Source organism: Hypomesus nipponensis, chromosome 23, assembly GCF_054491055.1.
Source record: "Hypomesus nipponensis isolate SF chromosome 23, ASM5449105v1, whole genome shotgun sequence".
Lineage (NCBI taxonomy): Eukaryota > Metazoa > Chordata > Actinopteri > Osmeriformes > Osmeridae > Hypomesus > Hypomesus nipponensis.
Genome location: NC_140383.1, coordinates 10,365,867 through 10,437,610, shown reverse-complemented (window position 1 = coordinate 10,437,610; position 71,744 = coordinate 10,365,867). Strand labels below are relative to the sequence as shown.

Here is a 71,744-nt window from a genome sequence, read left to right as displayed (position 1 = left end):
CCTTGGGCAAGGCACTTTACCCTACTTGCTTCGGGGGGAATGTCCCTGTACTTACTGTAAGTCGCTCTGGATGAGAGCGTCTGCTAAATGACTAACTGTAAATGTACCCATTGACTGCATCAACACAGTTCCTCAGTCCTTCATGGGGATCAGAAAAAAAGCTTCCATCCCAGGTCTGACATGACTGGAAAGAACCCTGAGCCTGTCTGTCTCTTAGGGGAACTGAGGTGAAGTTCTCCTCATCCTAATGATGAAAAGCAGAACATCGTTTCTCAGTGATGCTATCATGGCTGGATATGGCCCAGGGATTGGGTTGGAAGGGGAATTACCTTCATTCTATTGAGACTCACAAGCATTTATGTGTATCTGCCCTTCTCTCTATGTATATCACACACACACACACACACCTACACACACACACAAACAGTCATTCAGTATATGCAGAAATGCGTGCTCATCCAGCCCCACATACACTACACACACACATTCATACAGTATAGGCAGAGATGCGGAAACATAAACACACGCCTACACACATACATTCAGATAGAGCATTTGCGTAAATGCATTGACACCCACACACAGACACACAGACGCACATACACAACCCCTGTACCGTGTGTCAGTACCATAGCACAGGTCTCTGTCAGCTAACCAGTCAGCAGGGGCAGCGGCAGCAGCATCTCGTAAAGGGATCAGGCCTGAAAGCTTTGAGAGCAACACTCAGTCTGACCATTAGACTGTTTCTCTGCCAGCCCCATTAAGACAGTGAGAGGAGCAGGCCTTTTAATGACAGCCAGCGGAAAATAGCTTGGATGAAGCTTTCCTCCAATAAAGGAACAGCCAGGCGGAGGCTTTGCTGAGCTGTGTACAAGTTTAGACTCTGCAACAGCCTGGCCACAGCCGACAGACTCCTTCAGCGCAGCATTTCTCTGTCAACTCAGGGTTGAGATGACTGGGCTGGCTGACTGGTTGGGGGGCTGACAGGCCGTCAGGGTGAACTGTTGGCTTGCTGCGGTTCTGGTGGAAACGCTAATTGACTGGCTGGTTGGCTGGTTGGTTTAGATGCTCGTTGACAGGCTGACACGCTGGTTGGCTAAAATCTTAGTCGAGGGTCTGAATGTCTAGCTGGTAGGCTGGCTGGGAAGTTCGCTGGCAGATTGTTTGGCTGGATAACTTGGTGCGTCGCTGAGTCTTAGTCACCGTTTCCACGCCCGTGCAAACAGCCAGGCACAAGGTAAACTGAGCCCCGATTTACCGGTCTGCGCGGGCATGCTTCCCTTTCCATCCTTCATTAGCTCCAAAATGAAAACAGATGTGTTACCCACCACCCGTTGAGAGACAAAGCTAAATAATGATACAGGAATGGACGAGACACGGTCACATCCCCCACACACACACACACACACACACTATCTACTCTATAGCTTACTGGATAATAACAGAACAGCGATGGACATGGTCTGATTGAGCTATCCTGGAGGGGCTAATTGTCCATGACCGTTCATCTTTCTAAGTGTGTGATCGATGGAGAAGAAGCAGGAGGGTGAGGTGCATGTGTGCAGTCAGTAGCCTTCAATTTCCTCAAACCAACTCCAGGGGAGGTATTGATTGCTGTTCCTCTGGACCGGGCAGGAGTATTTATAGAACACAGCTTCAGGAGGCTAGATCTACATCTACTGCATATCAACAGACTGGGGAGGAGAAGATGGCAGGGGCGTGTTTTCGTGTTCATGTGTGTGCGTGCGTGTGCATGCTGTAAGTATGTTTGTCTGTGCAAAGGGAAGAGAGAGAGACAGAGATAGAGAGAGACAGAGACAGAGAAAGATGAGGAATCACAAACGATCAATCTTTTCATCTCATTCCATACAGCAGAGAATCCAGTTGCCATTACGTATGCAGGATGGACTTCTCAAAGATTGGGCCAGACATTGCAGTCATATTGCACTTTAAATATTTATAGATCAGAATTCAGAACTTGATTCAATTTGAGAGCTCTTCTCTGTCTGTGTATTAAAATAGAAAGTCCCTCCAAGACCCCAAACTCCCACCTCACAACCAATAATCTCTTAGACCACAGTCTGTCATTACAGTCGGGAAAGGAGCCACAAAAAAACAGGCATGTCATTTACAGTGCATGACACATACACAAGTATGTGCATAACATTTTGTCCAGTAGAGATGCACATGGTGTTCAAATCATTTTTATCTTCATGTGATCCGCAAAAGTCTACTTCTGACTTGCCTCACAGAAAGAGTCTTTTATATGTTGTATTTGATTATCATTGAGCTCAAATGGAAATACTCCAGATGGGGAACAAAGGGATTTCACAACCGTTCGTCTCTTTCCCCCTCGCTCTCTCATTCTTTCTCTTCCTCCATCCTCCCCCCACACAGGGTCTTATAGAAGGAGGATTCCCATAGGAGTATCATTGAGATTCCCTTCAATAAAGAGGATTATAGATTTTGCCCCGCGCACCCAAGTGCTTCCAATGAAATCGTGGCCTCCTGCATAAGTCATTACATTTTAAAGCATTCTTCTTTGCTGCTAAATATCACTGTACTGTTCTGCATGCATTATACTGCACCCTCAGACGGAGTGGAAAACTACCCTCACTGCAATATATGTGTGTGTGTGTGTGCGCGTTTGTGTGCGAGGGAGAGAGACATGGAAAAGATGTGCTTCTCTCCATGGCCCTGCAGGCATGGATAAAGGTTTCACACACACACACACACACACACACACGTACTGTACATGCGGAGAGTGCCTCCACGCTGATGGGGAAGGAAAGAGGATAATGTTTATGTTATACTCCAGGCACTTCAGGAGACTATTGCAACATTAATGGAGAGACACCATATCAACAGGACAGGGAGGATGCAGCCTCCACACACACACACACACACACACAGTGTCTTACACCGACACAAACACACACAGCATTAAAAAAACAAAGTGAAGACATTTGCAGTCAATTATTACCAGCCTTTGGCATCTGGGACAATTTCACTCTTCCAATAACATTCACTATCATAACAATCCACTGACATAACAGACCTGTCCAATCACACCCTGAATCTCTGAAACAGTGTTATGTACTGGCATCTGGACTCATCTCAATCACTGTTGCTCTCAAATGTTTTTCTAATTTGTAACAATCACATTTCAATTATATGATGTAACTGTTTAGGCAGCCAATGTTGAACGCCTTGAATGAGAAAAATCCAGTTTATGCATCAAGGCTGTTTTAGAGAACAAACTGCCCTAACCAAGCCTGTAAGTGCTCCCTCTTTAAATACTCACATGCTCTGGTACTGAGTCATTCCTCTAAATGTCAGAGAAATCCTCCAGTTTGTGAGGTTGACACCTGGAGCTGTGCTTCAGGGTAGCAGAAGGAGAGAGGAGGAGGAGAGAGAAAGAGGAACAGAGGTGACAATGAGCGACAGAGAACGTCTGGGTGCCCCTTGGTTTTTCTCTCGTGTTTCCTTTTCCCCCTGCCCTGCCCTGCCCTCCTGCCCTGTCTACCCAATCCAACCGACCTGCCCTGTCTGTCCGTCCGTCCGTCTGTCTGTCCACTTCATTCTTCCTACCTTGCCTGCCTGTCCACTACCCCCCCATCCTTCATCCAATAACACCTTCATATTGATTCCTTCGTCCTGTATTGCATCTCCTGCATTTGGGACCACTCTCTCAGCTCCCCATGAAAAAAAAGAAAGACTGTGAGAGATTATGAAATAAAGACTCGTCCAGCATGTTTTTTGCGTGCTCCTTAAAGCCGAAGGGATGACAGGGATACCGAGAGAAGAGAGGAAGAGAAGACATCGCCTGATTGCTGGAAATAGAGGAGGGATATGAGAGGTCTCCTAGCACCTTAGGTCTGAATTCTACAGGTTTCTCTACCCTCTGAAAGCATCTGCAGCCAACTTGCTGGAATTCCTCGATGCAAGATACACGTAATACACCCAAACACACACACATTTCCAACCCACACAAGCACACATACATAATGCAGGATGGTATTGTACAAATATCTATTTAACTGTCAGTGCTGGTGAAGGTAAATCAGCCTAATTAGAAACCTCACTGTCCATCAAACCACAGTGCATGCCTCTATCCTGTTGCTTAGCAACCTGTTAATTCTGAGATTCTGGGAAAGGTGACTGTATTCTGACAGGTACATGTGTAATATCACCTCCTCCTCCTCGTTGATCCTCTCTGAGCTCTCTCGGGTGTGTGTGTGTGTGTGTGTATGTGTGTGTGTGTGAGAGACAGATAGAGAGGGAGAGACAGATAGAGAGAGAGAGAGAGAGAGAGAGAGAGAGAGAGAGAGAGAGAGAGAGAGAGAGAGAGAGAGAGAGAGACAGAGAGAGAGAGAGAGAGAGAGAGAGAGAGAGAGAGACAGAGAGAGAGAGAGAGAGAGAGCATGCGCGTGAGAGAGTTTGTCCGTGTGTTCATCCTCTGACGTAGGTCTTGTGTCTGTTGTGACAACATATTTATCGTTGGTTTATCCATTGTACAATTCATATCATCGGCTCCACTAAGATTTGGTGTGTGTGTGAACATACAGCGCATGTATACAGAGCATCCTACAACAGAGACACCTTTATTGGTCCTACAGGTCAGGCAATTATCCCAGCTCGAAATACCACAGAGAAGGAACCAGGGCTGAAACACAGAGAGACTACAATGAGATGACCTATTTTGCTCTCCACCCAGTTCGGGTCATGTGTCTTTTATCTGTCTGTGCCTCTTGGTCAGGAGTCTCCTCCACAGTAATGTGGGGTAAAATGAGAGAGGGCGGCTCGGACAGCCTGCAATGTGCAAGGTTCATTGAAACACAGCGGTGGCGCAGGTGCTTGGCTACCTACTTTGAGAAACACCCCAATCCTTACACAAGTCAACCTCCCTCCCTGTTCACATCCCTCCAATAAGTCAACACAGTAAGAATGAAGTGACCCCCAGATTTCCTGTTCCTATCTCTGCTCCAGTCTATCCTCTTTGGTAGTGCGGAAAGGCTCACTCTTTCTTCTCTGCTTGTGCTTCCCTCTGTCTAAATATGAACTTCGATGGACATTCTGGGAGATGTAGTTTGAGGTGTAAAATCACAGGAGGTGTGGTTTGAAGTGGGATTGTGATTCGCTCAGAGGGACAGGAGCTCTCTGCCTCCATTCATCAGAGCGGTTGCCCAACCAGAAGACAGACAGCTGCACAGATCCCCCTCTGCTCTCATCAACCATTACTGTCACACACACACAATCACCTACCACACTCTGTACAGTCTCACACGAGTCAAAAAGAGACAGCCTTTCAAATTTCCTTGCACCCTCAGCGAGCATTCCTGTCCACAGTGCTTTCTACATCTTATCACCAGCTCTTTAAATCTCTCTCTTTGTCTCTTTCTCTTCACGTCTACCTCTCTGCCTCTCCCCCCCCAAAAAAAACCACAATGACACTAACTCAAGTCAAAAACTGCCGAACGGAATTATCTAGCCTGTCCAAATCACCATAAGGCTTTTGTTGTAGCCCCTCGTTTTCTCACGATACAGAACAAAACCCACGCCGCTTGACAACGGTCTAGGCTCCACCACGCCACAAATCAGTGGTGTCCAGGACGTCTGCACCAGTGGTCTCCTCTCTAAACCACAGTCTCCGAGATCCCTCCAGGCCGCTTCCTGCCGGCTCAAGGACACGCTGGAGAAGGTGGTGGGGGAGGGGTGGTAGACACCAGAGAGAGAAGAGGAGCCTGGATCAATGGGACTGATGGCAGACATCTTCTCCCTGTGTCGTCAGTTCTTTTCTGCAGGACGATCAGGTTGTTGTTTTGTTTTTATACCGGGTCGGTTGTCCTCCATGAATATCATTATGTTTTGCTTGATTCCAAATTGATTCTATTCATGACTAGAATAATACACATGGCATTCATTTTTTTAGGCATCTTACCTTTCCTGAGAAACTTGAATCTATATCTAGCTTAGAGGGTAGGCGCACACACGTCACACACACACACACTTAATACACGGCGCATTCATGCACACAGTCTACGTTAAATGAATAAACAAGCCATATTTTATTATATATTTTGCCATGGGACATTCTATGGCGGCATGGGTTCTGTTTACATAGAATTGAAGCAAACCTACCCTCCCTACCACAGCTCCACCTTCCCACTCCTGCCTTCAGCATGACCTCATGTAAATAAGACCCGTGTTTGGGTCTCTCCACCAATATACATCTGGAGTGATAATCTACAGGGTGAGACATCGTGTGAGCCTGGGAGTTAACCCAGGGCTGCGAGAAACGTTTGGTAACCTGATACTCCCAGACGCAGTGAAAGGCTGCAGTGTCTATGACAATCTATTGCTGGCCTGTGCCAAGAGGAGGAAACACAGACTGCAGACATAACTAATATAAAGATGAGGTTCTTGTCCCTCAGTGGGGAAATTAGCTTACCAAACTCACTAATAAATACAGATATGCCTACAATACGCACTGCAGAGTATGCAATAGTTTGCAACTGTTGTAGCGACAATTCTAGTTAAATGTATTTATTAGGTCTGGCTGATTTACTAGGTCTGGCTGGAGGATGTAATTGTTTATTATTGAAAATCCCTTTTGTAAATATGACCACAGAACTGTTTTCTTTAACTTTGGTTTACTGTTTGTGGGGAATAACTATTTAGGCAGAGCTTATCATACAGTTGTTTGAGGAAATCTTTAAAAAATATGTAAGGAAATCCTAGACAAATACGTATTTTAGACAATTGATGGCATGCCTTAAAAACATTTAACCTTGGGTTCTTAGAGTGGGAAAATAGAGATTAGTGAGTGTGAGAGGAGGGAAGTGGGTAAGTGAGCAATGTCACTCTTCTTTAGCCACGCTAATGGGAAGAGCTCGAATCTGGTGTTATCTACACCTTATCGCAACCACACACAGAAACATTCGCAGACACCTTTACGCATGCACACAAGTATGCTCTCTCTCTCTCACACACACACACACACACACACACACACACACATGCACACATCTGAAAAACACCTCCAATGACCTCATTAGAGTTAAAGCCATAAAGAACCTTCACAGCTCTCAAGGCAGCTCTATAGAGGTTTAAGTCATGCCAGGCCCAGCCCCTTGCAGTCTAAAAACACGAGAAAAAGTGGAAAATTAGCCCTCTTAAGAACCAGTCGCTGTGCTTCACCACAGTATTCAACATGATCTTTGGGGAACACAGGATTTAAATAGGATTTTAAATGGGGACTAGACCACAGCCAATTACCAATGCTACACCACTCATTCCAAAGAAACATTTACTCTCACTGGAAAATGTAACTGTTCCGAAAGCTTATCTCTCAAAACACACATTATGAAAAGGCGTGGTTAGGACAATGGACGATTATCACAGCCAAATATTTCAGCTTTAAGCAAGGCATTTTGAGGCATGTGTGTACAAAAAAACTGATGTTGAACACAGTTTGAAATATAATTGACGGAATGGGAGATCAGGCTTAGACTGGACATCTTAGACAGGACAGGCTCTCGCCTAATGACCTCCCCTGTCTGTGGGCTACCTCTGGAGGGAGCACGTCTCCCCTCGGGTCTCTTATCAGCCTGTCGCCATTGTCTCCCACACAGAGAAGCAGTAAATTGCATTTCCTGACTGCTTCTGCATGGGCTTCAGCACAAATTAGATCTGCTTGATCTGTAGCCGAGGCTAAACCAGTGGTGTGGCTCCATTAGCGGGATGACAGAACACACACCCACATGCACATACACACACACACTGGGACCATTGTGTGAAATCTAAAGCACCTCAGTCACACTGACTCACTGCCGCGGTGCTGCTGGTTTCTTCATCAGACAGGGTTAGGACGGCTTCCTTTGATGGGTGGTCACATACGTGGGTGTGTTCCTGTTTGATTAAAAGCTCACTGTCCGTGCGTACGTGTCTATGTGTTTGTTTGTGAATCCATGGCTGTGTGCGTGTGCGTGCGCGTATGCCTGCAAGCCTGCATGAGAGCTTGATTATCAGTGTAATGCAGCATTGCTATCTGCAGTGACAGTAATGATTGTGGATCCATTAACGAGAGAGGACAGAGTGATGGAAAAAGGAGAGGCACGGCATGGCTAACACTATTACCATCTCCTCCTCCTCCTTGCCACTCCGGCACTGACATGCCTCTAATGCTCTCATCCATAATGGTATGTCGTGTCACTGGCGGAAGTGAGAGCATAATGGAAAGAGCTAAAACCATGGGCTTTGACGGGGCATTGTACAGTTTCAAATGAAAACAAAGACTCTGTATTAATCGGTCTGTCCCGCTCTCTTTCTCTCACACACACAAACACACACACACACACACACACACACACACACTGACAGATACAAACACCAGCCATGGAGCTGAGTGTGTACACACGTGCACAAGCAGCTCAGTGTACAGTCTGGTATGTGGCAGGATCCAGGACCCAATTATTGTGCTGGTTTAAATATAAAATCAGACAGAGACAAGAAAGAAACAAAAGAGAGAGAGAGAGAGAGAGAGAGAGAGAGAGAGAGAGAGAGAGATGAGTTGTGGTCACAGTCAATCTAACTCTCCCACAACCATACTGATAGCTGACACGTCTGGGATTTAAACACACCCTCACACATAAATCAGGTCTTATTTATGCCTTGATTCAGTCACAAACACCGAAATGCCACAGCAATTAGTGCGAGCATCTGTGTCGACCTGTGACAGGTCAGTTGTTGTTTGTCTGGGTGCACGGCTGTAGTTTTTTTTGTCATTTGATTAAGAGTAGGGTAATCCTATTATTGAGACTAGTGGGATCTGTATGGTATTTAATACGACGCATGTGGCACACTATGACCTATGAAAACACTATTGCAAATCTATTTAGTATTTTCCCAACAACCCTACACACGCCTTTCCTTTCATGCTCTCACTCTCTACCTCTCCATCACTCTCGCTCTCTTTCTGCTCTCTACAGCTTGTTCTGTTTCTAGGGGCATGGTGTGGCCTGCTGTTTTGATGTTGTAGCTCCAGTGCCATGTTTTCCAAAACAACCCCAGAGGCCCATGGGAAATCTGTCTGTTGGTGTTAAAGTGTTAAGCTGCAGTTTACATTCGTGTATCGAGACTGTATCCCGGGGTGGGTGTAGTAGAATCTCCATCCCTCTTCCTAGTACCGATGACAGAGGTTGTAATGCTTAGGCACCTCAATCAATTAAACAACTTACGACTGCCCTAAATACGTGAAGTTGCGTGTTTCTTATGAAAAGGTGGTCTTTCTATTCCTGTCATTCAGACTGAACCATCACTTTTTTCCTTCCTTATCTTTCTTTGACAATCCCTTTTGGGGTGTTCAGGTCTGTGAGACCCATTTTGAACGTTTCCAAAAAAATGATCCAATTGTTTTCCAATCTGAGACTGGCTCATTTTGTCAAACACAACATTAAGTGCACATTGTGCACGCCCCTATGTATTATGTTACATGCAGTATGTGGTGTTTGGAGAAGATAACACAACCGTGGAAAAAGTACAAATGTATCAAAAAGGTTTGCCGTTTGCCTTTACTGCCTTTCTCTTTCTTGGGCCTGCTGTCGCCATACAACATAAAATAACCTGCTTGTCATGTGTGTCAGAATGTCTCCTACTTTTGTTGCACTTTTTACTCTTTGCACTGTGTGAAACTACAACACAAATTACTAAAAATATGAACAACACACTAGGGGTCCCCAGACCTAAGCTATGCCTATCTATGTGAAAATAAATCTGCTATCCTGTGAAGTACAAGCCGTCTTGCAGCAGGATCAAGCAGAACTTCCCTTGAATTCTTATCATCCACTCCAAAATCATTTTCGTAATGCAAGATATGTAATAATGGAAAATACAATCTTGCAGGACGATGACATTCCGAGGACAGCAAACCCACTCGACATAGCCCCTCCCCTTCCCCCCTCTACTACTCTCCATGGTGCTGAAGCGGTTGCCCAGGTGACGTGTTATCAAGGGCATCCGCCAGTGAGCTGTGATTCTGCTTTTGACTCGCCGCATAGCACAGATGTATCTACTCAGACAATCTCGGTATCATGCGCGTCTTACTATAGTGCACAGTAACAGGCTATTAACTTGTGGGTAACACAGACTTTGGACTCCAGAAGTTCTTCAGAAAAGTGACACCGTGTATCTTTTAAAATTTGCAAATAGACGGCATAATAGTCATTCAAAATCAATGAGCGACTGTCACCTGTTTTGGGGATAGCAAATTGTTATGATAGTAAACTGTTAAACATTCACTGAGCGGAGCCTAGTGATTGACAGTCGGCATTCTTCGGAATAGAAGCATATTTCACATTTTCACCAGAAGACAATGGGCTGCAATAACACTGACATTAACTTCAGGATAACAGTTGTCTATGTAGCCTATTACAGAATAAATTCAAATAGTCAACATGTCTGATATGCAGACATGCCGTCGAGTAGGGTATGTTTAAAGCCAAGATAAACAACCTATTATTAACAGCAATCAAACCACGTCGGTGCTGTTTTTGGTAGTGTTTGTTCGTGAAGGCTGTTTAAATGAACAGGGAATAAAAGCCTCAACGCAAAACCTCCGATATCAATGTCACTATAACGCTGACATTATAGGCTAAAGCTTGAGAAAACCGCTCACACAAATTATAATATATCGGGAAAATCGTTTTTACCTTAAAAAATTTGAAGCTCCGTGAATAAGATTAGAAGAATCACGGCAGTATTCCTTTGAATGTAAACCTTTAAAGAGAAGCGACTTCAGTTATCCGCTTTCCCCTCTCCTCCCGCAAGCTCTGGCGCATCAGAGGAGCGAGACGCCGTTTGCTTCTGCTTGCCTCCGGTACGGCCATGTAGAGCGCGCGCCACGGTTCGCCGTGCACGACTCGACAGGCGGGTCGACTGTCTATGAAACGAGAACGACTCAGGTGCAGGATCGAAACGTTATCACAAAAGCCGAGGATCTGTTTGCTTAGTAATGCTGCAAAAAAGACAGGATAAAACGGTTTCTGGTGATGTCGGAAGATAATTCAATCGATCTTGATTCAAAACTAGACTACATCTGATCCGTTACAGTTGTGTGTTTCGCCTCATTAAGTAATAGCGCTGCTTATCTCTCCACATGGAATTTCGATTTTTCCCAACTGACAGATGGCCCGATTGTCAGATAGTCCACAACCTTTTCCCTATTTACGGTCTGTTTCCCCACAAACAGCCAAATTAGCTAAGCTACAGTAACTGTCATAAAATTGAAGAACCTAACAATATATAAAATAAAATACATCAATAATATGTTTGTTTTTTTGTCACAGTGTATTTGATTTTCTAAATAATAATGTTGAGCGTTTGCGGTTCCAACCAAATCCTAAATCTATATTCAACACGACAGTTTATCGGTCGCTGCATAAGGATCACCTTTTAGAGATTCCTCCACAGCCCCTCTTACTGTAGGTAACCTTGACAATACAGATGGCTCTTTCCTTCCCTGAGGCGTGGTCCCTGGAGGCCAGGGGCAGAAATAAACACCAACCTCCAGCAGGCTTGGAGAACAGAGATTGGCACCCGAGAATAAAAGCAATATTGGCCTACTGTAGGTTGAGTTCCACAGCAAGTTGTCTTACACTATTGAACTCTTAGTGTGCATGTTGCGTTTATTTACAGATTGTTGCTGTCCTCTTGGTCTGTCAGTCTTAAATAATAGCTGTATATTTGCATACTCGGATTTATAGAAGGCTAAACATAACACACATTGTGTAAACATAGTTCATTTACAAATCTGTGTCGAGTAGCAAATTGGCTAGTATGGGCAAGATATCAAGCCCACTAGATCCTTCCACACTTTCAGGAAGTCTAAGAAAACTATTTACTGAGATATGGAATATGTATATTATGATCACAGACAGGATGTAATTCATGCAACTGAATCAATTACGGCCCACAAGTGAAAGTATAAAATAATGTGGTCACTTTGCCCCCTCTACTGGTAATCTTGTGAACTGAGGGAACTTATGGGGGAGAGACACTGAAGACAGACATACAGCCATGAAAAGTTAGGAAATGAAAGGCCTTAGTCTGGCCATACAAGACACCTAACTACTCAAAATGGATGAAGGAAATTATGCTGTTAGCTTTCTTCATCCATTTCTCACTACTTTTCCTTCTCTGTCTCTCTTCTGCACACACATTAACACACCTCACCTTAGACCTTGGTAATAACTGGCAGGCAGTCATCCATCTACCCATACAACAGCCCATAAGATACATGGCATTAGACACAGAAGTGGAAAACAGCTTTTAACACAACCCCTGAACATTTATTTACGTATATATGGAAAACCACAAATCTTGGGCTGGATACATTTGGTAAACTTCCATGATATTCAGTAAGTATTATTTAATCATGATGTCAAATCATATGTTTAATAGATTACTGTATTGTCAGCTCAAAAACTCATAATGTCACATAAATAATATTGAAACAATTTATTTCTAAGTAAAACCCAAGGGTAATTCACATAATATGGCACTGACAGCAAACAAGCCAGGGAATATCCAAAGGTTATTACTATGTATCAATGTACAGGAATGAGGAACTTGTTTGACGCAGGTTGGATCTTTTGGCAGGTGAGTCACTCACATGATGATCACACCTGACCTCCCCTATCATAGCCCATAGCCCACCTCATGTGCATGACATATAGTATATTCATATTTACATTTATATTTTACATTTTAAATGGTCTTAGTGTCTTGTCGATTTTTTAGTTTTTAGGAGTAGTTACACTACTGTACTTTTTTTACTTTTGATGTAAGATCCGTATATGTTTATTGTTTGCACCTTCCTGCCACAGTACATTCCGTGTTTTTGTAAACCTACATGACGGGTAAAACCAAGTCTGATTCTGATTCTTTGGATGACTGATTAAATGGAGGGGAAAATGAAAACACATAATTTTTATAGTTTATAATTCAACTGGGACCCTGGGGCAGTTACACTGACTGCCTCGATAAACAGATAGATGGCGTTCGGACCGCTTTAGCTGAAGAAATAGACCGTACAATATACATTTTGACGGGACCACAGTTGGATTTCCCTATATGGGAGGAGTCAGCCGTTTGTACTTTTCTTTCTTCCCCCTTTGCGTTAATGCAGGAAGTTTCTGAGCCACATCGTAAATAATATGTTCCTCCTTGCCATAAAACTGCCTTGTTGCTCCGTTAGGGTTGTAGTAGGCTACACCATTCGAATACTCAAGCAAAGGTGATTCGGACTGTTTATTCACAATGTCTACAGTAATTGTAGTAGACCTTATTTCATTTCCATGTTCGAAGTACAAAGACTTCCTTAAAAAACAGATAGATGGCGTTAGGACCGCTTTAGCTGAAGAAACAGACGGTACAATCTACATTTTGACGGGACCACACTATGAGCGAGTCAACGGTCCAAATGGCACCAAACATGCAACACCGCTGGATACACTGTCCTACGGAAACAGAAATGTTGAAGTCTTGAACTTTAGTACCGTTGCTGAATGCCTCTATCGTTTCAAACTTGCCGTGGACGACTTGGAATTCAAGTCGGTTAAGGTCATCACATCAAAACCTGGTGTAGCGTTGTTGCAATTATATCAGGAGCAACTTTTCACCGCATTATACACTTTCGAGTATGTGGCAGTCGGCGACCTCACCGACGTGCCAGCAGTGACACCTTTGAGTGACGTCAAGCAAGAGGTGTCAAGCTTTCTACAGCAACTACCTGCAGTGAAAGGAGATGTTACCATCCTAAGGTCCACTTTGATTTCAGGTGAGTTGGCACAGTAGCCTGTATGTCTATGCATTATTTATGTATTTTAGGTGATGGATTTAATCAGAATCAGGTTTATTTGCCAAGTAGGTGCACAAACAAGGAATTTGCTTTGGTGAGCAGGTGCATACATTAAACATGTAAGAGTTTTAAAAGTGGCTGCAGTCTGAATATAAAATGTAGAAAATGTACGAGAAAATGCTAACAATTACGAATAATTCAAAACAAGACTGTACAGTATAAAATATACAATAAAAGCAGGGGCGTTTCTACACGGGGGCCTACAGGGGCCAGTGCCCCTGTAAAAATGCTGTGGCCCCCTGAGCTGACTGAACTTTTCTTCTTCTAGTAGTCATCATGAACTAAGGACATTGCAGCCTTTTTTGCCCCAGTAAATGAAAAAGTTAGAGAAACATATCATGGTATTGAGATAGTTGAGGAGCTGGAAGAGGGAGAGCCGGGGGCATTTTGTATTATTTTAATGTAAAACAAAATTAAAGTATTTAATGTTTAAATATTATTTGTTTCCGTTTTTTTATGTGCCCCTCTGATTAAATACTGCCCCCCCCCCCCCCCCCCAGTAAAATTTGTCTAGAACCGCCACTGAATAGGAGTGTGCAATAGGGCTGTTGCAGTGTGCAATAAAGTGACTGAGGGGAGCGTTAACGTAACACTTAATACTTTATACATGTGTCAGTGTTAGTTAATTCACTTTTGATACTCAGGTGAAACATGTGGATTGTCTCTCACATTCTTTTCACATTCTGTTTTCACTCAGACTGTTTCTCCCATGGGTTCAGCACCCGTCAAGGTGGCATCTCCACCATCTCCACCCTGTCTTCTTTGAACCTGTTCAGTAGCTCCAGGAGACGCGACCCCCTAGGAGTCGTGTCCGAGAATGTCCGCAGACTGGCGGTCACTGCTGGGTTTTATCCACGGCGTCTCCACATGGTCAAGGTATGTAACTACAATATTCAGTTTAAAATGGCAGATCATGGTAGATTAAGCACATTGCTCAATTAGCACCGGAATTAGTTTTTGAACACGCGACCCCAAACTGGATCACAGGCCCTTCAAAACTGAAAATATATGACACAAAAATCAACCATTGGTGCTTGAATAATTGTGTAAAGAAAATGTTATTATTGATAGTGACAAATACAGATAGACAGGAAACAGGGAAAGAGGGAGGGGAAGGTATGTCCCGGGCAGGACTCAAACCCAGTCCCCTGTGGTAAGGTCTCAGCCTTGGTGGTATGCGCTGTACCCTGAGAGCTATCAAAGACGTTTTGCACAGTGCCAAAGAGGTTCCCAGTCATGGGAGGGATTGGATGTTTTAACATTTAGCCTTTATCAAGTGTATTAAAGCAAACTTTGCATAAAAAGAATACTGTTGTTTTTGTTAGGTTATGATGGATATGCCAGTTTCATTACAATCATATTAGCAATTTTTTACAGTACTTCATACATTTACATGAACATAATCCCTTATTTATTATCATATATCCCTTTTTGTAACTTTTATCAGTTTTTATTTTGTTGTTGCACTCTGAGTTATGATGAAAAAAAGCACTGTGTTGATTTCAATGTTCCTGGTAGGTGAACCATGGCAATGATGTGTGGGTGATGGGCACGAATGAGCCAGAGAGCTATGACGGCATTGTGACCAATCAAAGGGGCGTTGTCATAGCAGCTCCAGGGGCGGACTGCATGCCCCTCCTCTTCGTTGACCCAGTATTAAAGGTGATCGGGGCAGCTCATGCAGGTGTGTATGACAACTTAACAACACTGAACTGTGTGGGGTGCTGTAGGAACTGTAATCAGAAAATGTATCTCATATCTAAAGGTTAAACTATTATCGAATCAGTTAACCATGCTAAAAACCTCACCGTTTCTGATTGGCTTAGGCTGGAAGGGTACCCTGATGGGAGTTGCCATGGCAACAGTCAAGGCCATGGTGGAGGGGTTTGGCAGTAGTGTGCGTGACGTCCGCGTGGTGATTGGACCGTCGGTGGGGGTGTGTTGTTTTAGCTGGAAGAAAGAGCAGGCCCTGGAGTTCCTAGACATCCACCCCTCCTGTGTCCTCGACCCGGACGCCGACAAACCTCATATCAACATACAATTGGCTACCAGGTAAGCAGCTATACGCACTTGGATGTTGGGATTTCCCTGTTCCTTTGGTCACACTGACAAAGTGTGTTCTACACTCTCATACAAGGGGCGGTAAGGTCAACCAAGCAATGCAGCTTTGGTGTGAATCTATGAATAGGTCTTCATGACCAGCTCTTAGATTAAGAGTTGGTTGATTGATTTCCAATAAGGTCTGGCCAGGTCAGTATTTCACTGATTGATCACCATAGCTCCACTATAGTCCCTGCAGTTTGATTGGATACATGGAGGTCATGACCCTAGGGCAATCTCAGAGATTGCCAGAGCTCTATGGTCAGTTCTCCAACCATTCCATAAATTACCTCCTCACTCTCTGGCTAAATGATCAATGACATGTAGGATTTCTTTGTGTGATGTCATGTATTACCCCTCAGGGAAATTGCATATATCACCTCCTCCTCTGAGTAATGGCATATATTACCCCCTAGGGGCATGTTGACCTCTGGTGCAAAAAAGCTGAGACGACCAATTCACCAAAACCTTCACAATAAACTTACAGTACATACTTGATATGGGTTATACCAGGTTACCCTTCAAGTATAATAAATATGTTGAACTGCAAACAATATAATATGTTGAACTGCAAACTAACCCTAACCAAATATTCTCCAACACTTGCTGTCCTCCATCCCAGATTACTCCTCCAGAAAGGCGGAGTTCTTCCGGAGCATATCCATGACGACACAGTGACGGACAGGCCAAGTGTGACGCCCTGCACCGCATGCCACCCCGAGTCCTTCTTCTCCCACGTGAGAGACGGGCTCAACTTTGGCACCCAGATCGGCTTCCTGTGGATCAAGGAGACAGAAGAGACTGGGAGAGACAGGGACTAACAGACATCTGCTCAAATTCATACATTATAGATGTGCCGATGGGTAGACAGACAGCGTGACAAAGACTGACTGATAGACAGGTGGACATGCAGGAAACCAGACAGACACAGGAACTAACTGAGAGCCATGACCGCTGTCAAGTCATTTCAAAACAAGTGCTGTGAATGAACCCAACGGCTTCTCAGATCGTATCTATACTCTTTGTCTAGAAGATCTTATTGTTGACCATAACCTTTGTATATTATTGAGCAGTGAAAATGAAACTCGGAATCGTTGAAACGATACACGTGAAATCCTTTTTAACTGTAGTTTATATATTTTGCACAATTCTCCTGTTCTACAACAATGCTCCATTAAACCATGTGCTTAACGAGACTTAACTGCATTGTGTAAGTTCCAGCTGAATACATTTTATTTAATGGGATCAATTAAGACCAACAGCTGTTCTTAATGTGTGTTTAACAACCTTACACACAGGCAGGGGACTAAAGGGAGCTGGGGAAGTATAGATAACAGTATTGATACTGTGGGTTGTGTAATACCAATAAGGGCCACGAGGTGGCAGTGTTAGCTATGTATTGAGTCAGGAGGGGATGTTTTGCTTATGAATGAGACACTTTGGGATGTTCTTGATATTTCAAGCATTTTTTTATGACTCAACACTTAAGAGGGCTATTTATGTATTGTTGGTCACAAAAGGCCAGAATGATGTTTGTTTTTTGTTATACAGTAGCTTTATCCCCCACGAGAAGTGGTAGGACAGGCTTGTTTTTTAAATTCTAGCTTGTTAGTAGATAATAGAGATAAAAATGTGACCCAGTAACAGACATAGACTTGATAAAAGGGTTGTTGTGTTTCAAAATGATAGACATATTTGTCTGCAAATGCCAACTGATTGGTTTAAAAGGCCCAGAGACAAGACTGTTCTGAGAATTGACAGTTCTGGGAAAAGGTGTTCCTTTACTAATGAAACCCAGGTGTATTACCTTGTTTCATTACGCTTGCCCAACCTTTTCCTGGAAGAGCGCAATGCTTAGACAGGAGTTTATTCTTTTATTCTTGTCTCTGTGTGTGTGTGTGTGTGTGTGTGTGTGTGTGCACATCAGTTTGATATATGTGTGTGCTTGAACTTGAGGTCAGGTGTGTGCATGTAGGTGTTTGTGTGTGTCTCCATAGCCCAGGTTCAGCACCTGTGGTGTAACAGGAGCAGAGCTGTCTTTCATTATTCATCTGTTCTACTGTAATTACTGAGTTCATGGCAGACCTCTGCCTGAGGGACAGGCTACAATACACTCTGGATTGCCCATACATTGGCATGGTGAATAATGCCTCTGGGAACACACATCTGTATAATGGAGTGTAGAACATGCAACTGTTCTGAATACTGTATTATTCATCCAAATAAGGATGTTGAATTTGTAATGGTTGCAGCCATGACACCTAGTCCTGTCAGTCCTGAACACTGCTCAGTGGAGGGGACACTTGCTGAAATTTGCTGTGTCAGGAGCCCTGGAAAAGTTTCGAAAAGGTTTTAATAATGTCTAGCTTTCACCCAGCTTTACTGTAATGGTGATCTGTGTGTGTGTGTGTGATGTGTGTGTGTGTGATGTGTGTGTGTGTGTGTGTGTGTGTGTGATGTGTGTGTGTGTGTGTGTGTGTGTGTGTGTGTGTGTGTGTTAGTGTGAGAGAAGGGGGTGAGCTACAGAGTGAGGATGGGTGAAAGCGGAAAGAGGAGGGATGATTCCCTATCCTTGTGTCTTCAATGTTCTTTATTTAATCAAATTCCAGCAATCAAAGTCAAGAACTAACAGCACTGCCAATAGAATTGACCTACAAATTAAAGCACAGTTTTGAAACAAACTGATGAAGTCTTACTTGGAAAATGATTTTGTGTTGTCGATGTGAATGTGACGTCTGAAGGATGGCATACAACCACAATGCGCAGCCAGCGTGAACAGTAAACTCAACTGACGTAACTCAAGTAATTGAATTTGTCCTGTCGTAGCTTTAATATGGTGTGGCTAAAAGGCCCATGATCTCTGGAAAAAAGTCCTCACCAGACACACACACACATGTCACATGCGCGCACACAGACAAACACCTCAGCCCTTCTCTGCCAGCAGATGTTCCCCTCCGTGTGCAGACCATCACAAGACCGAGGGCTTGGCTGTCAGATGCAGACACACCCACGTGAACAGGAGAGCGGATGGAAAAAGAGAGCGAGGAGTGAAGTCTGAAGAAGAAGAAGAAGAAGAAGAAGAAAAGGCATGAAGAGGGCATGAAAAAACGACATTTACATTTATGCATTTAGCAGACGCTTTGATCCAAAGCGACTTCCAAGAGAGAGCTTTACAAAGTGCATAGGTCACTGATACTAACAACAAGACGGAACCGTACACATAACACTGATGCCCGGGAACAACAGGGTTCTAGATGGATCGATATGACATCCGGTTTCCATCGAGACACAGCATCACAGCAGCAACTTCCAAAAAGTTGAAAATGTTTTTTCCTCTCTCTCTCTCTCTCTCTCTCTCTCTCTCTCTCTCTCTCTCTCTCTCTCTCTCTCTCTCTCTCTCTCTCTCTCTCTCTCTCTCTCTCTCTCTCTCTCTCTCTCTCTCTCTCTCTCTCTCTCTTTCTCTCTCTCTATTGATTGGTCTGGCTCAGTAGAGCAAGGAGGTCACACGGGTCAGAGTTTGTTGTTGGAGAACCTCGACCTAAACTCTCCATCTTCCTCATGTCTGCACTTCCAGTCAAGCCCTCTTACCGAGGGCAGGACGGATGGTGTGGTGTGCGGGCGGATGAACCTCGAACTGTTTCCAAAATACAAAACGGATTGCTTTCGTTGTGGAAAGAATGGATTGGATGTGATTGAAATGGCTGCTCCAGTCTGCCAGCATATTTCCCCATGGTCTTTTGGCACGCAACACATGCAGAGCGCACACATACAGTCGCTAAGCAGAGTGCTCGTGTGTGTGCGCTGCTTTGTTGTAAACAGGCCGGAGAAGGCCCAAGTACAAAGGTCAACGTTGAAGAGATAAGGTGGTCTGGGTCGTTTGGAAAACATAAACTTTGACGTCTCTTCACAAAGACTCACTGTCCTCTCCTTCTGTTGTGGCACCTATTGTGATGATGATCTAAGATGTACAAAAATGTACCTTTTGACAAATTCTACATCCGTTACACCAGTTTCCATTGTCATGCAATCTACTTTTCATGTCTCCCTCGTGTGTCTGTTTTTGTTTTACTAAACTTGGATAGAGAAGAAAGATGGAAAGAGCAACGTTAAAACATTATGTAAGAGATTTCTCCAGCGCTCATTTCTGCTCCTGATTGCAGGCTGTCTTTGAGGTTTTCATATCCGTGACAGAGATCAGGTACATAAAATACACACTCCCACACAGCAATAGAAACACAGCCACATCTGCTTTTTCCTCTCAGTTTACTTTTTGCACTGTACACATTGCACTCATCCCCTAAATAACTTGATTTCAACCCCAGTTAAATACACCAGACAAACTCACACGACAAAGTACTTTAATGCAAGAAACTCTTTTTTTTAATTTTTTATTCTGGAGTCTACCAGAAGTCTAGTTTACCGGCACATCTTGCCAGTGCAGCATCAACTAGAGAAGTGAAAGTATGTGTCACACACGCATGCACGTACACATCCACACGTACACGTGTCGTACACACATCCATACACGCTTCCACATTTTCAACATTCTCACGGCATGCCTCTCGTGGTAGAACAGATATACACAATAGAGCAGCTGTGAACATGCACAGCCTTCACATAGTCAGGAAAGGGCCAGGAAACAGAATACATCAGCCGGGGCCAATGGCCGTTAAGATTTGGTCTGATGTGTTGTTCTTGACCACAAAGTTCCTCTTCTGTCTGACAGCTATTCAAGAGAACACGATGTATCTCTGCTGACTGAGATGAGCATGGGTCAGATCAGAGGGCCAGACACAGGAAAAGCCTCTCACGCAGGAAGGTTGTGCTCTTGTGTCTGTCTGAGGACGAGTTGGAGTGTGTTTGTTTTGACTCTCGTCAAGATAATGGCTAATTTCTCATCCAGAAGAACAGTATTAGGGTAGGAATGTGTGCAACCAAAACTGGTCCTGTCCCGGCATCCCAGACTCGCTGTCTAATCATCAGACCTGCCCTCAGTTTGCTGAGGCTGTATAAAGCAGAGAGAGGGAAACAGGCCCAAGCAAACACTCCGGACACAGCAGAACATGCTTGGCTCCCCCAATGTGGATCTTACCTTGGGGTAGAAAGAGGTGGAGTGTGTGCGTGCGTGCATGTGTTTGTGTATAGATCTTGGTAGGGTATGGGTCTTGGCCATAGCTGCAGTGTGGATCTTTCCACTGGGGATTGAAAGTGCTGAGGCAGCAGCTGGTAGCTCTACCCAACACCTGCAGCATGGCTGCCCAGACAGAACTGCACTTTGATGACTCATACACAAACACAAATATGTACTGTACATACATACATACATACATACATACATACATACATACATACATACATACATACATACATACATACATACATACATACATACATACATACATACTTACATACATACTTACATACATACATACATACATACTTACATACATACATACATACATACATACTTACATACATACATACATAGACAGACAGACAGACACACACACACACACACACAGCATACAGCATCTAGGGAAGACAATCCCTCTAGTGTACAGGAAGTTCCTGCAGCTTTCATCTTACTGGGTCAAATAAGCCTCTCGCTCCATGTGAGACACAGCTGAATCAATGACTCTGAAGCCAAGCCCAACCCTGACTCCCTCTGCTCCCTTTTGGTATCCCTCTGTCTCGCATGTCTCCCTGTCTCCCCCTGTCTTCCCCTGTCTCCTTCTTTTACCCCTGTCTCCTTACACCCCTGTCTCCTTCTTTTACCCCTGTCTCCTTACACCCCTGTCTCCTTACACCCCTGTCTCCTTACACCCCTGTCTCCTTACACCCCAGTCTCCTCCTGTGTCCTCCTTACACCCCTGTCTCCTTACACCCCTGTCTCCTTACACCCCTGTCTCCTTACACCCCTGTCTCCTTACACCCCTGTCTCCTTACACCCCTGTCTCCTTACACCCCAGTCTACTTACACCCCAGTCTCCTCCTGTCTCCTCCTGTCTCCTCCTGCGTCTCCTCCTGCATTCTCTTGCTGCTCTGAGGATGGAAGTAGCTGTGTGTTCCTGGCTCTGCTCCCACAGAGACTGCTGACGGCCCACCTTGTCTTGGCGAGAGAGGGAGGGACGACGAGAAAAGGAGAGAACAGAAGGATGAAGGAGGGTACGTGTCAGTGGGTTCAGCTTGGCACCCTCCTTCGGACGCACACACATGCACACTCATGCAGACACCTTTGAAGAAGAAGAATCCTTTCTTTATCTCACACGATGTGGACGCACAAACGCGTGCTTGAAGGATTCAATCCTGCAATTCTTTCTTTATGACTCTCAGAGCCAGAAAGAGAGATTCTGACCACTCTGTCAAAGTCCCTGTGTGTATGCATGTGTGTGTGTGTGTGTGTGTGCGGGTGTGTGTATGTGTGAATGACAGAGATAAAGAGAGAGGAAAGAGAGAGAGAGGATTAGAGTAGGAAAGACAGTTTAGTTACTTTGACTCAACATGATAATGTTCCTTATGACCTGCACGCTTTACTAACTTTATAACCCTCATAAATATGGTGATAGTCTTAATGGGATTGTGTCTGAATTGAGGAGATTTTGTCCTCTGACACCATGCCTGGTTCTCTACAGAGATGTAATTACGCTAATGGTTTTATTAGGACACTGCTGGCTTTGCACAAAGCTATTAACTCAACACTGTCTGCACAAGCACCACATGTGAACTGTTCTGGGAGGTGACAGGGAGGGAGGGAAAGGTTTCAGGGTTTTGGTAGTGATAGGCAAGAGAAAAGGAGATGGAAGTCATGTCTGGTCAGACCTAAGCAATACACTCACTCTGTGCTTAGTGTAAACACACTCCAGGGCACTTTTTTTCTGGGAGATTGGGAGTTTGTCCTTGTCTTCCATGAGAGTTTAGGGTTAGGTGCACTTTTATGGGCGTATGTGAAGCCCTCTGTGACATTGCTTCTAAAAAGGGCTATACAAATCTGATTCGATTTCTTTACCAACTACTTCTCCATCTGTGTCTCTTTCTCGAAATCCCTCTGTTCAAACCTTCATTCCCCTTCCGGCCAGCAGATCCAGTTGCACAGGACCAAAAAAAGGGAGGAGATGGCTCAACTGGCAGAGTTGACCTGGCCAGACCCAGACGAGCATGGCTCACTTGGCACAAGCTAGCATAGTTCAACATTTGTCCATAGAGCACACCCTGCTTGGGTGTAGACAAGGGTGTGTCCTTGGGTGTGTCCTTGACGGCTAGGTCACAGTGCTGCTACTTTATAACATCTTCACAGTTTGAATACATGAAAAGACACGACAGGGAAGGTAAGGGAAACGTCAACAAACATACAGTATTTAGAGAACATCGTTTCATTTACACAACATCACAAATACATTGCTCTGTGTTGAAAATAGAACTATACTGGTTGTTTTTTATACAACATTGTGACACTGTATTGGAGTCCATTTTCTATTGGTCTAAACCCCTCTGTTTTCCGTGTTCTCCTCTCATTAGTCTCACATACGCGGCGGGTCTCTGTGCACATGTGCTCTACTCTTCATATGTTCAAAGTATAGGAGAATGTGTTCATTCACTGTATGGCCTGGAAGAATGTGTGAATGGGTTTGGTGGTGGTCACCGGGAATGTACACACGAGTTGTGCGTGTTTGTGCATGTTTGTGTGTGTGTGGGTGCGTGTGCGTGTGTGTGCACGTGTGCGTGTGTGTTGACTAGGACTGTTTGGCTTGGCCCTGTGCTGGGTGGGATCTGTCTAAGTGATTGATGCTCTCTCATAGACTCGCATAGACTCCTCAAGGCCTGCACAGCAAACACAGGGTAGCCCATTCTCCATAATGGGCCACAAAGTTGTGTGGGTATTCCCAGCCTGGACTGTGCTTATGCAATGTACTATACTAAGATGATGAGTGGCGTTGCAGTCAATAATTGGAGGGAATGCCGGCCTAATCAACCTAATGAGCCCGTGAATTAGATTCACATGAACCACATGAATTACAAGGTTTCCATGCAACAGCATCTTAATGAGAAGGGAATTCCTCGGAAATTGTGAGTCATGCAAATCGGGTGTTTAGTGACAGGAACGGGAGGGATTGTTCATGAGAATGTGTGGCTGTGTGTGCGAGCACGTGTGTGTATAGTGTTTGTGTGTATGACTGAAAACATTTGAGTAAGACAGATTGTCAAATTGTATCTATGCAACCTTATCTTCACCTGCAATAACCTGATCCTAGTACCTGGAAATCATTGTAACAATTTGCAAGATGTACAAGACATGATTTCATCTTTTCCTGGGACTATCAATCATTTGAATGGAATCACAAAGGTGGTGTGTGGGTGGGTGTGTGTGTAGGGGGGGGGGGGGGGGCAAAACAAACAGAAACTGGACCCTTCATCACAGCATAGTGCTCAATTATGGTTTATAAAATGGAATGATGTCACTGTCTGTATAGCAAGGTCTGTGTGTATTCGCAATAGTCCCATTTAAGTTAGTTTTTTTGACTGGTACTGTAAGTTCCTTCCGAATAGCAAGGGGCTGCTACAACGGATGTTTTTGAAGTTTGAATAAATTCATAAATTCACAGAAGTCCATTCGTTTTCTGGGAATGAGTTTGTTCCATGTTCTTATCAGCCTTCTGAGAAGTGGCCCTCAACTGGAAAATGACCCAGGACAAAGACAAGACTACTAGTCTTGCAGAAAATAAACAGAGAGAACGACCAATAAAGAGAGAGAAAACAAACAGAGACTAGGGTTGGAGGGAGTATCGTGGGTGAGACGTGAGAGAATGGGGCCTCCAGGTGTGTATGTAAATCAGCTGTTGCCACACGATGCTCTGCTTGGAGTCGCTCCAAGACATGTTGTCATGGTGGAGTCACGCTAAAGAGAACAGGATTCAGGCACGAGGGTATGCAAGCTATATCTACACCCACACATACATACACACTGGCCCTATAACCAGGCCCTCCAGCTAAGCCCGAGAGCTCAGGCTGTCCAGGCCCAACAGCCAGGTCTTAGAGCTAGGCCCTAAAGTCAGGACCTACAGCCAGGCGACGCCACCAATCACCCCACATGAGAGCAGTCGACCACACAGACCCCTGGGCACAATGTGCCTTTGTCTGCTTTCTCCAGTGCTGGAGTGAAAATGTAGAGCCTCCTGGAGGAGCTCAAGTTATCCCAGCTGGGAAGGGGATGACGGGCACTCCCTGCTTTAGATCTGCCCTGGCTCTGGGAGGAGAAAGGAAACTGTGTTATGTGTGTTTATGCATTATGAAGCGACACACTGGTCTGGCTGTGACGTGGCCGTATCAAACATGGGCCACACATCGATCGCCTTTGGCTGTGTTAGTAGCATGTTGTTGGAGGTAGGTATGATGTTTAAATGTGTCATTTATCAATTGCTCGCACATTGTCGGTGCGTTTTGACGTCGATTCATTTCGTTGTGGGATTTAGAAACAGGCAGATGATTTGGTGTGTTTTTGTGCCAGTACACACATTGTGTCTGAGAGCTGATATCCTCTTGATACTCTTCCTGGAGACTGAGCAAGAATGTTCCAATGCTCCAAGAAGTTTCTCTTCCGGCTGCTTGAGATGCCTTACATACACACCACTGTCACCAACACCACTGAAGACATACACACCTCGAACATCAACACCAACACACACACGCACCATCATCAACGATACCAACACTTAAGGACACGCACCACCAATACAGCAATATTGCACTGTTGTACTTTATTTAACTTTGGGTAGCATAGGTTTATAAGGTTGGTATAGGTTATTTCAGCAACTGGTTGCTCTATCAGCAACATTACACTATTGCACTTCACCTGTCTTAGGTTAGTATAGGTTTATAAGGTTAGTATAGGTTATTATGTGTATTATGTGTATTTAGAGGTTTAGTGTATTGAATATTGTATATTATTGTTTATTAGAAGGTTTACTATATTTTAGCTTATTATAGATGTAATCTATGTTCTGTGTACTTATATGTTATGTTTTGGTTGCTTCAGGTTGCTTTGCATTGTCTTGTCCTAAGAATTTCAGTGCCCAGTCTGACCCTGTGTTCATTTGTGCAACTGACAATAAAAGACTTGAACTTGAACTACCAACGGCACAGCAAACGACTCATCATAAGCACCGACACGCCACGACACACACATCACCACCACTGACACTATGGCCCACACTGACATACACACACCGTTGGAGAGTCTGAGTCCTGCTGAGAGAGCCCCCAGGAGAGAGCACAGCCAGCTGAGTCCTGCCCCTCCCTGCTTGGATCTGTGTTGCAGTAACACAACTGTTTATAGCCTCTTATCACCTCCACACACCACTACATTTCAGTCCACACACATTATTCTCCATCTAACCACATTCTCTTGCCAGGAATCAAACGGTTTGTTTACTCAAAAGTTATCGAATTCAACCCCAGGAACGACAAGCTTCAGTCGTACCGGAGAGTTTTGAACAATATGTTCTTATCACCCACTGTTTGTCAGTGGAGAGTATTGCCTTAAGGGCAGATCAGGAGATTACAGGCAGCCAAGTCAGGGAAGCCAAGGGTGTCACATATATCTGTGATGTCACACATTCCTCCTTGCAAATGCACACACACACACACACACATGCACATACATATACATAGACAGACATACACACAAAGCTCTAGTGCAAAGGTTTCTCCCATGTCCTGTATGGGGTCCCTCTTTCACATCGCCATGGGGAATTACAAAGTCAAATATCTCTACTCACACAAGCACACACAATCAAGCGCGGACGTATTGACAGATAGACACACACACAGACTCATAGACATTTGCACACACATTGAAAGTGGCAAACAAACCCAAATAAACAGGCACCTAAACATTACCTCATGCTTCAATTCCTGGCATGGTCAAGCAAATTGCTCATGTGGGCCTTAAGTTACAGATGTTGACAGGGTTATATGTTTAGTAGGCCTATGTGAATGTCTGAAGGGCTCCGAATCAGAGGTTATATTGACCCTAAAATCTGGATACTGTGATGCTTCCCGGAGATAGTTAATGAGCCATTAGGGATCAACTTCTGTCCCACCATTTCCAGAAAATGTTATCCAATATCTCAGTTAGATTCGAGTCGAATTCCATTTGGGGGAGTTTTGCATGAGGACTGTTGGAGTATGTAAGGAGTAAGGAGTACTGTGTTGACCTGGCATGGCAGAGATAACAGGAGTGTTTGGGTGAGGACTGGTAGATCATTCAGTAAATAGGAGGGCTGTGCTGACCTGGCAGGGCAGAGAAGACAGGAGTGTTTGGCTGCTAGGCAGCTAGATACCATCTGACAGGACTGACTGAGCGTGGCCTCTCTGTTGGCAGGATGCACTGATTATCACAAGGAGGTGTTGATGGAGTGTGTGTGTGTGTGTTTGTGTGTATCACTTGAAGGTGTCGGTGGGGGAGTATTGCAGAGACCGTCTGGTATGTGAGCTGTGAGCTCATTTAGTCAAAACAACCTGGTGATGTCATCAAGATGAGACCATTTCTGACTTTTTTTCCTTTCGTTTCTTATTGACCTGACAACTCTCAAAACATCAGATGAAAATAACAACTTGTTCCTGGAAGGTCATTCAGTTGTCCTGGATGTTGTGTCCGTGTTGTTTCCCAAAGCACACTCGTCATGTGTTTGTCGGAATAGAATGGAAAATGTGTTTTACCTAACCCTAACGTGTTTAGAAAGAAAATCCAACTTCATCATCCAGGATGCCTCCCACCCCCTCCACCAGAGCTTTGAGCTACTGTTACCACGTTTAACACCCTGTTTACCATCAAGAAGAAGGTTCAGAATGCCTCTGGCTGAAAAGTCATTATACAACAAATCCTTCCATCCCAATGCAATACATATACAAAACTCTCTGCCTTCAATCAAAAGAAAAATGCTCGAACATGGCAACATATTGGACAATAACGCTTTTTGAATCTTGAATCTTTTAGTATGTTGGCGCCTCACAGTGTGTGAACGTCCTTTCTCAGCAAGGCTCTACTTTGTCAATGATTAAGTCTAGTTGAGTTCATATCCCTGGATAAGAGTCAATGGAAGATGGTCTGGATCTATGATCAGCTGGACTGTTAGTCTGCTACGATGATAACTGTACAACCCAGGGGTCACAACAAAGACAGCATCGTCCAGCCTAGATCATGCTCTGGAACTACTACTTTCAAAGAACGGACAGAATAGGCCATTGAATCAAATAACGTGATCGATCACACTTTCAAAGGATAGTTGATCGTGTAACACACTTCATTTGTTTATCTACCTACCAAAGGTCATGTAAACTTTTCAGTGCATTCATCTGAAACTGATAGTAGCCTGATAACATGTTTATTGATTAGCCATGCTAATGCTAATACACACACATGAGGAGTGTCTGTGTACTATAGCAATGTCTGTGTCCTGTAAAAGCAGAAGACTACAGGAATAAAGGCTGGAATTCATAACTACACATTCCTATTTCTCCATACAAGTTCTGCATGGTACTGTGTACGAGGGGGGATGTGTATTTGTCCACATCTGAGCCATGCAAACTAAGGAATGTGTATCTGTGCTTGGCCTGACATGGCTCAACCCAGTTTCCCTGCTGTGGGTTGGCACCCCCTGCCATCTCTAACAGACAGACAGTGGGTCATTGACACACACACACACCACACACACACACACACACACACACACACAGACAGACACCAGCTGATACACTGGTGTTGACTAGTTTTACGGTGGCAACATCCTATCCTTAGTGTGTGCTGTGGAAACCTGTGTGTGCGTGTGTGGGTGTGTGTGTTTGTGTTGACCTTGGCTCAGTGAAAAAGATCTTGCTGTCTTTAAACAGCCCTCTACCATTTGAAAGCAGGGCAGGGCCAAGGAAGGGAAGTCATTTTCCAGCATGTTTATCCAAAACATTGAGACACACACAAACACACACACACACACACACACTCACACACATACATATTTTCTCTTGGCTTGTCCAGACATGGCAATTTGATTCTGCCCTGCTGACGAAGACAAGGACTCTGTCTAGATGTTGTTTTTGTTGTGAAACGTGACTACATCAAATGTAGGTCTCCGTCCTATCTCTCAGATGTTCGTGTGACTGCCTCGTGGGTGCAGAATGATGAGCAGGGTCTGAGAAAACACTGAAATATGCCCACACACACAGTTCGAAGACACACACACACACACACACAGATTGAACACACACACAGTCACACAGCTCGGCAGGATGGCAGTTTAAAAATACCGATGTTATTGCAGACTGCAAGGGAGTCACCAGTGCAGAGCTGTTACATATTCATGAGGGAATTAAAACGTTCACACTGTGGAGGCGGGCCAAGTCATCAGACACCTTGTAAACAACCTAATAAAACTGAACACAGACAACCATCGCTGGACAGAAGGACCGGGTAGTATCCTTTGTGAATCATCCAGAGCCTTTGTGTGCGCAGAAAAATGATGACAGCCATCTGGACCTGTGGGCTTATTTAACTGTTAATGCCATGACACACACACACACACACACACACACCTTGTACACACACACACTTTCCCAGTTGAAAAGTCTCTCCAGAGAGCATGCCAACATCTAGGAAGAGCTCTCAAGGCAGAGAGACAGAAACTGAAAGGGAGAAGGAGAAGACAGGGAGGGAAAGGATATTCGTGAATCAGTTTAGCTATGAGGCTCTTTATCCCTTTGGCAAAAACTCTTCAACAACCTTTGGAGAGAGAGAGAGGGTGAGAGAGAGAAATGGAAAGAGACGGAAAGAAAATATGAAGGTTAATAAAATGGAATGTGATAGCTGGGGAAGGCAAGTAAAACGGAGGCCATGTCTAAGCTCACAGGGAGCTGAAGATCAAAGGAGCGATGAGCCGGCTAGTCATGCAGCAATGTGACACACACACGCACACACACAGCTGGTAGAGGGGGGGGGGGGGGGGGGGGGGGGGGGGAGGGAGAGAGGCAGGGAGGCTGGGAAACAGAGTGCGTCCTCAGATCCAGAGCACAGTTTCAAAGCTACAGAGGGAAAAGCTCCACATCTTCCAATACAGTACGGGAGCTTGAATGTGCTGGATCGAGATGCCCCTGATTTTGCTGAAACACTGACCGAAACCTGGAAGAACGTGTGCTCATGCGTTCCCTTGTGCGTGTGCGATGTGATCACGCTTACTCATGTGTGTGCATGCGACGCGCGTAGGCGCGCACGCCCTCGCTGGCTCTCATTCTTGCGTTCTCTGGGGTTTTCAGGCCTGCTATATCTCATTGTCCTTCTTTTGTCCCCCCCTGCTTTGTCCCTGTAAAGGTTAGCCGCTAAAAAAGCAACGGCTAGCTGCTACCACAGCACGCTGGGTTTTGTGTCATGCCCACGCCTGGACAATATGAGCTGAGTCCAGCCTACAGAACCACTAGAAGTCCTGGACAAAGAAGAGATGGGACCACTAATCGTCCGCTGTGCCGGGACAAAGAGGGCTGAGTAGTGACACACGCGTGCCCCCACTCCCCCCACCACCTCCCCCCCAAAACCACCCTGAGCCACCACCGCTTCTCTCTCTCTGCTGCACTGGGCCTCTCCCCTTTGCACTGCTGGGCCAGCACATCCTGCTTCCAACGTCGCTCTGTGGCACCCCCCCCTCTCTCTCTCTTTTCTCTCTTCGCAAGCAGCGCTCAGAGCAGCCACCGAGCGATGGGTTTTCCTCCTCTTTTTAAGAATGTCGACTCCAGACCCGTATGGCGCGAGAGTGCGCGAACGCGCGTGCGGGAGCACGTGACCGCGCGCGTGCGTGGCGTTTGTTCGGCGCACGCGAGGGAGCACGAAAGAGACAAAAAGATGAACTGGAGAAGATTAACAATGCACACGGTCACTCTGGTGCAGACCTTGAGTCTGGCTGCTGCGTGCCATGTCAAACTAGGGGGGCAGGTCTCCAGAGGTCTAGTCAAGGCCTCCCATCGCATGCCTGGATCAGAGCAAACACATCAAGTGAAATGGTATTGGTTTACAGCCGAGGGGTATGGCCTGGCAGACTAATCTCGTGTTCAAGTTTGCCAAACAATACAAGTTCACAAACACATGCAAGCACGCACACACACATTAGTACTGTATTAGAAAAGGAGTGTTTTGGCTCTTAGTCATGTGCATGATCGAGAATCCCTGTTTGTTGGGGAATTGAATCAGAATGACAGTTGTCATAAGTAACTTATTACAGATGTACTGGACTCAATGTGATTTAATCACAAACCTTCATTCAATTTTGTCCTTTCTTTCCCTCTCTCTACAAACTCCATTCCACTGACTGCCACCCCTCACCCCCCCCCCCCCCTTGCAAATGTCTGTTTCCTGTCTGAAAGAGACAAGAAACCTTTCTCCCAGTGACAAATGAGCAGAGTGAATCAGTAACAGGTGAATAAATCACCAGATAGTTTAATGGAACACTGCTCTCACCTGAACTGCCCGGATTTCCTCTCTATCACCCTGATTCATCCCTCACTTACCCTCAATATATCTCCCAATGGCCTACATCTCCCAATTTCTTGCTCACTCTCTCTCCTCTGTTTCTTGGCTTAACACTAAGATAAAACAGGATTAAAACCAGCCAATGTGTGAAATCACATGCTCCATTCAATGTATTTCTACCTGCCATCGTGGCCCCTTCCCTTACCCCTGGTATGTTCCCCCTGAGGCTGTTTTTCCTGTCCTGGAGCACCACGCCCTCGCGTGTCCTTGTCTGACTCATGTGAGGTTGGCTTCAGTCTTCATGTCTGGAGTTGGCCGTGTGCTGGTTGAGATTAGAAGCATTCCTCTCTGTCACCCAGGCAGGCTCAACAACACTGTCAGCTCCGGCTACCATAACAAAAACACACTTCAACTGTCATTGAGTCTACTGTTGCCTTCTATCTTATAGCTTTTCAACAACCGTGTCAGACAGCACAAAACTATTGTTGGGTCATAACAGTAAAGGCGTGACTGTGTGTGTGTGTGTGTGTGTGTGTGTGTGAACAGTATGTGTGTGTCCTTGGTGCCTAGTTAGTGTCTATCCACTAACAGAGCTGTCTTAGGATCCACAGTTTCTGGAAACCCGAGGGCAGACCAGGAATTGCTCTCATAAAACTCATGCATCTCTCTTTTTAAGTCGAAAAAACTCTCTCAAGCTTTCCCATAGACGTACATAATAGAATGGGTTTACGTCGTCCCTTAAAGGGTCTATGGGCCGCGGATTGTGGTTTAGAGGCATTGTTTATATGTACAGAGTCAGGAATCCACAACATTGGCCTTTCAGAGGTACCAGAGAGGGAGGGATGGATGGAGGTGGAAAGGAGGTGGGGGAGTGGGCAACACTCCAGGGTGCTGGGTCTCTGACGGTTTGCGTGGCCTACTTTCCACGTCTGACCTAAAAATGCTATGGAGCTTCTCCTTCGCCATCCGCTTCATCCGAATTGTGTGCACGTGTGTGTGTGTGAAAGAGAGAGAAACAGACATTCAGGCAGACATTCAGACAGACAGACACAGACAGACAGACAGACAGACAGACAGACAGACAGACAGACAGACAGACAGACAGACAGACAGACAGAGACAAACACAGGGAGAGAGAAATAAATATACTCTTGATTCCACCTCCAGCCGTGCGGAAGACTTTGAATAAATAAACAAATTCTCCAACCTTTTTACTTTGGTCTGAATAAGAATGTTACTTGATGTGCATGCTCTCCCTCCCATAGACTTGAAGTCCTGAACCCCGGCATTTGACAAGTACCCTGCAGTAAAATTAGAATGGCATAAGACTCAAGGCTTTCAAGAGGTTCTTTCCTTCCGGATCTACTTAATCTATGGCGAAGGGCTGACTTCAATAGTAGCTTAACAGCACTTGATAGACTCTGGTACAACTGACAGTGGCAGACATTGTTCTCCACCTTTGTCCCTCCTGTTACTGTATCAACTCAGTTCACCTTCTGGAAAACGCCAATGAGCTCACAACAGATCTGCTACGATGATTATTGTCATTGAACAACCAACCCACCCAATAACCCCCAGCTTAAAAAAAAAGTTTCAAATACAAAGTCACTATGTGTTAGATACACTAGAATAGGTGTAGCTCAGTGCAAGAGGGGAGGCTCATGTCACCAATGTCGGATGATTATATTCTAAAAAAGAAAAGAGAGATCTTGCAGACTATATTTTAGACCAGCCTGGTTGAACTGAGGACAGCAAAGCAGAGGCAGAGAGAGAGAGAGAGAGAGAGAGAGAGAGAGAGAGAGAGAGAGAGAGAGAGAGAGAGAGAGAGAGAGAGAGAGAGAGAGAGAGAGAGAGAGAGAGAGAGATTCAGAGCCTGAGGCAGTATAGAAAGCAGAAAGAACAGGAGGCTTTCCCGGTGAAGATGACACAAGGCAGGCTCATAAAAGCAGTGGAAATACAACTTGTTTGATGTCACACATCTTTTAGAAAAACAGGATGGTTGCATAGACAATGTGTGTGTGTTTTGTGTTGAGTGTAGGTTCAGGCTCATGTCTATGAGGGACATTTTAAATTACATGTGAATCACTAGAGCCTTGGCCTCCCAGAGCAATTACTATAGTATTGAGGCCAGAGAGAGAGAGAGACAGAGAGACAGAGACAAGGAGAGAGAGCAGCTTGTTTGGATATAATGAGTGTAAACCCAGAGACCTACATTGGCACACTAGCTACTCTGTTCGTCTGACCTTCACACCCAAGCATCCCCCTCCGCCCTTGCCTCACATTACCTGGATTCATAGCTCACGTTTCAGGTGGTCAAGGGCACTTGTTTTGCTAGCACCAACTACTATTTACCTTCCTCTCACGTCGAGGTTGAAAACCAACGCCTGATTACTGTAAGGTGGCTTGAAGAGTACTTAAAACATTGGAGGTAAACAGACCTGAATCTGTGTCAAATATTCTCCATGTTGCCTGCTGCAGGTGCCAGTTTCCCAACAGAGACTTTTCTTTTTGAGGAAGATGAAATCATTCAGGGTGTGCACGACTTTGATGAATTTGTTTTACCAGTGTTTTATTGAATCTGTCTTGACATTTGGCATTGTGGTGTGGTACAGTGGTCTTCCAATGATCAGCAAGCGTCAGCTTACAAAGCTGGTTAATGTAGCATCTAAGGTGGTTGGGGTACAATTAGCCCAGTTGCAAGATATATACGATAAACGAGAGTTTATCGGAGAGTTTGATTTGCTCCCTTCTGGTTGTCATTTTAGGCTACCTAGGTTAAGAACTGGTCGTGCCAGAGATTCTTTCATTCCTGTGGCTATTAGGAACCTAAATTCACTTGGTCGACATCATGATGTTTTTTTAAATTTAATTAATTATTTATTTCCTGCCAATGGCCATTACTGTCCCAATTGGATCCTGTCATGGGGTTTGGGGGAAGGTGTGTCTGTATTGTGTGTTCTGTGTTGTGTAATGTTGTTGGCATTTGGCGCTGTTCTGTGTTTGTGTATGTGTTTTTCTGACCCCTGCTGCACACTAATTTCCTTTTGAAGGATAAATAAAGTTGAAAGTTGAAAGTAGGATAGGGCTACTGGTACAATTACACACAACAATCTGTGTCTTGTTATAACAGTTGCAAATCCCTGCCTTGAGATTAAGCCTGATTCCAGCGAGAAAGGTTAAGACCAGGTTTAACAACAAAGAGAGGCAGCATCAAAGGGCCTGACCCTTTTCAGTCACCAGCCACAACAAAGGCAGGGCACTGCAGAGTGAAAGGAGACGCCCCTACACCCAAGGTTAGGTTACAGTCACGCCTGTTATGTGACTCCTTAGGATGTTGTGAACCATACAGTGACATCAACCCTTTCCAGTCTAACTAACTCGACTAATCTACACGATGATGTAATTCATTGTGCGATGTGTGTGTGTGTGTGTGTGTGTAGTGTATTGTCTCATTGGCATGCTGCTCAAGCAGCAAGGCTGAGATGTGCCTGAGTAGGATGAGAGATGCAGTCATCCCACAGGTGCAGGTGCTGTGGGGGCCTTCTGCTCTGCCTTACTATGCGCATGTGGCTAAAAAAAGACTGCCTTCCATGTGGTTCACTTGAGACATACACCAGCGAGACACATCACAAAGACACACATACACTTTCACACACACACATGCACACACATGCACACATGCAGGAATCATGTGGTGGTTATGTCAGGACAACTCACTGCTCTGGCTGCAGTCCTTCCATTCTGTCGCACACACCCTAGATGGAGTTGCTAGGCAACCACTCTTATCATCACCCCCAGTATAGTTAGGCTGACTGCTACAATGCTGTGGCCCGATTCTCTGCCTCTCTGCCTCTCTCCCTCTTTTCCTAGTCCCCTCCACATTTCCTCCTTGTCACTTAGATTCTGTCCATCTGTGTACGTTCTTTCTACCGTTTCAGATAGATTGAGAAAACAGTTTTAGGCATTATTTGTGTACTTTCATCTTTTAGATATACCAGTTCAATATATAACATTTTAAACCTCAAACATGATATGTGATGATCCAATTAATACTTAATAATAAAACTTTTAAGATACTGTTCAAGTGTTTGGGCCGACTTTAATATCATGTGACCTAAGATTTTTGCCATACTTTCCAATCATTGGCCACACAAAAATTGGCAGTCAAAATATCAAACAAAATCATCAATGTGAAAAGTGCTTAATGTGTTAACAAAGAAATACAAGTTTTTTTTTTAACGAAGGCTGATCTGAGATAATAAAAAATAAAAAAGGTTTACCATTCGGCGCGTGCCCTGCTCTATGGAAGGCAGCGCACATCCTTCCAAGCGCGCGACAGCAGGTGCAGAGGAGTGAGGTTCTGGCGGCATCATTAGCTTACTGCATCAAAACAAAGCGGAATACATAATTTTTCATAAAGATTACCACTCTCAGAAGATGGTAGCAAAACAAAGGATCCGTATGGCAAACGAAAAACACAGCAAAAACATCACACAGAGAGGCAACGTTGCAAAGACGCTGGTGAGACGAGGCTTTTCTTGGCAGCATAAGCCCCTTCGTCGCTGGAGAGGGATGCATACATGACAGATGTTTCTGAATGATTGCTGTTAACGATTGCATGTTTCCAAGAACACATCTCCCATCACTTTCATTTTTATTAATTCTTAAGGCTAACCTACCTCGTTAATTATCCTGCATGGTGATTGACAGGGCTATCTGTGCATCTGGCCAAACCTTGCATGCTGTAACCTTTTTAGTTCCCTCTAGATTTAATAGTCTGTTGTTCGAAGTCAGTCAGATATATCAAATAACAACAACAGTTTAATAAATGTAGAATCAAGTCTAGTCCGTTATTCATGGTCTCTACCCTCCTACGTAACGGCAACCCATTATCAAAATACCGGTGCTCCATGCGTAGTAGTAGTCCCACAACCTATGTTGACATGCCGGTTGGCGTATGTTGAACATTAGCGACTCAAACCCTGTGTTTAGCCTACTTCAGAGCCTCGTGTCCCACTGTTAAGCTTTCGTCTCGTCAATGATTAAGCAGAGGTAGGAGTTGAGACATGAGCTAACCAGACAGACTGGGTTATAGGATACCGGGAAGTACATTGTATGTGGCAGGTGCGGTGTACCTTGACTCTTTGGTGTAACTGTCCACCGCTGTATTTAACCAAGGGCCCACAGAACAGGTGGTGGTAGGATCATCATATGTGTTATCACTCAGGAATGTGAGATTTCAGTGAGCCCAGAGGAGCAGTAACCTTTTTCTCTGGCCCTGTTGTTGCAGAGTGTGCGCTGGAGTTTCAACCTGTTATGAGTTACCGATCATGAAGGATTATGTATTACATACACTCTTGTCCAAGGGGGTTCCCTTGGTGAAGTGATACTGCTTGTCATTGTGTGTTCCTGGTGCATGCTGCTATTGAAGCACCCCATTCCCTGTATATTTTGGATCACGTTTGTATCAACAATGGAACCACATCAGTGTAGAGTTTTGATCCAGAGGTATGACATCATTCTGACCACATGCTTGGTTGCGGTTTTGACAGTCGGTCTCGTGTTGGTCTAGACTGCAGAGGCAAGGTTTTCCCTCTCGTGTTTTCCATGTGAGCTACTGTATGTTCATGTGCTGAGAGGACAGGCTTCAGGACATGCCGACTCGGCAGATCTCAGGGTATCATTAGTCCCATTTAGGCTTCTCAGGCTTCCCTGCTCTTCTCACAGTCCACAGGAAAGAACAGGAGAACAGGCCTAAACCTAACTTGTGACCTTGGTATGTCTGACTCCCCACATGTTGTATACTGTATGTTCAGAGTTTTAGTGTGTGGTGACAGTGGAGTCTGTTTATCCGTCACTCCCCTTACCCCTCAAGGGTCTTATTTCTTCTGAATTGTTTGTTTTCGGGAGCTTGTGAGACCTGGTCAAACAGCACACACTCAAACCAATATGTGCATGTCGATCTGGGTGTTTATAGATGATTGCATAAAGATTGTGTAAAACTAATGACACATTATTAAACCAGGCACAAACTGTGTACACACTGTCTCCACTAGATAGAGAGATGAATGAAATGAAGAAATGAAAAGTATGGTGACCGCTGTGATCTGCTGTTCCCACAGCGACCACAGGAAGAGAAGTATCCAGTCGGGCCTTGGCTTCTGGCTCTCTTCGTCTTTGTTGTCTGTGGATCAGGTAAACACGATATAAAAGACATGTCATCGATAAATATTCATAGAATACTAATAGTATAACTAATATATCTCAGTGACAAACACGCTGTTTCATTACCTGAGAGATACATGTAACTATCAAATGTGTGTAATATATACACTGAATTGTATTTATTTACAGACTACAAATCAGTTTTGTACTTTCCATTTTGTATTCCCGTGACTCAGACTATAGAAAAGTTGCCAGGCTGTTGAGGACATGTTCATTCATCACCATGGCACCAGTGCAGTTCTTACACACTCACCTATTGTCCTCCTCGGGAAGTCGGAAGTGGTTCTTGTAAGTAAGTAACTCCTCTTTGTCTCCTATTCTCTCTCAGCCATCTTCCAGATCATCCAGAGTATCCGGATGGGAATGTAAACCAGAGGACCCACTCCAGAGTATCTCTCCTCCGTAAAATCCTCCTCACCCAGTCTGGGGTAGTTGGTCACCACAAGCCCCACCACGAGTCCTTTACAGGCCAGGCTAGCCAGAAACACGGACAACTTTGCGGACCCGGAGCAAACTCGCTGAATCTGTCTGACTACTCTGCCCCTGTATCCCTCCTTCCATCCTCACCCTTTCCTCTATCCTTATCCCTCCTTCCATCCTCACCCTTTCCTTTATCCTTATCTCTCCCTTGCTCAGTGTTTACAGTGTCCCGGGACTGATTTTTCTACTCACTGGCTGAACTTAACTGGCTGGACTTTCCCCCTACAGTGTCTTAGCACTTGTGTGTTTGTGTGCATTTCTCTGTGTGCGTGTGTGTGTGTGTGTGTGCGTGGTTGATTACGTGACTCCTGCTGACAATGTACCATAGTACTTTGTTTCTAAATGTATCTGTGTTGCGTGAGAACCTTTTTCAAATAAATGTGAAGAGCATTCGGGAAATGTCTGGTATCAGTTCCACTTTTGAATGAGCTATCCCAAAATGTGTCCAAGATAGTCACATTCAGCCCACCACAGACAGAAAGATTTCAAAATGATTGTTTTCAGTGTGTTTACTGCATGAGAACCACTTTCCAGATTAGATCAACTCGAGTGTCAAGTATCTGCATTCTTCACTTTTTGATGGATGCAAAGCATAATGTCAAGCTACAACTTCTCTGACCAACAAACCAAGATGACATGGACATTACCTCATAACATCCCCCTTTTCTAACCCCAACTAATCCGGCAAATCTGATCTTGTTCCATGAACTCTGATACACTGCTGTCACCTATCAACCTCACACGAGAGGTTTGGGGGTGTTATACAATACTGTATTGGCAGGAATTTTGGGCACCATGAAAGAAAAAGAAAACAAGTTTATCATTCATATTAGTTTTTCTATTTTTGGGGGCTCGTCAGTCTGGGGCCATTGGAATTGTCCTAACTTTCCCTCCCTATACGGCGCCCCTGTGTACAGGATACAATCCTAACAGTGTTGACACACATCTCTGATCTCCATTGAAAGAATGAATCCATTACATCAGTCAAGGTCAGTTGTCATTAATCCTTAACCTATGGATCAGTCCTTAGATCACTTCCCATAGATTATGTCAGAACTCCCGAGTTCTGCTGACTCAGACACTTGCTGGTTCCTGCAGTAGCTTTTCTACCGTCTGCAGTTTGAGAGCTTCCTAGTGTGCCTGACCCCTCCACACCATAACTACCATCTGGATCTTTCTGTGGGAGATAAGACAAATACATAGCCTTATCTTGCATGGCAAATTCCATCTGCTTAGTTCAGGATGGCCATGAAGGTGGATTACACAACACTGAACCATGACAGCAGAGATAACAGCAATGTGAACACAACTAATGGTTCTGACATAATAATATGAACTTCTGAGCAAAAATCAAATGTGAACTTACATAATGTCAATAGACTTGCCGCTGATGTATGACAGAGCATTTTTGGGTGATGATGAAATGGTCCAATAGATGATATCTTTATAACTGATCCCTTTCGATTAATGATCGGATCAAGACACATTCTCCACAACACAAGGCAGCACAGTGGGAACCAGCATGATGATACACATGACCGCTACAGTAGAAACGGTCAGGTGACAGAGAAAAATCAGCCAACCACTTAAGCTAAATCAGAGCTGGCCCCTTATGCACATAACCCCACCTTCGTGAAGGCATGGATACCTCTGGAGAGTTGGATCTCCTGATCCTTCATTCACAACACTAACAAAGAGTGGTGTATTAAACAGAAGATAGGGAACAAGGGGTTATTATTACTCCTTTAACATGTTTTATTTGAAGTTGTGCAGTGCAACTGTCAAGTGCAATTGTTTTATGTATGTTACAACTTTTCATCAGGTTTGAGGAAACATGCACAGAAACATGAGCATACAACTGATACATAGAATGCAAAAACTCCATCGCAGTTTTTTTTTAAATGATGTTCAGAGTAAAGTGTTAAGTTAAAGATTTTATCACCCGGTAGTACTTCACTGTCAAATAATGAAAAAAAGTTAAGAAAAAAAAAAAAAGAAAAAAAAAGCGAGGATGCAATACTTCAAAATAAATTCAAGTGAACAATGGTTTTACAGTAAAGAGTTATTCTTGCAGCAAGTCATACGGTTGTCTGTCTTGTGTTCTGTCGGTTGATTATCCTACACTCCTGTGAAACTCCATAGTCCTGAATTACAGCTTTAAAAAGGGGCTGCACAATTCACCAAGGCCAGCCCATTACTAGCTTCCCTCTCAATTTGTACAACCTAAATAGCATCAGTTTTTTTCCTCTTGATATCACTATTTTACACTGTACTTACATTAAATATACAGAAATATACATCATACGCCCATTGACTCCCCTTTGAAAATGCAGCTTAGCCCTATATCTCAACCCACCGTATATTTGAACATGCCACAATGGGAGCAGAGAAGCATACAGGATGGGCTTAAGAAGGGCAAGAATAACAGGGCTCAAACTTAAATACTGAAAAATATAATCAACTCTCTCTTGCTGCTTTTGACTTCAGCACGTTTTTTCGTCCCTTCAACCCCACAGTAAAAATGATGACGTCAATGCAAGTGATGAGAACCCCCTTTGCACTCCAACCCCCCTCCCCTCCCCTCCCCTCCCCTCCCCTCCCCTCCCCTCCCCTCCCCCCCCCTCCCCTCCCCTCCCCCCCCCTCCCCCCCCTCCCCCCCCTCCCCTCCCCCCCCCTCCCCTCCCCTCCCCTCCCCCCCCCCCCCTCCCCCCCCCTCCCCTCCCCCCCCCTCCCCTCCCCTCCCCTCCCCCCCTCCCCCCCCTCCCCTCCCCCCCCCTCCCCTCCCCTCCCCTCCCCCCCCTCCCCCCCTCCCCTCCCCTCCCCCGCCCCCTCTCGCCCCATGCCAGATGGGGACTCACGTTTTATGATGATAATCCTGGTCATTCTTTACTTAGTCACTATGCGAGGTTCTCTCTTCCTCGCCCCTTCCTCCGTAAGTCCGCCTTTGTTTCCCTCTGTTTCTCTAAAGCTCCTGGCCCGGGGGAAAACCCCTGTATGTACACTACAGCATTCTGCAAAGCGTGGTGACAACACAAGCCAATACAATCCTCACCACCCCCACCCCACTACTGAAGTACAAGCACAATCACTTAGAATCCATTGACACCGGCACAGTGATACTTTTTTTTTTTCCTGGAGAAATGTCCACCTGTCTGGTTTGCTTTCTTTACCATCGTCAGACAAATCGGCAACAATTCACGTCCATGAATTTATTTGGCAAAGTTAATTCTCTCTTAACAGGACTCCCATCTCCACGCTTCGCTCTCAGATTGTCCTTGATAGCATGTTTAAAGCTTCGCATGACGATCCTCCCCCCCCCCCCGTTCTGTTCATCTGGGGAGTTAAACATGTGCAAATTCTTGTCTTAACAGCGTAGGCTCCTGCTGTGGTAGCAGGCTAGCTCTGCAGCAATAGCAGGTCTGTCTGTCAGTCAGTCTGTAGCTGTTGACCACCCCTCTCCGAGGAGGTGAAGGGTTGTGCTACGCAGAAGGCCCAGAGTTGTGTGATGCAGGCTGGGCCGGGCCACTGGGCTGTGGCACCGGTGCCTGTGTGGGGGCTGGGGGGGAGCCTGTCTGGACCTGGGCCTGGAATTGGGCCATCTGCTCTGGGCTGGCCAGCTTCTTCAGTAGGGTGTTTTCCTGCTCCAGCTGCGAGTTCCTCTCAATCAGCTCCTTGATCTGCTCCTTGAGCACCTCCACCTCCTCACGCACTGCATACATCAGGTGGCTCTTCACCAGGTCCTAAACAGACACACACGTTTTAGTTTGCTATTGCCTATTAGTTTACTATTGTACTCATGTAACTGAAATCACTTTACTGACAAGTAAGGGATTTACATCAATTATATCATTCAAAAAGTCTAAAGACATTATATGTGTTCTATGAAAACATTTCTGTAACATGTAACCATTTCAGGGCCTTAACACTACAATTTAAGATTTTTTTTCTTTCAGTTGCATTGTGACAAACTTGTATCTAGACAACAAATCAGTAGATTCTAGAATGTATATTCCCAATGTGCCTCTTTCCCCTTCCCCGGACGCTAGAACGAAAACGTCACAGTAAACCGACAAAATGGCCGGCCCACATTTATATGGCCAATCACAGACCGAGATATTTATATCCAGGTGTCAAAGCGTTTTAGTTTGCCTAGCAACAGAGCAAAGGAACAACATTGCGTGAGCGCGTTTAGGCACAGTTCCAGTGACTAGAATTCTGTAGAATAAAGTTGATATTACAGACGCTAGCTTTAATTTCAAACTTGCTTACTCATTAACTTACACAACAAACGATTCACTCGTTGTGAAATCAAAAAGTGTTAAAATTAGTGTAATGAGTTATATTATTAACTATTCAACGATGCATATAGCCTACTTAGCACGCACAATTCATACATTATGGCCAATGTATTGAGCACGACACACTTGACCAAATAGCAAAGTAACTTTTTAAATCTAGAACTAGAATGTAAGTGTCTAAGACAGCCTACTGGAGGCCCTGCTATACATTAAGAGGCCGACTGAGCAGGTTATGTAACCCATTCATTCTCTACAAACTGATGCAATCACTTGAAGGCATAATTATTTGAGGGACAATATGTAGGCTACTCTAAGAATAATGTTACATACGTGAAAAGTTGTCTGGTTTAATAGCCGTGCGGGTGAATGACATACGAATAGACGACACGATTTAACTTACCATTGCCTGTTCGATTTTGTTGTCTATGGCCACAACACTGGCACCCGACGAACTGTAAATGAACAAAAAAAAACAGCTGTTTAGTATACTCAAAACAATTAAGAATTTAAAACCGATAGGGGAGGGTTATAAAACAGATTCAATGTTAGAGAATTACATATTTACACTTCAGATTCAACACAAAGCACACATCTAAGGGTTGTTTTGTAAGCTGCACACAGCATCCATCGAAACTGCGGTTGACAGCAAACCAACGACCCAGCACATCATACTTTTTCTTTCGAATCGTAATGGCAACTTAAGAGCCTTATATTTTACAATTAAATACATTGTATGAAATCGCTATCCCAGACACAAGAACATTCATCCTCCACAACCAGTACCAGGCTATCGCAACAAAATACGAGACGACTCTGTCGATATAGCCTTTTCAAGAAACCATTCAAATTTACCTATTGTCGAGAAGGACAGGCGAACTCTCTGTTCCCAGTAACGAAGACAAAAACGATATGGAAAAATTTCTCAACTGGCAAACACCAAGATCCATCGCCACTGAATAACACGGAGTATTCATGCTATACCATCCGTAAAAAAAAAAACTAAACAGGATAATCCAAACAGAATCTCCACTGGACAGCCCTATTTCAAAAATGTTTTCGATAGACCATTGGTTTTTAGTTGAGGTATACAGGCACTTAGTGTTCCGTCAGTGGACCTGCTGTCCCGCGGAGTCTGTGCATCAACCACCGCAGCACAAACAATATCCAAGGTCAGCTCATCTGAGCTCTGCTAAAATTCTGCAGCCTGGGACAATCGCATAATTTATTTAAGACAAACACTTCGAGACTGTATCCTATAGGTTGAGGAAGTAAGAGATTTGACTAAAATATGTGGGAACGCCCCAACCTTCGCCTCAGCCGACATTATTAGAATAAATTATTCAAGAAAGGGAGGGGAGGCAGTAAAACGAAAACCGGGAAAAACCGGATGAGATGGGAAGAAGCAACACTGCATTTCTTTCAAGAAAAATAGGAAATAGAAAAGCTGTTTATTAACTATCTCTGCCGCAGAAGAGAGAACAATGGAATCAATATACCATTATAATAACAAACAACCCTTTTTATTACAGTTAACCTTTAAAAAAAAAATCTGTATAACTATCGAATGCATATACTTTAGTTCATAGTCTAACAAGTGCACTTTAAAAATGCCTTCAATTGCGTGCAGGTTAAAATAAAATAGTCTATTTGGTAAGCGAAATGTCTAAATTCAAGGATTTCGCGTCTCGCCACCACCCCCTAGTGGCCAGTCTATCAATACGGAAACCCCTTTATCAGACAAGTAGGACCTCGTAGCACCTATTCAATAAACAAAACACATTCAGAAACTAATTTAACGACACATAACTGTACCACAAATGGCAGCACATCTTTTACACAAGAATGTGGATTTCCTAAGTATGTTTATCAGGGTGTGTTTTTTTAAGCCGAAGGCATGTCGAGATTTGTCTTAATCACCAGACCAGGACAGAGGGAATGGGACATTAACCAACTTCACGTGAAGGGAGACGCAATCACAGCAAGCTTCACATTACTGGAGGGGATGTATTTGCTGATACGATTAACAGAAATGAAACCAGAAGGTCTAGGACTACATTTAAGGTTAACAAAAGGTGTATTGAACGCAATGAAAACATGGATGTGGTTAGGAGAGGGGCTCAGCTACAGACAATCAGCTGGTCAAATTGACACATTATCTCCTCATGTCTGCCGCAGCACAAGGAGAGCGACATTTGCACATGGGAACATTGGGTTTCATCATCTCGTTACCACCATAAACTAAACCAAATCTTCTGCCTAATACTCACTGACAAACAGAAACGTGAGGTACGTTCGTGTATCAAAATCAAATACCTGGAGCTCACATGGAAATTCCTGACAGAAACTTAGGACAAACATGGTGTGGCAGTCGTTTGGAATAGCGCTCAATACCACACCAAGGGCACGAGGGAGGACTAACACGAGTGACCTCAGTGAGCACCATCTATATAATAGTCCAGGCACCAAAACGACAGCTCGGGAGTGGGTCAATCCAGTAAAAATAAAAAATAAAATACAAGTAAATCATAGCTGTCAATAGCCAACATGGAGAACAGCACCCAGCCAGATGCAGCTCTCTTATGAGGTTGAACTACAGCTCATTGACAGAAAGAAATGTAGCCACATACAACCACAGGGCCGTCTTGGAGCCTCTCTGCGCTGCAGCCATAGGCGTGTGCTTCTCTTATTTACCATCATGTGGATGTCTCGCAGTGCATAGGGGTGAACGATAGGTGTGAACACCATAACGCATCCACAAAATGGGGGACTTGAGTAATATCTTTGGTTCCGCACCTACAAAAGGTTCCGTGGAAACTTGGCTTCAGCCCAACACTGCAAGGGATGTCAATGAGTAAGTGTATAAAGACATCGTGAGTGGGAGTGGAAGGGAGAAAGGGAGTGAGAAGAATGGATGTCTGTCTTAAACACCTATATATCATACAGGTGACACACACCAGAAAACCTCTTACCAACACAGACACACACAGAACACACCTCAAACATATAGCCTTGGTGCCTTTAGACACAAACACACACACACACGGCACATTATCCTCAGACACACCCTACTTGAGCACAAGGGAGAGGAGAAGGACGTGAGGGCAAAGAGGGAGGGGAGAGGGATGGTGTGATGGAGGGAGGCTCCTTCCACAGAAAAATGTTTTCATCCAACCAGTGGCTTGGGAATACCAAAGTCGATGTGGCCCAACCACCAACCTCCTTCATTTCACCCCAAGATCACCTTCCTGTTTCGGCAAGCATTAATACTGTGCTCATCTGGAAGACAGCGTTAGAGAATATGTAGGATGTGGAAATAAACTTCTGTATATAGGTTCTGTGCTCTGCTCGGGTCTGCGGATAACTGGTGCGAACAGAATGGCACACAGGAACGTTTGCAAGCAAGCTAATACCACACACTGGTGGATATACTGCAATGGTTCAAGAAATCCGACTGTAGGCCTCCAGTCCTAGTCACCTTATATTGCCCTGGGTTAGTTACAGGTTTCTAATCGTTTTACCAATGGCCTCATGTGGGTATCTGGGCATCTGCCTGAAATCCAAGCTCTTCCAAAGCACCACAGGACTGCCTGCTTATCACACAGAACACTTCAGTTCTAACGAGCAGCCTAACAGCAGGCTCCACATACTACAGCCTTCAAGTGACGTCACCGCTACTCGACTGGCCCACACCTACATACGCCACCACTTACGTTATTATACTTAAGATATGACGCCGCTGTTATGGAATTGTGTCTCGAGAAAAAAAAAGCACACCAAAAAAACAGACAGTTCCTCAGCACTAAACACAACGACGCTGTCCGAACTGTGCACTTCTAGTCCTCGGTTATCTGCCGCACGTTCTCTTTGTCCATTCAACATTTGGAGGGCAAAAAAGAACGAATGTGTTTTAAAACCAGAGAGACATGAAGAAATCAATCTCATCCTAGTTCCACCAGCCCTACTCGTCTACGGCGTGGATGTGGGCGCCAGACCTCCCAGCAGGGGCCCTTCTCCCAGCAGAAAGCAGCCGTCGCATGTTCAAACATAGCCTGGTCCAGAACGCCCTGTGCAGCCTCCCAGTATAGATGTCTTATCCTCATCAAACACTGCACAGCTCCCATCGAGGCCCCGAGGCTCTGTAAGAGGCTCAACGCGCGCTGATCTCATCCGGAGCCGTTTGACTGGACTCGGGTTTAAACAATTACAGGAGCCCAAATATAAACCTGCAGCAGGGCACAGCTTGTCCTTACTCCGACTCTTGGAGGTCCCTGATGACAACCTTTATCCCCCCCCCCCTCCCCTTCCTCCCTGCCCGGCCAAGGAAGGCCAAGAGCACCTTAATAGCTCAGCGCTCCGTTCATAACTCGCCCGGAGCCACATGGCTGGTCGACAGGGTCACCAGGCGGGCGCTGTTCCAGAAAAGGGGGCTTAACTCGTGATGTCGTTCTCTGCGTCCTGTACAGCTCTGCCCTTGACCTTCTCTACCGGGTCAACAAGTCAACAACGGCCAAGGACATTTTTGAACCTCCCTGTGGTCTCGACTCCACAACCACAGCTAAGGATCATGACCCTTTGCTGACATCGTATGCATGTCTCGTCAGTGTGCTCATCGGCTTGGTCAACGCTGCGCATTGACGGAGCCCTAACCTCGATCAAATTGCACCATACTGTTTGAATATTGGACAGGAAAACATGGTCAATACCCCAGAGCAGTGGCTCCCAACCCTGGTCCTCAGCCACCCCCTGTCCTGCGTGTTTTAGACGTTGCCCTGCTCCAACACACCTGATTCAAAGGAATGGGTCTGCTTATGACCATTCATTTGAACCGGGTGTGTTGGAGCAGGGCAACGTCTAAAACACGCAGGACAGGGGGGTCCCTGAGCACCAGGGTTGGGAACCACTGCCCCAAAGGACGTGCCATATATGGTCCTCCATCACATGACCTACTGAAGACAGACGCATGACTTGGCCCCACCTCAAGTTCATCCAATACATTTAGTAAGAACACACATACGAAAGGACACTAAACTGTCAAGTGTCAGCATGAAGACAAAGCCTGGCCTGACTGACTCCCTCACGCCCGCCCGCTGACCTCACCTCCCACCCCACAACACTCATTGAGTCGAGCCCACGCAGCACGCAGCGAGGACCCAAGCTCCAAAACTCAGCCTTGCAACAGACACGAACGATGTGGCAAACTCGCCCCGCAACTGTGAAGAAACAGGCTGACTCAGAACCATCATACAAAAGAAGGACGACTCCAAAAAACCGACGTGGACTTCGAAAAAAGAGAGTCCATGGTTAGCGAGAACCGGCAGTTCTCCGAATCACAGAGTCAATACAGAGTCTCTGTTTAGATATCCTGACACTGCCACTTCGGTAGCGGGGAGAGACACTGAGACAGACGGAGAACGGTGTGCTCTCTGTATGCAGTCTCAGCGCAGCTCAGCGAACCTATAGTCTGCTGTCCGCAGTGGCAGCTGACTAAAAAGAGTCTTCTGGAAGGGATGGTCCACTGCTCCAGAACGAACACACAGAACCGACCGAGAGAGGGGGCGAGAGAGAGGGAGAAAGAGAGAGAGTCAGAGAGAGAGAGAGTCAGAGAGAGAGAGAGAGAGAGAGGCAAAGAAGGAGAAGGAAGCCCACGGTTACCTCTTCAGGTGCTGCTCCAGCTCCCAGAAGAGCAGCTTCACGCCCATCTCGTCTCGGCCCTGCACGCGGATCACCCCGTCTCTCATCGAGCCGTCAGGCAGCCCAGCCCTCCAATCAAACAACAGAACGCTTTATCCCCCTCCCCCCCCCCCTCTTCCTTAGCCCACGCTTTCTTCCCCAAATTGTCCTCAGCGACCGTACGTCCGGGTTCTGCGGAGAGGATGGGGAGAGAGGCCAGGGCACGAGACAGGACTGTTCATGAGCATGAGGTAGAGAGTGTGCCTGTGTCTTCTCCAATCGGCTGTCTTGTGCTGTGCTGTGTGTGTGTGTGTGTTGGCGAGCGTGTGTGAGGCTGTCAACTCTACTGCCACAGAAACAAGAGCAGGGCAGGCGGTGACATCACGTCGCTGCCAGGGTCATGTGACCTGTGGTTACATAAGCCTTCGGGAGGGATTAGCATCTGGTTGGGCGATTCTCGTCTCTACCGGTCCTGCGCTACTACGTCCTCCGCTCTAGTCTCCTCCCTCCCTCCCTCTCTCCCTCCATCAGGTCTGAGTGTACGAGAGGGGCGAGGTGGAGTGGGGGTGTGTCTGCCTCCCTCCTTGTGCGCCGTGAGGGCGTGGGAGGGGTGTGTGTTTGGGGGTCCCGCTGGGTTGCGTTTTAGGAGGCTCGAGGCACGGGTGTGTATCGGGTGGAGAAAGGTAGGAGTGTGTGTGTGTGTGTGTGCCCCGCTCCCATTGTGTGAGGAGGGTGCAGAGTCGGGCCCCTGAGCTTGAGCAGGGTCTTATCCTGTCACTTCTCATCACAGTCTCCGGGGGGGAGAGATCCGGAGCGGGCTTAGCGCCATAGCAGAGACACGGCGCACCGCTAAGTATGTCGTCTGCCCTGGCTTAGACAGCCCCTGAGAAACAACAACATGAGGAGGGGGGGGAGGGGGGGGAGGAGGGATGGAGGGTTGGGCTTTCATCGAATCAAATACACACCGTATACAGGTCGAGTCAGGTGATGTGTCCCACGGTCTGCCTCCTCAGCTCTGACTGGGAGTCCTGTTGAGTATTGAGTGGCACGGTAGCTAACGCGACTTCCAATGCTAACCAGACCTTGTGAGGTTGGAGAGCAGTAAAAAAAAACGAGCTCCTTCCTCAATACCTACTATTGTATGGTGGGGGTGGGTGGGGTCGAACTCAGATAGACTTTCATCCACTTATTGAAAGAAAACAAACTGCAGAAAAAAACTTGACATTGCCTGACAAAAACGGCGCAATACGCCATCAGAAAACAGTCCAAGTTAAAAGGAGACTTTCCCAAAAGAGGTGTGGTCCTCTACCGGGCCCTGGGCCCCCAGGTGTGTGTGTGTGCGTGTGTGTGCAGGCTGTGGAGGTTCTACAGGCCTCAAAGCTCCGTGCGGAGCCACACGGGCAGCACGCAGCCCCCTGCCTCACAGGCTTCTCTCCTCGAACCCTCGCTCTCCAGAAGCAGCGTGACACGGAGGACTGTTGAGTAGCCATTTTGGCACCACATATGAGAGAGGGGGAGAGGGATGGGGGAGAGAGAGAGATGCCAATTTCAGCTGACAGCAGCAAGTCTTTGGGAGCGGTTCTGTGTGCTGCACTCTCCCAGCGCCGCAGAACCTCGGAGGCTATCGCTACCGCCACCGAGCTGGAAGGGACCAGATCGGCAACGCACCGTCTCTGGGTGACGGAAAATATCTCCTTGTGGCGGAGGGGACAGTCCACACACGCGCGAGCGAGCGAGCGAGCGAGGTTGTTATGACAGTGTGTGTGTGTGAGCGGCAAGGTATAAGTAATGCGGAGTGAAACCTAGCATTAGCAGGATTAACACCCAAAGAACACACAGCCTCACCAGGGGAGGAGAGGAGGAATGGAGCAGAATTCTTACGCATCACGCATGGAGAGACTGAGGGGAGGGGGGTGGGGGATACACAGGAGGGAGAGAGGGACAGCAGTTAAGAGCAGTCTCTCCACCCCCTCGCAGGCTTTGTTTGAGGCCACCGGCTCCTTCGTTGAAAGCGGCGGAGCGGTGATGGAAGAGGCAGCCTGAACGGTGGGCCCCTCGGTTTTCTCGTGTCTTCCACGTGCTCTCTCTCACACACACACACACACACACACAGCCGCGAGACACTTTAGACTGTGCACGCGTTGCACAGGAAGGTGACCGTTCAAAGAAATACAGATGAAGCTCAATGTGTGTGCGTGTTTGTCAGACGGAGCGCGGGTTTGTGTTGACGCCTGATGAGTTGTGTGTGTGTGTGTCTTCCAGTGAAGTGGGGCTTATCCACAAAGACAATGGGGAGCAGTCCGATTTGGGGCGCTGGGGAGGGGGTTGCTCGCTGGCGAAGGGGGCGGGCTCTGTACCTCGTACACAATGTTCTAGATGCAGACGCCCAGTCAAGCGAGAGCATTACTTCCACCCCAGCGGCTGATGGGATTGGAGGGGCTTTGCTGTACGTATAGAGACGGGGGGGAGGGGGGGGGGGAGCTGGACCAAGGCTCCTACAGTACACACGGCGTGGTGGACATGCCGCCGCGTACAGACCCCCTCTGTGAAGGGGAACAGGAGGCTCTGATCCGACAAGACCGGCGCTTCCACGCCATTAACCTCCCAACATCAACACACACAGAGACAGAGACAGAGAGAGAGAGAGAGAGAGAGAGAGAGAGAGAGAGAGAGAGAGACAGAGACAGAGAGAGAGACAGAAAGCAGATGGGCGGTTTGGGATCGTTTCCAAACAGACCCTCGATCCAACCCCGTTTTCGCCCTCTTCTGTTGTTTGAACTCGACTAGCGAGGGCTGCCGTGCCTCCTGGAGCATAGAGCCGCTCTACCACGGAGCGCGTCGCGCAGTCCAGTGCAATAGAGAGAAGAGAAGGGTAGGACAGAGTCGAATAGCGGCGCAGGAGAGAAAATCAAGAGCGGCACACAGAATCGATTCCGATCTCGGCCCAGCAGAGTAGCGCGGAAGAGAGCAGAGCGGGCTTTTGAGACGGGACGAGCAAAGGTCACGCGGAGTGGATAACAGACACCCACTTCTCTCTCTCGGCCCAGGAGAACGCTGTTGCGCGGACAGGCTTGTGAGGGGGTGCGCGTGCGGGGGAGCGCGTGCGCGCGCAGGTTTACCCTCCGGTCGGGATGCGCTTCCCGACACGTTTTGGGAGAGCGAGAGCAACTGACTCACACGGTCTGGGTCCGCCGGACCAGCGAGGCCAGGAACAGTCGCCACCCCCCACCCCCCCTCAGCATACACACAAGCAAAACTAAATACATACTCGACCGCTTTGGCACTCAACATGATCGGTGCCCAGATGGACAGACATACACATAAACAAAGGCGCTGGTCCTCCTGATTGGACTGAGGGTCACTGTGTCCCGCCCTGTGGACAGGCGACCCTACAGGGCTGTCCCGGCTCTGCTCGGAGACCGACAGGCGACCCTACAGGGCTGTCCCGGCTCTGCTCGGAGACCGACAGACTCCGACTCAGGAAGTAGGTTCGGGAGCCGGTCGCTTTTACAGACTCCGTATTGGCGTTTACGTCCGCTTAACATGGTATGTTACTTTGAACTCTCGCTTCTCTTTGGCGCTCCTGAGTCGTGGCGTGTACAGAGCTCCTCTGACACGGTTGTGCGGTGGCAGGTTTAAATCGGGGTCTGGGAAGGGATCGGCTGCTTCGTTCACGTCAATAGGACTAAATCTAGCCCCGGGTCCATCACTGGCCGAGAATCCCGGGATTTAGCCGTCGTCTTCATCCTCGTCCTCATCTCCATTCAGCAGATCTCCCCAGTCTTCCTCTCTCCATCGCCACAACAACCCACCCACCCCCCCCCCCCCCCCACCACCCCTCTATCCCATCTGTCCTCTCAGAGGATAACAGGAGTGTGTAATGTTCTCTCTCTTCTCTCTCCCCGCGCTGCCCTACTTCTGACTGGAACACTGTGGAGGGGGGGGGGGGGGGGGGATCCAGAACCATCCAGTTTCTATGGAGCGGGGGAGATGCAGAGGGGGGGGGGGTGTGTGCGTCGATGTGAGCCCTGACGCCAACAGCAGGTAACCCCCCCCCCCCCCCTCGCTAAGAGGGACGACCTTGTTTGTTTGTTTGTTTGTTTGCGTGGAGTTACATAACAGCCTCCGCCCCCCCCCCCCCCCCACCGCCCGAGACCCTTTAACCCCGCCTCTCCCACCTTATCCCTGGGACATTGTGTAACTGGGACACATTAGTGGGTGGAGGGGAGCGTATTGAACTCGAGGGCATTGTGTAGGATGCAGCCTGCCCGTGGCGTTGCCACACTCGCCATTTCAAGCGGAGACATGTCGGCTGGCAGGCCAACAGACCGCCGAGAGCAGCGCGTCTCTCTCGACTCGGCGAGTCTGGGCAGGGCGGAGCGCTGCGCCGCAAATCCCTTGCAAACACACCGATTTGCATGGGGACGCAAACACACACGCACGTTGCATATTTACATTTGAGTCATTTAGCAGACGCTCCCCTCCAGGGACATTCCCCCGAGGCAAGTAGGGTGAAGTGCCTTGCCCAAGAACGCAACGTCATTTTGCACGGCCGGGAATCGATCCGGCAACCTTTTGATTACAAGACCGATTCCCTAACCGCTCAGCCACCTGACTCCACCAACTGGGACAAAGCCCTGCTTAGTAGCCTGGGAATCGCACATGCTAGTATTACAAAGTCAGGGCCATAATAGAACGTCCCCATCATATTGTCCGTTATGTGGTGTGACCAGCGCGAGTCCAACACGCTCCATCGCTCCCAGGCTACACCGTGCAAGCAGACACGGCCACAATGAACGGCAAATGACATATTTTTCCTTTTGTACACACACACACACACACACACACGACTGCTCCTTATCATCTCCCCCTCAGCACACTAAAACCTGTGTTTATCTCGGCGCAGCATTGGCGTACGTCAATGCCTTCCCAGAACCCAAGTGCGCTCATTAAACAGAGTCGGACTGAACTACGCCTACAGCCGTGGCGACCCGTGTACTGTCCTAAACCGAACCTGGGGTTCACACAGTTCCAGGGTGGCCAGTTGTTTTCATCGTGGACGGTTTGACAGGCGACAGCAGTTCCACTGCTTTGCCTCTCACAGATGTTGGCCACAACGCTCACGAGCCCGTTTGACCTGTTTGGACTGACTTTCTCTGCTTTCTTTAAATGTGTGTGTGTGTGTGTGCGCGTGTGCCTTTAGATGTCCAAGCGAGAGGAAGCAGCCAGTGGATTAAGAGAAGAGCCTATGTCAGGTCTAAAGCTGTGACGACAGCCAGGCTACTAAGCAGGGCTTAGTCCCAGTTACCACACACAAACACACTGTTCGGAGGACGCCAATTCAAGCCCAGGATATGTTTTTAGACACACACACGCCACAGGTGTGTATTTATGGACCATTAAGACAAGGGATTCGGTTCCTACCCTTCTTCACAAAAACGCAGACTTTGGACCAGAAGAGACATGCGAAGGCCATGCATTGGGACAGAGCTGGGATGAGACCTAGAGATGTAGCTGCTACTGAAGACTGCCTGATGTTCCAGTGATGCAACTGCACAGTGGTCAACTAACTGTCTTGTGTCCCATCTTTCCAGCCTGATAGACAATCAATGGCAGTAGCTGGAGTACCCACCGAGAGCCCAAAGTCTCAAGGGAGCAAGAAGAGAGAGAGATAGATATATAGCCTCTCTCTTTCTCCATCTATACATAAAGCTATATCTTTATGTATAGATGGAGAAAGAGAGAGGCTATATATCTATCTCCTTCTCTTCTTTCTCTTTCTCTTCAGAGACAAAGATAAACAGAAAACAGAGAGAGCCAGAGAGAGAGAGAGCGAGAGATGACAGCTGAAAGGCGAGGTGACGTGAGGGAGGGAGGAGCAGTTAGCAGTGGTGCGTGGGTGGATGCTGAGCACAGCCGGTTTGAACCAGTCTGATGCTGATAGTGACTCTGGATGACGAAACAGTTCTCGGAACACAAAGGGCCTATGCTGTTGACTTATGGTCTGACAAAAAGTGAAATTCTGTAGAACATTGGAATGCATTGTTAGAGGGTAAAACCTTTTTATTTATTTCGGTGTGGGATCAAACTGACAAATGAACTGTCCACATCCAACTTAAGAGGCTAGAAGCTTACCTACAGGCTACCAACTCACAAGACACTGGTACACCTCACATCGCCATGCATAATACATGAAGCCCAAAGGTCATAAGAGGCCCATTTACTGTGGCCAGTTAACCCTTGTTGTTCCTGGTGTTTTTCTCCAATACCAGAAACCGGCATCAACAAAACACCAGGGAGAGGAGCGCGAGCGTGAGAGAGTGGGCATTCGATACAGTATGTCATCCGACGGCCATTTGCGGGGGCCACCATCTGATTTGAAGCCTCCAGACGCAGCATCGATCCAATGACGACACTTGCCCGGCGGCGCATCCTCGCCCAGCACACGTCAACCGCAGCGCGTGCGGGCCTCAGGGCCCCGCGCACGTTCCCCGGCGGGCCGCTCGTCGAAGCGGGAGAAAAACGGGAGACTCTTACCTACGAGCGGCAGCCACCAGGAAGGTCAGACGCGGAGGACGACGGAGAGGGAAGGAGAACCTCCTGTGCACGGTCACACGCCAGAGGCGTGTGCGGTGAACGATGTGTTCTCAGCACAGGAACTGGCTTCCCTTGTGTGTGTGTGTACAGGTGCTGTGTGCGCTTGAGGCAGTGATGTATGATGAGTGCTTTGGGTGAGGCGGGGTACGAGCGCAGGGCTCGACGGGGATCTGTGGAGCACAACAAGGGCCAACTGTAGGCCTGCGCATTGCGTTTGTAACGCTTTGATTGCGTAACGTTTGTCTTAATCCTCTCATTAATCAGCACGTCCCCGTTGACTAAAGAGCTAGTGATTGGGGCGGGCAGGAGACAATACTGATTGATTGGTTGATTTGATTGAGTCATTCAGAAAATATGCAATGCGTGAGTGTCTCCCACATCTGCTGATTCACTGAGAGCCCAACCTTTACATCCTATTCGAACCCTTCATACGAACTCAACACACCACAAGGGCATGGCAGACATGTTATCCAAAGTGACATTCAAATAGTGTATGTAGCCTACGATGTGCAAGTGCTGCAGATAATCAAGGACAGGAAGGGCGCGCAGTCCAAAATGAATTTCACGGGTTAGTGCAGAAAAAAACGGTCAGTATTGTTCTACTCTACAAATATTCAGTACTTTCCTAAAAAGTAAGAAAAAGTGTGTCAATTTGGCAGTATTCAACGCTGGAAAAGTCTGGACTGAAGTAGTTCGCCGGTCCCCATCTCTAACAACCTATTCAAAACAATCCTCCACTGAGACAATGAAGGGACATCCTCGGTGCGATAGCCTACCACCTCCTGGTGGCCATAGTTGTAACTACAGCATCTACCAGAGATTCTAGGTAGTTTCATTAGCCAAATAGTTTACCTGTCTTCTGGGAAAAGCACAGATCCAATAGTCTGACACCCTAGAAGCCAATCAACTTTCCACGAAAGAGGCATATCTTCAGGGTTCTCAAGACTTCCAGCAGTGTGTTTGGAGTGGCTGTTGATAATGATCTTAACGACCATCCATAATATCATTTTCATCCATCACAGCCTAGATTTTTCAAATAATGTCGCTAGCCTATAAGTCATATTTTGTTGATATATACAGATAGCCATTTGGTCCTAGTTATGAAGATCTATTGGTCCTGCCTATAGGTAAGCGTCCGTCCGTCAAAAAACTAAACGTGGCTTCCTTGAAAAATGGGGGGGGGGGAACCAAATGTTCCTGGAGAAAGCTATGACTTCACAGGGACACCCGACGAGGCCCACCGCGAGGGAAGTCAAACAAGGAGGGAGCAGCCCACGGTTAAGGTCGAGGTCACGACGCTGATTAGACAGACAAACCTGATAACCGGCACGTCACTTTTAAAAACAACAACCCCGTGACCATGAAAGACGTGTCCCTGTCACAGCACGAGAGCGACGCAGGAGGTCCAGGTGGAGACCGGAGGTGAGGCCTCGTCCCTCCTGATCTGACGACAACTTGGCTCTCATTTACGTAAGCAAAGCTAACCGGTGAGTGCCACACTGAGGACGATCCCACAGCTCATTTCCAAAGGCTGTTCCTCTCCCTCCCTTTCTCTTGGTACTGTTACAGTCTATCGATATGAAATGCAAGTGTACATAGCATATCTTTTCCACTGCATGTGCTCCTGAATGCACTGAATGAACAGTGAGTCTTTCCCTGTTTATCTCTGTGAGCCATGTCTATTTGACGCAGCCATTTGAACGAATGGAATGACCATTTTCACCATGTGAAAAACATATATTTAAATGAGGCTGAAGATGCTAAACATGCTGACAACACATGGCTGAACGGTGAGGGAATCGGGCTAGTAATCTGAAGGTTACCAAATCGATTCCCGGCCGAGCCAAATGACGTTGAGTCCTTGGGCAAGGCACTTCACCCTACTTGCCTCGGGGGAAATGTCCCTGTACTTACTGTAAGTCGCTCTGGATAAGAGCGTCTGCTAAATGACTAAGTGTAATGTAATCAATAAAGGAAAGAAATTCACAGCGCAACATTTGTCCAACGTAAAGCCTGATCCTGAATCCGCTCTATGGCACACGTTCCATCTACAGGCAGACAATGTGTTCAATTTAAGTGACATCGGCATTAAAGGCATCGAAAACAGCGGGCAAATCGGTCAGTTCGAAATCATCCAACTCGACCACGGTGTGTACATTCTTAGCCACTAGATGGCACTGTAACATCAACGTAAGCCACAATAGACGAAAAGCTGGATTTGAATTCGAGACATGCACTGACATGACACTGATAACACGTTTTTTTACATCCATCTCATGAGTCGGTCTATTCTTCATTGAAATGTCTGCATTCAACTTCCCTTCTTTAAGGTTTGTTTAAACATTTCACCACCTTTTTTCCCACATCTCATAGTTTACTTCTACATGGACTTTTTTTGGGCCCCACTGGTTAAACTCGATGGCACAGACAACATTATTAGTTGGATTTAAGACATATCGTACATTTTCCACTTCAACGAAATTGACACAGTAGTACCTTTCCATGATGCTCAACAGACGCTATGGCTGCATCCCAAAACCTTTATTTGCAACTATTACGTTTTAGGTTACTTATCAACTTGAGAACTAATGCTACAATTGCACGAGTGCCCCGCATAAGTGCCCCCCCCCCCCAGTGGTGGAATCAACTCCCCACCTCCATCAGAGACACAGACTGTCTCTCCACCTTCAAGAGAAGGCTCAAGACGCACTTGTTCCGGGAGTACAACGGTACTTAGGAATGGTTTGCTGAACCCAACGCTGGTTTCCATCCAGGATCACAATGACTCTTGCTTAGACTGTTGCTCTTGTTTGTTAGTGGTAGCTGATTTAAACAGTTTTCTATTTTAGTTAATCCTATATTTATTGCTTTCCTACAGGTACACCGGCACTTAGAGTTTCATGTTGTTTAATTGTAACTTGTTTAACTACATGCTCTTATGGTTTCCTCCCTTTAGCACTTATTTTTTGGTTGTTCACAATGTGTACTTCTTGTTTTGGCTACCCGCAATGCTTAGGGGTTATCTTGTTGTTATTATCAGTGACCTATGCACTTTGTAAAGCTCTCTCTTGGAAGTCGCTTTGGATAAAAGCGTCTGCTAAATGAATAAATGTAAATGTAAATAAGTGGTCAAGGAGCCACATGTGGCTCTGGAGCCGTGGGTTGCAGACCCCCTGAACCAGATCTATCATCTAAGGCCCTACGTTCCTTTTAGAAAGGTTGACATTCACACTATCCAGCCCTCCCCCATCCTCAGACGGCGTTCACTAAACCGAGGACGACCCAGCCCAACCGCAAGCCCAGCCCTATGCCCTCGGGTCTGCAGTGGCAGCGGCCACTAGATGGCAGCAGGAAAGCACGTGTTCAGGTCCGGTGAGTGACAAGGTTCAATCGATGGCTCCATTACCTCTCAGTCAGCCCCCGGCTGACTCCTGCCCCGCCCGCACACTGACTAACACCTCCGCTGACGGCTCACATCCTGTCAGTCCTCTCTGCCTGTCGGCAGAAAAAAAAGAAGAAGATGATCCCTCCCTAAAAAGAACGCTTTGTTGTCAAGGACTTTGGGTCAGCCGGGCGTGCCCGTAACTCCAGATTTGTAGTGCTATTATGGTGGCGTACTTAGGCAGCCAACGTTTCGACAAGATACGGTCGCAACCCCTCGTCTCTGGCGAGTTTCTGGAAAGTTGGAACGCTTTTGAGACGCTGAGGGTTCATCCTTGCCGCGCACTTCAACCACTACGTCGGTCAAAAAACAACCCTGGGAAAGAGAGAACTCTGAAAGGATTGATTTACACAGGTTGATTCAGAGCAAGTTAGTTGGGTTTAGAGTAGGCTCTACGTACTGTTTGACCGGGCTGACGGGCCCAAAAGCAAACAACATGTGCACCAAGTCATGTAGAAACCCTTCTCTGCAGAGTTATGGAACACATCCATCAGAGGTCTGACAGGAGGAATCATGCACACATGCACACACACACACACAAAGGAACAGCACCAGAGTGGAAAAAGTAAACGGGTAGTTGCAGGTTGGGCCTGGGAATGCACGGCAGAGGGTTGGGCAGAGAGCCAAGGCAAGATGGCCCTGGGGATTCACCAGCGAGTGAACGAATCCCCGTTGAAGAAAAACCGAAAACAGCCCCGTCATCGTCGATATCATCACCGACAGCCTCGGAGGGGCTGGTTTTAGTCATCTAAAGGCTGTCGGTGCGAAATGTTTGTGGAATGGAGGGGCAGGCTCCGGGCTGACAGGGGGAGATGGAGAGAGATATAGAGGGGGGGGGGGAGAGAGAGAGAGAGAGAGAGAGCTCTTTCTTATGTACAGGGTCTGAGAGAGCAGCCTCATCAGGCTCCTGCAGAGACTTCACCCGGGGGGAGGGGGGAGGAGGGGGTCTCTATGGAGACAGAGCTCCTTCTTCGGTGTGTCTTCCTGGGCTCGGGCCAAGATAAAGAGAAGGACCAGCCGCCTGTAACTAACCCAACACTGTTCTGCTGCCCGGCCTGGCACACTGAGGGGGGGATGCCGTCACTCTTGGCTGGGGAACGCCTGTGCAGAGAGCTTAAGGCTCAGTCGGCCATTGACATCCAGCGCAGACAGACAGGAAGGAAGGATAGACAGGCAGGCAAGCGATAATCGAGGCAGATCGTCTTTGTCATTGTTGGAGACATGCTGACTGGAATGAATGCTAACGAGACAGGCAGAGAAACGGGCACGGGCAAACGTAAAGAAATGCAAGGTGCGCAGGCTACAGCTCGATTGGTGGTGCACTGAAAAGTAGCAGGCTGGAGGACAACAACTGGCAGCCAGGCTAGCTCGGGTGCTATGACTACAACAATGACTCAGTGCTAACCGCTAAGAGGCTAAACCAAGGAAGTGAAATCCTATACGTGAGCCTGGATGCTGAGCTAGCTGGGCTAGGTTGTGTCCATGAAAGACGCTAATGCTAAGCGAAGTCCAGCACTCTGCCATTGTAATGATGCCAAGATAACGCAAGCAAGCTAGCAATGCCAGCCCCAAAGCTGCTCCCTGCTGCTCTCATTCAGCCTCCGAGGCCATTGAAAAAGGGGATTAGCAAGACAAAGTGAGAGGGAACGGCCATCATCCCCCGGTTAGCCAGTGGATGACGCTGCTTTATTCCTCTCCTGTCTGGTTCAGAAGTGATGTGGAGAAATCCAATGACATGAGAACCTCGGAGAGAGCGCATCTTAGAAGGCTTCAACGCCAGTTCAGTTCAGTGTCTGCATATGTACAGAAAGATAGACGTCATGTTACAACTGTTTCCTATCTCTGAAAATCATTTCAATGTTTGCATTTTTCGGGGGGGGCCCCGGGGGGGGGGTGCAGAAAGAAAGGAGGGATCAAATTATTTCGTGCTGCGGGGCCTCCATTGTGTGGCTCTGACCTGGTTTCACTCAGTGTGGGCTGGCCAGCCAGTGACACAAGGGACATGCCATTGTGCCGGCTCACCAGAGCAGCACGCACAAACTGGTAATCAGTCACTCACTTAAGGCTGCCTGCCACTGACCAAGACACCACAGGGACAAATAAGAGAAAGAAAGATAGGGATGGAGACGAGTGCATGGGAGAACGAGCGAGGGGAGCGAGGGAGAGACACAGAAAGAGAGACTTGGTATGAATGACAAGCAGACAGATAGACAGAGACAGTTGTAGACACTGACAACATCCATTATGTCTGATGTGAACCACAACAGTCATCCTCTGTACAGTGTGTGTGTGTGTGTGTACATTCCTGCTCTCGACTGGACAGTGTGTTGGTCACAAGAATGTCAGCTGTGAATCAGCAAATTGCGGGCATACTCTGCTGTAGGCCTGCTCCAAGCCAGCTAGAGCCTCAAAATGGTTGACTGGAGAGAAAAATAGACCTTCAACGAGAAAAAGAGACAGCGAGAAAGGAAGAAAGCCATATGGACTCTCACTGTTCAGTGGTCAGTGACTCAGTGAGTCACAGATTAATGATTGATTGTTGATATTAGATCATCATCCACAGCGTGGAGCAGAATCCCCGCCTAAACAGCTTCCATAGATGATGAGAGACTGAGTTATGTAGCCTATTATCTCATACTTTACCAGTCGCTGGCATTTCATGAAATGAAGCGTTGCTCAATTAGAAGTGAGATGGAATCCATCATGGCAACATCAGTTGCTAGCGGGGCTCCATCAGAACACTAGCTATACAGAATAGAACATTCCTTGCCTCTGTCCTCTCTCTGTCGGAAGCATGGAGGTTAGAGTCCACTAGTACAGGCTCCTGAGATGAAAGGTAGACAGCAAACACGATCCATTAGGCTCCATTACAAGCCATTAGCCTCAAAACAGGCTGAGTGGATGAATCAATCCCCTTCATAGGCGTGAGGGGGGGGGGGGGTGCCATAAATCATCAAAGACGAGGGTTAAATCAACAGCAGAGACAAAGAAAGAGAGACATGAAGGGAGGGGGGAGCACACACACAGGCAAAGAGAGAGATACAGAGATGGACACGGAGAGGGAAAAAAAGAGAGCGAGAAAGGGAGAAGCCGGCAGTGGAACACCGCATCCGGATCAAAGCAGAGTGAGAGGAGCTGAGTGGAGGGCATCCAACCTCTCCTCCGCCGATAAAGGAGGGAGCGCAGCTGGGTGACCTGGAGTGCCCTGGCCTCCCACTCCTCCATCCTTACATTCATCCCATCTCCGGCTGAATGGGATGGGACTGACTGTCAATATTCAGTTGTGCAGCAGTCACCACTTACACCCACACACATACAAAACGGAAGTCGCCCCCCCCCCACCCCACCCCACCCATACACACACACACACAAACGCACTCACAACGGCATTGCTGCCTTGTTCTGGTGCTCTCTGGTGTGCCGTGTCTGTAACTAGGGGGGGGGGAGGGGGGGCGTTAGCATAATAAATGTTGTTTACGTTCAGATGCTGTGGACAGAAACAGAAGCCGAGTGCACCTCTGAAAATAGAGAACAGGCCTGTGGGCCAGGAATAATACAGCTCCAGTGTGCTAACCGAGTTCCGCGTTTCAGTAATAGACCCAGTCGCTAAAACATGGATCGGGAGACAAAGGCCCTGTAGGAATAAAAGCACAGAACGTCTCCGATCCACTCCGTTCTGAAATCCCACCCTCCGCACTCCGGCAAGAGCTGAAGTGCGGCAGCCTTCCGCGGGGGCCAAAGTCAGATTGGGAGGTTCATGTGAGGACAGAGACGAAAAAAAAAAAAAAAAAAGAGATAGCCTTGTCTCAGCTGATTCCGCTGCTCTGGGGCTGACGGGCTACTTCTCAGGTTTCAGCCTGGTTTAAAGGAAACGTTTGTTCCTTCCTCCGGCCCTGAGAGGGCAAGAAGCGGGAGGACAAACCCCACGGTGACATCATCACTGAGGAGAACGCTGGGGAGAGAGGACGATCCATTCAGAGAGATGAAAGGCTTGGAGATGATGTCATATGATGGAGATGACTAAGTAATACAACCGCAATGACCTCAACGGCCGAGATAAAAACGTTGAAGTAGTTTTTCATGATTCCACTATCTAGCCTGCATTATACACTGAGGCATCAGATAAAGCTGTGTAACTGTTCCAGCTAGCAACTACTGGTCTTTATATATATATATATATATATATATATATATATATATATATATATATATATATATATATATATATATATATATATATATATATATATATATATATATATATATATATATATATATATATATATATATATATATATATATATATATATATATATATATATATATATATATATATATATATATATATATATATATATGCTGCTGAAGCAGGAATACAAATTACAGAATGTTCCTAAAAGAAGTTAACATCCAGCAGAGTAATCCATACAATGACGGAAACCGGAACACAACATGGCAGTCTCTTTATCGGTCCAGTTCTATCCAGTCTCGCCAGACACGAGCAGTTCCCAGGTCTGGTCCAAACCAGCTAGAACGGGCTGGACCGAGCGGGCCAGACAGTTTCCTCTGGATGTTAACTTGGGAGAGTTATCAACTTGATCTCCACACAAAGAGATTCACCCAGACTCATGTGGTTCTGCTCCCTTCACTGCCAAGTGCAGATTACATTCAAAACAGAGCTAACATGGAGATAAACATCTCTCTAGAGTAGGCTGCCAGGACACACCCTGACCTAATGTATGCACACACACACACACACACACACACACACAGCGATTGAGACTGAATGCTTAAGGATTTCAAATGTATTACACCTATATTCTTAATGTCACACACACCTGGTCATTTCATCTATAACTCCAACTCCAACCATAAGCCACTTCTTCAATATCCTCAACATAATACGGCGATATTATTTACTGATAAGCATGTCCTTCACTATGTAAATCATCCTCCGTGAGAACTACTAAGGGTAGCTTTGACAGCCTTCCACACACACACACACACACACACACACACACACACACACACACACACACACACACACACACACACACACACACACACACACACACACACACACACACACACACACACACACACACACACACACACACACACACACACACACACACACACACACACACACACAGGGTGGCCCTCTGGTCCACCCATCCCCCTCTTGGTAGTGAGTTGACAGTTTTACAACTGCACGAGTCCCCAGAGTGATTGATGACCATGAGGGTCATCCCACACGTGGAGACAGCACAGGCACTGTGGATGAGACAGCACAGGCACTGTGGATGAGACAGCACAGGCACTGTGGACGAGACAGCACAGGCACTGTGGATGAGACAGCACAGGCACTGTGGATGAGACCCTCAGCAGCAGAAGCTCCAGCAACATCTCCCTGCGTGCCTGCGTGCCTGCCTGCCTGCCTGCCTGCCTGCTGCCAGCAAGTTGTCAACTCGGGGCAAACTACAAATTAGTGCTTACGAGAAGCTGGCTGCAATTACAACACAATAGATCTGTTGCTGCAGTAAAAAAAAAAAAAGAAAAAAATGTTAACTGTTTTCCCCTAAACTGCTCAAGGCTGTTAACCTTTATAATTGGGATTCCTTAGAAGCGTCTTTCAAGAATGTATGTCCTCCAATTTATACTTAGGTCGCAGACACTTTTAAAAAGGTTGCCGACAGAAATGGCGTCACGGTCGACACTTTTAACCGTCCCTTGAAAGTGTCGCCTACCAGGAAAAATTTCTACTGGCGCTGATGTCGTCACAGTGTCGCGTAAGTGCGATTGGCTAGATAGACGGCAAACGTCGTTGACTGCTTTGTTTTGAATTTTCAGTGAACGCTCAACAGCTGTTTAAGATGGAAGGAAGAAAGGAGAGATTGGCAGAGCAAGTTTGAACATATCCCCCCCCCCCATTTCCAGTATAGAGAGCAAGTATACAAATTCAACAAGTAAAAGTAGGAGTACAGAAAAAGGTTGAACTATGTCCAACATAAGAGCTAGGCTAACCCCAGTTAAAAATTCTAAGAGGTACGAATCTGCAGTGCAGGCTAAGGGTAAGTCTGCTGTGGTAGAGACTGTCGCATGGGGATGCGACCACAAATGCAACCATGACACCAAATCGTTTTGAATTGTCTTTTTTTTTTTTTAAGAACAGTAGCCATATGACTACAGCATTCTGGTACTGCTTGTGCCTGAGGTGAAATTCCACTGATGTTTTAAAACTGATCAGTGTCAAGGTAATAGTTCTGAATCTTTTGATAGCGCAAAAGAAAATTCACCGGTTACGTTACTGATAATATCTTATCCACCTGTGTTCCCATCTCCATGAGAAGGAGATTTTGTTCCCTTCCTCTCTGAAGTTCATGCTAGGCTCTAGTAGCCTAGGTAAACCAAGCCAAGCGGTTGTGTGGTAAACTACTAGCCTTGCAGTTTTAGCATCACAAGGTTGGTTCACATTTGCAAGGTAGCCTAAGTGGAGCATGGTACCACGCTCAACTGAAGCTAAAGCAAAGAGCAACTTCATCAGACCTGGTCAACGTATGCAGGCTGTTTTAGAGCCACTCTCTGTGTACTGTGTGTGTTGCGTTTGTGTGTGTGGGGACGGCTACCTATGTGTGTGTGTGTGTGTGTGTGTGTGTGTGTGTGTGTGTGTGTGTGTGTGTGTGTGTGTGTGTGTGTGTGTGTTGTCAGTAGGGGGAGAGTTTGTAGCCTAGTCTTGCTTTGTGATAAAAGGGACAGTTACGTCCCTTCAACACTCAACCAGAGGGCCAGTCGGCCTGCTGGTCTGTCAGCCTGCTTAGACCCCATGTGTGGCTGCCTTCCTCTGCCTCGGTCTGTCTGCTTATACCCCATGTGTGGCTGCCTTCCTCTGCCTAGGTCTGTCTGCTTAGACCCTGTGTGTGGTTGCCTTCCTCTGCCTAGGTCTGTGTTACTAGGTGTGTCAATGGCAGGGCCATTCATCATAGTAGAAACATCTGTTCTAGCAGGCTCTAGAAAGCTCTGGCACCTGCCACACTACACATGACGCACACAAAAACAGGAACACACACACACACCACAGTATAGCAGCAGGTACACCACTAACTCAAGGCTCCCCTGGATGCTAATTCACCAAGACAAGCTTCTCATTTGAGCCAAGGGGCTTTGGTCTGAGAACTCAAATGCAGCGTTTATTAAAGACTATAATCCACATTATCATGCTAGATTATACATTCCTCCAAACCAGTAATCATGTGAGTAGAACAGTAGCCATCCTGAGTTTGGCTCCACTATGCTGTTCTGGTCTGTACTGGACAGGCAAAGGATTCTTTTGGTATCAAAGACATAGGGACTGGATCCCTAACTGGCAGGAACTCATTGCTACACAGGAGGAGAGATAAACAAGGGATGTAATGTAGGTATTTTACATTGCCTTAACAGTTCCTAAGCAAAGTTATTTTGTAGGCCAATATACTCCAAAACTGTCTTTACAGTTCCCGTTTTTATAGGACACCGAGCACTGATGCAGCTAACATACCGAACAATTGGTATTTTGCAAAGATGCATACTAACTAAAGAGGTTTAGGCTACTGGGAAAACAAAAAGCTGCTGGTAGGCACTTACAACCTTAATAACCGAATTTAAACTTAAAGGATAACAATTATTTGGCTTCTCTTTCCCATTCAAGGCTTAACTAACCAACAGGCTTCCACAATGAGCCTAACCCAATTCATGAATTTAAGCCAAAACGGAAAGATTACTCCCAACTAGTATAAACAAGGAAACCACTATTCTCCTTCATAATCTTGATCAAGGCCATAGGAGGAATAAAGGCCTTTGCATTTCCACTGTTACAGTATCCTTTCCTGCATTAGACCATCTCTTCACACAATCATTAGGCTCAGCGTTCAAAGTACCTAATGCCTTATTTCCTGCTGTGGAAAGAGGCTGTGTGCAGATAGCTGTATAGCTGGCAGCAGTAGTAGTAGTACAGTAAGGCAAATGGCAGGCTGGGGCAGGGGAAGGGAAGCATAGGGTAGGCAGACTCCAGTCCAGACAGACTGTGTGCTAGCTAGTCTAAATGCCGAGTCACTGAGGCTGGGCCCAGATAGTAGGAGACGTCACATCCAGCTGAGCACAGCACTGAGGAGAGACGACTGTCTGCAACCGTCGCATGCTGCAGACAGCACAGACATACACATAGACGAGCACATGCACCAACGCACTCTCCGTGTCTCAGCGGTTTCATTCTTCTCACAGCTGAATTGTCTGGCCTGTCTCAGCCACACTCACCCATGAACTCGGCTGCAGCCGACAATAACGCTGTTAGCACCATCATTAGGAATCGATCATCATTTGTAGCCAATCAATCTCAAACAATGGAACATCACTCAATCAATAAAATTATTTCTCACCCATCATCGTCTCCATCCACAGCCTTGAAGAGTCCAGTTGAGGCGGTTAAGGCACTAACCCCAGTGCTGCCCTCCATTCCCTGGCCTGCTCCTGCCCCAGCCCCTGCTTCTCCAGCCAGCTTGGGGAATCCCATCAGGGCCGACTGGTGCTGGAGGAGCAGCCGCTGGGCGTCCTCCAGCTGGGTGCTGGTGAAGGAGGGCAGGCTGGCGTAGAGGGCACTGGTCTGGGCAGCAACGGCTTGGGCATGAGCGTTGGCACTGCTGAAGTCCTGGGCCATGCTGACCCTAGGGGGTTGAGACTGAACCATCCCCCCACTGCCATTCTGGACCTGGCCCTGGGACTGGGGGTCGCTCTGAGGGTTGGGAGGAGGCACATGGGACGTGACCTGGCTGAGAGGGATTGGGTTGGGCAGCTGGGTGCTGATGCCTTGGGTGTGAACTGGCAACGACTGTGTCTGTTGTTGCTGCTCCAGGGGAATAGAGTGGCTCTGCGGCGGCTGCCCCAACCCTGTCCCTACCAGACCCATCTGAGGGACCATCCCTCCCGTGGAGGCCTGGAGGGAGGACGCCTGCTGTAGGATACTCTGAGGGGAAGCTTGGACCTGTGGCTGGACCATGGAGACCACTGGTGGCTGCTGCTGCTGAGCTCCCATGATCTGCACAGACCCATTCCCAGGCCCAGAGGAAGCCGATCCAGTCAGTTGGGGCAGAGCCTGAGAGGTGGCAGACTGGGGAAGCGTCTGGGTGTAGTCTGGAGGTAAGCTGCCTCCCTGGCTCAGAGGCCTGATGAGTACAGGGCCTGCTTGGGGAGCAGCAGAGTGCTGATGGGAGGAGGCATAGCCCATTTGCTGCGGGTGAACACCCGCAAGGCCCTGGGTGGAGCCTGGAAGTTGGATAGCAGCTGCCTGGGCGTAGGTGAGCTGCTGTTGGGACATGGGTGGGTTGGGGTGCCCTATGGTGGTCTGGAGGCCAGCCATGCTGATGGGTACTGGCTGGTGAACACTGGTGGGATTGGAGGGGGCCATGGTGGTCTTCAGGTGTGCATGGGTCATATCCTGGAGGTGCAGGTGAGGCTGGGTATGGGACACTGCCATCGGGAAGCCAGCAAGGGGAGCTTGGACTCCCTGAGGAGAAGAAGCATAATCCTGTAGCTGGGCTGGGAGGTGAGGGGGTAAGGTACCCCCTGTTTCCCCACTGCCCACACTCTCAGCGTAGTGGCTTAACGTGCTGCTCACAGAACTCCCACTGGTGCTCTCTCTCTCTGTCCCCACAGTGGACATACTCTCTGGGGCAAACTGACGCACGGCCTCCGCTGCCCGGTTGCTGGGGCCAACAGAATCCAAAGATGCAGATGCAGAAGCCGGGATGTCCTTGTCGTAGTACTCGGCGCATGTCCATCTGCCCTTCTTGAATGGTTCAGAGCTGGAGTCTAATTTGACTACCCTGAAGCGGGAGCTGGCAGCAGCAGGGGCAGGGACAGATGCTGGAGACGGTTGTGAAGAGGGGACTTGGGCTTGTGCTGGGGATATGGTTGATCCTGGGGTAACCCCAGGTGGGGTCCTTCCAGCAACTCCAGCATTGCTGACATTGGAAAGTCCCATCACTGTAGGGGCACAGGCAGCAGCGGCGGTGCCGGTTGTCATGTTGATGCTGGAGTTGACGACTCCACTTTGGTGTTGGACCATGGTTATGTTGGGGTTACTGATACTGTTGCCCATGACAACACCACCTCCACTGTTAGTCATTATGCTGGAAGGAAAGCCACCACTGCTACTAGCACTGGTACTGACACCCCCCATCACAGGCACATTGGCAGAGCTCAACACATTCACATTACTAACATTGCTGGCCAGGGGATTAACTATGCTAACGGTAGCGCCAGTTGCAGAGCTGTGCATTCCAGGGACAGGTCCTGGGGCAACTGCCACTACAGGCTGGGCAGCAACACTTGGCAGGCCAATTGAAACACTCTCCAATGTGGCCCCCATGTTTGAAGGCATTTTCTGGGCAATGCTTGTAAATGCTCCAGAGGTGAGGGCAGAGGCGGTCAGCCCAGTCCCGGAGGAGGGGTTGTGGGCTTGGGCTTGGTGAGGATGGTGTTGGTGGTTATGATGATGCACAGTCCCATTTACCATAGTCCCTCCGTGTTGGGGAGCCTGGGTTAAAGAGTGAAGGTGAAGGGACTGGTTGGGAGAAACTGCTCCTGGGGTCTCTGCTTCATGAAAGTTATTAAGCGTTTCCTCAGAGGAGCTCCTCTCTGCCCCAGCAATCTCGTTTGCTCGAGAGAGAGAAACATCCAGGATCTCAGACGAGGACAGGTCTTCTGTGTGGGATTCATCCAGGTCGTCATAGCTCTCTGTATCCTCCGCAATGCTGTTATTGGTGCTCACTGAGATCTGGGCCGGAGTCACGCTGGTTATCTGGAATCCGCTCTTCTTCTTCATCTGTGCCCCAACTGACTGGGCGGGCAGAGGCTGGGAGTGCAAGTTTAAGCTGTGCGGAGGGTGCTGGCTCCCAGGAGATGACGAACCGGCTGGGGGTTGAGACTGAGTCAAAAGGGAGGATGGATAATCTTCGGCCGGGACGTGGCTATTGTTAACACCCGAACATGACGGTGTAGACGTGGAGCCACTCCCGCTACCGGTGTTGCTACCCCTTCTAGGAAAAATCGCCGGGTGCGCCATCTTTCTAACACTGCCAGAGTCTGCAGAATCCGGATGATGCATTCTGAAAGATTCCGGGGGGTAACTAGTCTCTGACAGTCTCGAATACTGTTGCACTTTGTTAACGCCGCCGTTTTGACAAAGGTATTGTTAACAGATGCTACTTTCCAATAATTTAGTTTACCTGGTTATAATTATAACCAATTAATATCAGGTTAAGGTTTCGGGATTTTCAAACGCCCCCGTCAAAAACAAGAATGCTTTCGTTTCCGTTGTACAGTCAGCTAGGCAGCCGTATGCTAGCTAGCTAGCTAGCTTGCTAGCTAACGTCAGCTGATGTGCTTGCTTGCCAGCCAGACACTGACGCGTTTGTTCGTAGCTATAGTCCGTCTCACACACAATCCAACATAATGTAGAGCTTTAAATAATCTCTATCTGATTTTCTAGGATTGTAACATAAACAGGTTAAGAAACACACATCCAATGCGTATACTTTACAGAAAGGAAGTCAGCTTCCAAGCTCCATCATATACAGACTGTAGGGTCTTGCATTAATGAATTGATGAAAGAAAAAACAAAAACAAGCAATCCTTTAGCGGTGCACAGTTGTTATACTAGTATTATATCCCCTCAACTGTCATGCAAACTGGTTAATCCATTACGATAATTCATTGTTTTAGTCCAATCCTGCTGTATCACTCCGTTTCTCCAATGCTGTCATGACATGAGTCTGTCCGCCTTCTTGCACTGGTAAGCTATCGTTGTCAGCCGGTGACGAGACCAAAGGGGGTGGAGTACTTGCTTGATAACATGGCGACCGCGCATGGCTACTGTCGCCCTTAGCAGCCAGACATAAAGAGGTCTGGGGAGCAGCGGGGTAAAGCAATGATTTTCCGGAAAAAAACGAGTTTTGTGAACTTAGTCCGGAATTTACCGAGTGGTGTGGTCCACTCCTGTCCTGACATAAGATCTCACACACACCCCCAACACACACACACACCCACACTTTGTATTAAGAAAATAATATTTAACGGCTGCATCCTCAGTTATTTAGAAGAAGATGTCTCACCCACGTTTGAAAAAAAAACCTATACTTCTACATAAGATATGATATATTCGGTTGATTACCCAGGTCAGGTGTATGCCCCTAAACGATTGCTTTAAAATTACCGGACTGTCTTGTACTTCCGTCAATTGAAGTACATTTTTCTCCACACTGTCTGGTCAATGTAAAACTTATTCTAGTCAAAAACACAAAAACAAATTGTTTAGTTGCAAACAAAACAACGGCAACACAAACAACAAGATCTATTCTGTGTGTGTTTCTTTTTTTTCTCTTTTTTTTAACTGAAACAAAAGCATGCAGAGAGGTGCTAGATCTCTCTCTAGACAGAATAGAACAACCAGACACATGTACTGCACACGGCACTGAAGATTATTCTACATGCGGGTATTGTTAGGGACTCCCTTACATTCCGCAACATGTAGCACTAGTATTTATGAAACAATTTCACTTGCTCTGTTTATGAACGTTAATGTTGTGCCCTAGTTGATTTCAAATCAAAAACAGGTTATATTGCTTTAAAGCAGTAGACCTGTGTGTGTGTGCGTGTGTGTGTGTGTGTGCGTGTGTGTGTGTGTGTGTGTGTGTGTGTGTGTGTGTGTGTGTAGGTGTATAAGGTCATTGACCTCTCATGTCAACAAGAGTAGCTTTGTGAATGTGAGCACTTCCAACACTTAGTGTTCCTGTGCTTTCTGTTTCATTCAGGAAAACGTGGGCTGCCATGGGGACCAAAAACAGTTGTAAATAGATCTGTCATAGAAGATTTGTTTAGAATATAAGACCATCAAAATGATCATGTCTATCAATAGTTACCATGCATCTTCTATCCTTCTATCATTTCTGCTTCTTACCTGTCCTTACTTCTCTCTGCTTCTCGCATCTCATCTCCTCTCATGTGACTGCTAAGTCATAACCACCTGTCACTTCATGAAAACAGCAAGGGCCCCTCAGGGCTGCTACACACAGGTGGGACGTTGTCAAACATATGAGTGATGGGGAACATGAAAAGGGCAAGGATTGCGGGACAGTGATACCAGGAGGAAAGAATGAGTAGGTGGAGAGGCGGAGTAGGAGGTTTAACTGAAAGATAAAGGGCAACGGTGGGGGAGGGATATAGAGAGAGAAAGAGATGGAGAGAGAAAAGAGAAAGAGGAGAGAGAGAGAGAGAGAGAGAGAGAGAGAGAGAGAGAGAGAGAGAGAGAAAGAGAACATGTGGCTATCCCAAATGAACCATGCACCCATTGTGAATGACTGGCAGGCAAGCTGAGGCCAGTCCAGGCAGGCAGACAGGCTGTACCCAGCCATACAAATGACGGAGGGAGAGAGCCAGCGAGAGCCTAATGCAATGTAAGCGTCTGGTGCTGTCAGCAGCTTT

At 46.7% G+C, this 71,744-nt stretch overlaps 4 protein-coding genes across 5 annotated transcripts in view; 2 read left to right on the top strand and 2 right to left on the bottom strand.

The window, feature by feature from the left end:
- enox1 (ecto-NOX disulfide-thiol exchanger 1) overlaps positions 1–11,194 on the bottom strand; it is a 52,079-nt gene extending 40,885 nt beyond the window's left edge. Inside the window, exon 1 of the mRNA XM_084688096.1 lies at positions 10,710–11,194. The gene's annotated coding sequence lies outside the window, so the exon portion shown is untranslated. The remainder of the gene's footprint in view (positions 1–10,709) is intronic.
- A 2,001-nt stretch (positions 11,195–13,195) lies between these two features.
- On the top strand, positions 13,196–18,699 carry lacc1 (laccase (multicopper oxidoreductase) domain containing 1). Its single transcript, XM_084689311.1, has 5 exons — positions 13,196–13,837; positions 14,616–14,794; positions 15,437–15,602; positions 15,745–15,970; positions 16,641–18,699. The coding sequence occupies exons 1-5, from the start codon at positions 13,318–13,320 to the stop codon at positions 16,837–16,839; spliced, it is 1,290 nt and encodes a 429-aa protein (XP_084545437.1). The 5' UTR covers positions 13,196–13,317; the 3' UTR covers positions 16,840–18,699.
- A 17,038-nt stretch (positions 18,700–35,737) lies between these two features.
- On the top strand, positions 35,738–38,210 carry serp2 (stress-associated endoplasmic reticulum protein family member 2). Its single transcript, XM_084688953.1, has 3 exons — positions 35,738–36,041; positions 37,643–37,715; positions 38,074–38,210. Exons 1-3 carry the CDS (start codon positions 35,958–35,960, stop codon positions 38,112–38,114), a joined length of 198 nt encoding a protein of 65 aa, XP_084545079.1. The 5' UTR covers positions 35,738–35,957; the 3' UTR covers positions 38,115–38,210.
- A 3,209-nt stretch (positions 38,211–41,419) lies between these two features.
- On the bottom strand, positions 41,420–70,076 carry tsc22d1 (TSC22 domain family, member 1). Of its 2 annotated transcripts, XR_014741658.1 has the most exons (5): positions 66,644–70,076; positions 58,409–58,547; positions 58,197–58,285; positions 42,924–42,975; positions 41,917–41,965 (listed from the first exon to the last, which is right to left on the bottom strand). XR_014741658.1 is itself a non-coding variant. In XM_084689252.1 (3 exons), exons 1-3 carry the CDS (start codon positions 69,367–69,369, stop codon positions 41,705–41,707), a joined length of 3,039 nt encoding a protein of 1,012 aa, XP_084545378.1. In that variant the 5' UTR covers positions 69,370–70,076; the 3' UTR covers positions 41,420–41,704. The 2 variants fall into 2 exon arrangements, 1 of the variants encoding a protein (XP_084545378.1); XM_084689252.1 differs by lacking the exons at positions 58,197–58,285; positions 58,409–58,547 and having other exon boundaries at positions 41,420–41,965.
- Positions 70,077–71,744: the final 1,668 nt, after the last annotated feature.

Bases quoted from the DNA above. Each gene is read 5' to 3' on its own strand.
- tsc22d1 (XM_084689252.1), bottom strand. From the start codon at position 69,369: ATGCATCATCCGGATTCTGCAGACTCTGGCAGTGTTAGAAAGATGGCG. The intron at 42,976-66,643 runs GTGAGAAATAAT...GTTCATTTACAG, and splicing joins GTGGATGGAGACGATGATGG to TTCGTCGGGTGCCAGTGTTG. The intron at 41,966-42,923 runs GTAAGTTAAATC...GTGTCTGTTTAG, and splicing joins ACAAAATCGAACAGGCAATG to GACCTGGTGAAGAGCCACCT.
- lacc1 (XM_084689311.1), top strand. From the start codon at position 13,318: ATGTCTACAGTAATTGTAGTAGACCTTATTTCATTTCCATGTTCGAAG. The intron at 15,603-15,744 runs GTGTGTATGACA...TGATTGGCTTAG, and splicing joins GATCGGGGCAGCTCATGCAG to GCTGGAAGGGTACCCTGATG. The intron at 15,971-16,640 runs GTAAGCAGCTAT...CCTCCATCCCAG, and splicing joins AACATACAATTGGCTACCAG to ATTACTCCTCCAGAAAGGCG.
- serp2 (XM_084688953.1), top strand. From the start codon at position 35,958: ATGGTAGCAAAACAAAGGATCCGTATGGCAAACGAAAAACACAGCAAA. The intron at 36,042-37,642 runs GTGAGACGAGGC...CTGTTCCCACAG, and splicing joins GCAACGTTGCAAAGACGCTG to CGACCACAGGAAGAGAAGTA. The intron at 37,716-38,073 runs GTAAACACGATA...ATTCTCTCTCAG, and splicing joins CTTTGTTGTCTGTGGATCAG to CCATCTTCCAGATCATCCAG.